Consider the following 72,089-nt stretch of genomic DNA (forward strand, 5'->3'; position numbering starts at 1 on the left):
CCTATCTGGTACAGATCCCACACTACTGAGCAGTATTCAAGCAGTGGGCGAACAAGCGTACTGTAACCTACTTCCTTTGTTTTCGGATTGCATTTCCTTAGGATTCTTCCAATGAATCTCAGTCTGGCATCTGCCCTACCGACGATCAACATTATATGATCATTCCATTTTAAATCACTCCTAATGCGTACTCCCAGATAATTTATGGTATTAACTGCTTCCAGCTGCTGATCTGCTATTTTGTAGCTAAATGATAAAGGATCTATCTTTCTGTGTATTCGCAGCACATTACACTTGTCTACATTGAGATTCAATTGCCATTCCCTGCACCATGCGTCAATTCGCTGCAGATCCTCCTGCATTTCAGTACAATTTTCCATTGATACAACCTCTCGATACACCACAGCATCATCTGCAAAAAGCCTCAGTGAACTTCTGATGTCATCCACCAGGTCATTTATGTATATTGTGAATAGCAACGGTCCTATGACACTCCCTTGCGGCACACCTGAAATCACTCTTACTTCGGAAGACTTCTCTCCATTGAGAATGACATGCTGCGTCCTGTTATCTAGGAACTCCTCAATCCAATCACACAATTGGTCTGATAGTCGATATGCTCTTACTTTGTTCATTAAACGACTGTGGGGAACTGTATCGAACGCCTTGCGGAAGTCAAGAAACACGGCATCTACCTGGGAACCCGTGTCTATGGCCCTCTGAGTCTCGTGGACGAATAGCGCGAGCTGGGTTTCACATGACCGTCTTTTTCGAAACCCATGCTGATTCCTACACAGTAGATTTCTAGTCTCCAGAAAAGTCATTATACTCGAACACAATACGTGTTCCAAAATTCTACAACTGATCGAAGTTAGAGATATAGGTCTATAGTTCTGCACATCTGTTCGACGTCCCTTCTTGAAAACGGGGATGACCTGTGCCCTTTTCCAATCCTTTGGAACGCTACGCTCTTCTAGAGACCTACGGTACACCGCTGCAAGAAGGGGGGCAAGTTCCTTCGCGTAGTCTGTGTAAAATTGAACTGGTATCCCATCAGGTCCAGAGGCCTTTCCTCTTTTGAGCGATTTTAATTGCTTCTCTATCCCTCTGTCGTCTATTTCGATACCTACCATTTTGTCATCTGTGCGACAATCTAGAGAAGGAACTACAGTGCAATCTTCCTCTGTGAAACAACTTTGGAAAAAGACATTTAGTATTTCGGCCTTTAGTCTGTCATCCTCTGTTTCAGTACCATTTTGGCCACAGAGTGTCTGGACATTTTGTTTTGATCCACCTACCGCTTTGACATAAGACCAAAATTTCTTAGGATTTTCTGCCAAGTCAGTACATAGAACTTTACTTTCGAATTCATTGAACGCCTCTCGCATAGCCCTCCTCACACTACATTTCGCTTCGCGTAATTTTTGTTTGTCTGCAAGGCTTTGGCTATGTTTATGTTTGCTGTGAAGTTCCCTTTGCTTCCGCAGCAGTTTTCTAACTCGGTTGTTGTACCACGGTGGCTCTTTTCCATCTCTTACGATCTTGCTTGGCACATACTCATCTAACGCATTATGTACGACGGTTTTGAACTTTGTCCACTGATCCTCAACACTATCTGTACTTGAGACAAAACTTTTGTGTTGAGCCAACAGGTACTCTGGAATCTGCTTTTTGTCACTTTTTCTAAACAGAAAAATCTTCCTACCCTTTTTAATATTCCTATTTACGGCTGAAATCATCGATGCCGTAATCGCTTTATGATCGCTGATTCCCTGTTCTGCGTTAACTTTTTCAAATAGTTCGGGTCTGTTTGTCACCAGAAGGTCTAATATGTTATCGCCACGAGTCGGTTCTCTGTTTAACTGCTCAAGGTAGTTTTCAGATAAAGCACTTAAAAAAATTTCACTGGATTCTTTGTCGCTGCCACCCGTTATGAACGTCTGAGTCTCCCAGTCTATATCCGGCAAATTAAAATCTCCACCCAGAACTATAACATGGTGGGGAAATCTACTCGAAATATTTTCCAAATTATCCTTCAGGTGCTCAGCCACAACATCTGCTGAGCCAGGGGGCCTATAGAGACATCCAATTACCATGTCTGAGCCTGCTTTAACCGTGACCTTCACCCAAATCATTTCACATTTCGGATCTCCGTCAATTTCCTTCGATACTATTGCACTTCTTATCGCTATAAACACGCCTCCCTCTTCACTGTCCAGCCTGTCTCTGCGGTATACATTCCAATCTGAGTTTAGGATTTCATTACTGTTTACGTCTGGTTTCAGCCAACTTTCTGTCCCTAGTACTATATGGGCGTTGTGACCGTTTAATAATGAGAGCAGTTCTGGGACCTTTCTGTAGACGCTCCTGCAGTTTATTATTAGCACATTAATATTTCACTAAGTGTCGGAGAAGGATATTAAGAGGATAAATATAAACGTGTACGAAAAGGAGTAGACCACACTGGAATGACTGTCGAGTCTTAAAATGGGTGCCATGACGTAAACGTCTGGTTTTGTAAGTAAATGTGGTGATTTTGTGCTACTGGAGGTTTAGACCATCTAACAACCATCTTCTTGTTCGATATACACACACCAAAAAAAGTTTTGCATCACCCCAGTTCTCAGAACTCCTGCAGATAGACGTTGACTGTGGATATTGTATCACAGACACAGCCGTGCACGGCTCGTGTTCATGCCATTTATTGTTTGTGATCTTCTATTACAGTACTGCCACCTCGTTTTCTTATTCCATTTACTGGCATCACTAACTTCCTGCCTTACTTCCCCGTGAGTGGCAGAAGCAGCGCGTATCGATAGTGCACTTTTGTACCATCTCTGGAGCGACTGATAGTCTTCGCGGCATGTCGTGTGTCTGGAGTTTATTTGGGAGTTTATTATGGAACAGGAGGGCGGTCCTCAGTGAGGTTCACACAGCCAGTACCAGCGGCGACGACCGTTGGTTGGTCGTTCGGTAGGTCGTCTCATCGATGAAGTGTATTTGGGTAGGTTCCTTCCAGTGCAGAGATGTGGGTTGTGTTCCCTCTGCATGGCTGAGTCAGAGCCAGTGTCTACGAGGAGTGCAGTCGGGCATGGAGCAGTGAGTCAGCAGAGTTAGTTGGAAGGCAGACAGTGCGAGTACGCCCTGGGACCGTGGTCGACGCAGACAAAAGGCTGTTGGCCAGTTGGTCGGCTGGTCGATGCATGATGAGGTGTGGTCTGCTGAGTACTGACACCAGTATCAGTCGGGGAAGAGTTGGCAGCCAGCAGCAATCAGGACCATATGGTGTTAGTATTCACCAGGACCGCAGTCAGCGAAGGTGGGCTGCCGTTGGTAGTTTCCTCGGCCGGTCGTCTCAGTTGACGATGTCTTCGATACTCGGGACGAACACTCGTTTCCGAGTTGGGATGTGGTTGGACCTTGTTGGTTCATTGGAACTGAGCAGTGACGCAGTCTCCACAGCGTGAAGCCGGGGGCTTTTGGCAGAGGGTACACGCCGTTCCATTTGGAGGCGCTAGCTGTGCGAGCGACTTTTCGCTTTCTTCCAAAGCACGCTCCTCAAGATGAGCAATTAGTTACCTGTTGATAAATCTCGACTGTTACGATTTGTTCATTATTTGTGGATTGTTGTTTTCTCAGACCATGACGGGTGGGATATCAATTCGTGTGTTTTCTTGCCTAGAATCTGCAGCCTCCGCTAGTGCCTTGACAGTTATGACTTGCGTTTTCACATTCTTTTAAACTCGTCTTGAGTGATGTTTGATGCCTTGATCTTGGTGAGGCCCAGTTTGAAGTTATTGGTATCTCGATTTACTCTTCATCAACCGATATTTTCTATTATCTGTGCAGTTGGATCTGATAGTTAGAAATCGGTCAGATTATCGGTCGGTCGTGAACCGTCCCTTGGTTGTGCTGCCTTCCAATTAAGAGCTTGTCGGTCGGGCTGCCTGTCTCACCTAAGCGTGTGTTAGTGTTACTTCCCAGGGCGACCCTTGGGACCCTCTGACCGCAGCTCCTTCTGTTTTACATAGTGATTTTTTAAATACTGAGTTTTAGCGTATTTAAATTTCAAGGCTGTTCTTTTAGGACTTAAGCCATAAAATTATTTTCTGCATGGTGTGTGTGGCCTTCAGCCGAGTTTTAATCTTTCTTAACATTGTTATTCTTTAGTATGAGGCTTTCAGCCAAGTTTGCATGAAATGTTTAAGCTAAGGCCCTCAGCCTGTTAAATTGAAAGCTCTTCTTCCTAGGATTTAAGCCGTTAAATTGTTTGGTTGATATGCGTGCGGCCTTCAGCCGAGCTTTAGCCTATTTAGAATTAACACTGAAAATCTTTGTTTTGGCCTTAAGCCGTAACAATTGTTCTTGCTTAATGTGTGGCCTTTGGTCTATTTTAATTGAAGTAAAAATCAAATCAAAGGAGCGCTTTCGTTAAAACCTTGAGAGTTTTTAATTCTTGCTTATGTTATTGTGTGTTTTAACAATAAAGTTTATATGTTGAGTGCAACAGACAGCAACTTATTTTGGCCGCTTTCCACAAATATAACCTCATCCGCTCTGTCCCGATAGTCCAGGGATTTCAGTGTGGTTTTCATGAGCAATAAAAAGGACGGAAATGATGTTTATGTTGATCTCTACTCCAATTTTCTGTACAGGTTCCGGAGCTCTCGGAACCGAGGTGATGCAAAACTTTTTTTGATGTGTATATATACTGCCAGCAGGGAGGTATTCTTTACTCTGCTAGAGTCAGCAGTTCTGGTTCTTCCGATAATTTGTCAATGTACCCATAACAGCTACTTCTTTTGTTAAATGTTCTTCAACATTATGAACACTTCAGTTATCAGTGAAGTAAAATGGGATCACATAAAAATGTTTAGTCTGCTAAGGAGTGCTTAAACTGACATCATACAGTTTATTTTTCTGAGGATGTGATGTTATATATGATTATTAATTCATTTTTGTAAAAGTGAAATGATACTGCATATGTTTTGCGCAGTCAGTCAGCAAAGGGGAGCAATGTATGGTTTCAATCTACTTTCTTGGTATTGCACCCATCATTTCACCTTAGCTGCATGTCTTGGTGTTCAATAGGGTCTAACTGATCTTTCATGTGTTTCATTTGAATGTCAAAGACACATACATAACAGATTTATTATTAGAGGTAGGATTCACTGTTGTGATGAAAGCCTGGTGTACTGGAGTTTTGTATTAATCTCCTGTTTTGTTTATGGTCAATGATTAAGTTGTGTGCACTAATAGTCACCATTAGCGTTTTTTTTGCTATAACTTACCGGTCAGGGTGCAAGAAGTGGGGCATAATTTTTTAAGTCCATGCATCGACAGAATCAGATCAGAAGTTAAATCTCTTTCCTTCTGAAGCATAATATGACAGACTCATTGCCGAGTACATACTTCCCATACCAAAGACATATCAGCCAGTTATTTATGTACTGTCTGCAAGCTGCAGGTATACATTTATGCATTACTCTCAGTATCGATACAATGAGTCCTTCACTGCATTTTACTGTTTTATCAAACGAAAATTATTAGGATTAAAGACAATTGTTATTCATTGCAACCATAAACTTCAAACATTATACACTTATTTTCTTTCAATCGCTGTTTATTCCAAACTGACCAGTTGCGGCAGTTTTCCCTATCTTCAGATCATACACTCCTGGAAATAGAAATAAGAACACCGTGAATTCATTGTCCCAGGAAGGGGAAACTTTATTGACACATTCCTGGGGTCAGATACATCACATGATCACACTGACAGAACCACAGGCACATAGACACAGGCAACAGAGCATGCACAATGTCGGCACTAGTACAGTGTATATCCACCTTTCGCAGCAATGCAGGCTGCTATTCTCCCATGGAGACGATCGTAGAGATGCTGGATGTAGTCCTGTGGAACGGCTTGCCATGCCATTTCCACCTGGCGCCTCAGCTGGACCAGCTTTCGTGCTGGACGTGCAGACCGCGTGAGACGACGCTTCATCCAGTCCCAAACATGCTCAATGGGGGACAGATCCGGAGATCTTGCTGGCCAGGGTAGTTGACGTACACCTTCTAGAGCACGTTGGGTGGCACGGGATACATGCGGACGTGCATTGTCCTGTTGGAACAGCAAGTTCCCTTGCCGGTCTAGGAATGGTAGAACGATGGGTTCGATGACGGTTTGGATGTACCGTGCACTATTCAGTGTCCCCTCGACGATCACCAGTGGTGTACGGCCAGTGTAGGAGATCGCTCCCCACACCATGAGGCCGGGTGTTGGCCCTGTGTGCCTCGGTCGTATGCAGTCCTGATTGTGGCGCTCACCTGCACGGCGCCAAACACGCATACGACCATCATTGGCACCAAGGCAGAAGCGACTCTCATCGCTGAAGACGACACGTCTCCATTCGTCCCTCCATTCACGCCTGTCGCGACACCACTGGAGGCGGGCTGCACGATGTTGGGGCGTGAGCGGAAGACGGCCTAACGGTGTGCGGGACCGTAGCCCAGCTTCATGGAGACGGTTGCGAACGGTCCTCGCCGATACCCCAGGAGCAACAGTGTCCCTAATTTGCTGGGAAGTGGCGGTGCGGTCCCCTACGGCACTGCGTAGGATCCTAAGGTCTTGGCGTGCATCCGTGCGTCGCTGCGGTCCGGTCCCAGGTCGACGGGCACGTACACCTTCCGCCAACCACTGGCGACAACATCGATGTACTGTGGAGACCTCACGCCCCACGTGTTGAGCAATTCGGCGGTACGTCCACCCGGCCTCCCGCATGCCCACTATACGCCCTCGCTCAAAGTCCGTCAACTGCACATACGGTTCACGTCCACGCTGTCGCGGCGTGCTACCAGTGTTAAAGACTGCGATGGAGCTCCGTATGCCACGGCAAACTGGCTGACACTGACGGCGGCGGTGCACAAATGCTGCGCAGCTAGCGCCATTCGACGGCCAACACCGCGGTTCCTGGTGTGTCCGCTGTGCCGTGCGTGTGATCATTGCTTGTACAGCCCTCTCGCAGTGTCCGGAGCAAGTATGGTGGGTCTGACACACCGGTGTCAATGTGTTCTTTTTCCATTTCCAGGAGTGTATGTCGTATTACACAGTAACTTATCCTTATGGACTTGTCAGTTGACAGTAAGTATATGACAGTGAAGCAGTTCCTTAGGTCCGTTATTCCACAGCCACGACATTTGATCTGAAGATGGGCAACATTGTGTAAGTAGGCTGTCTAGGTTTTTATGTTGATAACGTCCCGTAGCGCTCTGTATGAAAATCACTGACTGTGCTGTGTGCAGTCTGTGGCTGGTTTGCATTGTTGGAATTTGCTATTGTAGTGTTGGGCAGTTGGATGTGAACAGCGTGTAGCGTTGCTCAGTTGGAGGTGAGCCGCCAGCAGTGGTGGATGTGGGGAGAGAGATGGCGGAGTTTTGAGAGCGGCTGACCTGGACGTGTGTCCATCAGAGACAGTAAATTTGTAAGTCTGGATGTCATGAACTGATATACATATTACGACTTTTTGACACTGTTAAGGTAAATACATTGTTTGTTCTCTATCAAAACCCTTCATTTGCCAACTATGCCTATCAGTAGTTAGTGCCTTCAGTAGTTAGAATCTTTTATTTAGCTGGCAGTATTGGCGCTCGCTGTATTGCAGTAGTTCGAGTAACGAAGAGTTTTGTGAGGTAAGTGATTCATGAAAGGTATAGGTTTTTGTTAGTCAGGGCCATTATTTTGTAGGGATTATTGAGAGTCAGATTGCGTTGGGCTAAAAATATTGTGTGTCAGTTTATTGATGATCTGAATAAGTAAAGAGAGAAATGTCTGTGCACGTTCAGTTTTGCTCAGCTGTTTGAAAATCAAATAACGTAAGGGGTTTATCACCACAATAATTCATTAATTTTTCTAAGGGCATGTTTCAATTGTATAAAACTGGTAATTTTTATACAAGCAGCGTCTGTCAATCAAAAAATAAGTGTATTTTGTACAAATAACGATTATGTGTCAAAATATTTCCAGATTTAACTTTAAATATTGTTGCTACATTAGTCCACAGTGTGGCATATAACTACTTGTGTAAACTGACAACTCTGAGTGCGTTGCTTGCTGTTTAATCTGTTTAAATAATTACGTTCAATAACATGTTGACATATTTAAAATTTATTGGTTTCTTTGAAGAACTTAGATAATGCAAGTTGTCAAGTAAAGCGAACAGTAGTGAAGTTTAATGCATTGTTTATGGGAAATACGATTGCCTTTTTTGAGTGGGAAACTACTTGAGCACTCAGTTTCTTTGTTTTCTCTAGTGTCAGTTGTAAAAGAAATGTTACATAGTACATCCTTTATTTCACATTAAACTCTGCAACCCTTAAGTCATTGTCTTTGCAATAGGTAACACACATCAACACACATACTCTGCTATTTCAGAACCACACGACGTTTCTGTATTTATTAAAGTGTACATGTGACAGAATGTATCCTTCACACAAAAAATGGTCTGTTTTAAAATGACTGTGCTCTTATTGTGTACTTTATAGTGAGGGTTTGTTAAGCATGCTGTGTGTTAATAATGTTAACACACACAGATCAAGTCATGTTAGTTGATGTTATATTTGTTAAGGCAACTGACATTGACTGTTTCCAATAATGCAATTCAAGTAGGTTTCGAACAGAGGTGCTGTGAAAAAGACTAAGTTAATATTTCATTTCCTCACCCAGACAAACAACGAAAAATTCTGTGTTCAAACAACTGAGATAGTTTTCTAATTGATACTACATCATAAACAGTTTTTTATCTTACCATTATCACAAACGACTATACACTGTGTGACAAAGACCTTCATGCCCTCGACTCATGTACCATATACCGAGGGAAAGAAGATTCATTGATGCTGACCAATTGAACGATTCTTAAAACAGAAATAAACGCTTATCACAAGAGATATATTTAGAGTTTTGAGAGCAATTTTTGTGTAATTTCATTTGTTAAGTCTCTTGGTGTTACGTGTGTCAGTTTATGTGTCACAGAACAAATGAGTGATATATCTTACTTTTTACTGCTGCATTTTCTAAAATTTTGTAAGCTTTTCATTTGCAGACTTCTGAAAAAGTCGCATCGTGGCTGTCATGATTACACACATTACATGTATTCATGTACCAGTGAAAACCGCCAGTCTATGAACGAATAATAAGATAAGCTAGCCAACATTCGAATGAAATAACACAATGCAGTAAGTAGACATAGACAGCCGCAGAACTGTTGATAACATCGTTGAAGTCATCGAGTGGTGAAGCAATCTCGAAGCAATCCCGAAGCAATCTCTCACAGCTACACAACGTTACAACAAAGCACACAAGCTATGACTGTGTCCCATGTAAGCCATTCCAAAGATACATCCATCCACTGTGATAGTGCAGCTGTATGAGTGTCTGCTAGCGTTCACTGCAACATATGTACTACGGCTGTCCACATGGGATACAACCACATGAACGCATTTCCGTAAGAGTACAATTTCAGGGGCTCCATGACTCTGAGGTAATGGAAGATGTGTAGAATACACCCATTTTGAAATGGCATCATGAATACCAAAAAGCGCAGTGCTTCAGAACATCTGGACAGGTTCTCACGCCGTATTAAAAAAGATAATGGACTCCGCAACATGACATATTTCAACATCTCATGTTCGTCCTGTGGTCACTGTGGTCAAACTGAAGGAAAACTCACCAGAAAAGACGAACTGTAGCCAGTCGTCACATTAGTCAATACTGACAAGCATTTGCAGATAAAGCATTTTATGCTTTGGCCACAGTGATAACGATTTCATATATTTTTCTCGACTAATCAAACACCAGGTTAAAACTCGTAAGAAATGGTTGCAGCATCAGGTGCCACGTGCACATAATAGTGCCAATGACGATAAAGCCATCTGTCGGAAACTTTAGTAACTTGCTGGAAACAATGAATAAAGGTACTTTCTTCAGTGTTTAAAGTGCTATTTATATTTAATACTGCACACTTTTTTATTTCTAATTATGCATCATTCAGAAAACATTACATACTACATATAAATTATATTTAAATACTGTCAGGGAGTAGCGAGTACTAGTTACTGTACGCAAGAGCCATTGCTAATGCAGGAGGCTCCTCAGCCACCACTGTGATGTTATCTGCACGCTGCCAACAGTTGCACTAACTGCGGAATATGAGGCCGTACACGTTTCCGTCAGAGCTGAGAGCCAACACTAGTTCAATACTGTCAGCTTGGAGTTGTGCTCAAGTACTGCGCACCATTTTCCGCAATCATTGTTCATTTTCTCAGTCGTTCTCCAGACATTTCTGTGATTGCAGTAACGAGTTTTTTTAACCATTCCAAATACCAGAAGCAGCGTTCAGCCGCATGCAGTGTTAAATATGTTCGAAATTTTCACAGACCTTCAACTAGTATCTTTTGTCACCAATCGCACTTCACCTTGGCGTCGAGTTCAATTTTAGGGTAGCAATTGCTTTTATTAATTGTTGTTACACAGCTCTGACTATCCATGCTAGATAGCGATGAACAAGTGTGCTAATACGAAACAGTGTGTCTGTGAAAATTTTTCCCACAGTCTTCTCTACGCTTAGATGAGTTGCTAAACTCTGCACTGCAGAAATGCATACCGGGATTATTCATACAATACTACATATGGGATTTCACTGTCTCCATTAAACCGCGGGGCACGATCTGAATCACGGCGATCGACTGTTACACAACTTCATTACGTGCCTAGATGATGACAGCAAAATAAGCGTTAACTACAGATACATTTATTTCTGGGTGTTTATTGAAGTATTTCCAGTGTGACCATGACAAGAACGGTGGCTAGGAGTGCCTTCATTAGACAGCCAGTTTGTTCGCCAGCAAGGCTGTAAAATTTTCTGGATTAAATGACATTTAGCGTGAACCAGGTCGTTCAGTGTACGTGGCAAAAAGACTGCTTCAACAGACCTATTCTACGGTACAGGATGAGATAACACTTGCAAAAGTACACTCCTGGAAATGGAAAAAAGAACACATTGACACCGGTGTGTCAGACCCACCATACTTGCTCCGGACACTGCGAGAGGGCTGTACAAGCAATGATCACACGCACGGCACAGCGGACACACCAGGAACCGCGGTGTTGGCCGTCGAATGGCGCTAGCTGCGCAGCATTTGTGCACCGCCGCCGTCAGTGTCAGCCAGTTTGCCGTGGCATACGGAGCTCCATCGCAGTCTTTAACACTGGTAGCATGCCGCGACAGCGTGGACGTGAACCGTATGTGCAGTTGACGGACTTTGAGCGAGGGCGTATAGTGGGCATGCGGGAGGCCGGGTGGACGTACCGCCGAATTGCTCAACACGTGGGGCGTGAGGTCTCCACAGTACATCGATGTTGTCGCCAGTGGTCGGCGGAAGGTGCACGTGCCCATCGACCTGGGACCGGACCGCAGCGACGCACGGATGCACGCCAAGACCGTAGGATCCTACGCAGTGCCGTAGGGGACCGCACCGCCACTTCCCAGCAAATTAGGGACACTGTTGCTCCGGGGGTATCGGCGAGGACCATTCGCAACCGTCTCCATGAAGCTGGGCTACGGTCCCGCACACCGTTAGGCCGTCTTACGCTCACGCCCCAACATCGTGCAGCCCGCCTCCAGTGGTGTCGCGACAGGCGTGAATGGAGGGACGAATGGAGACGTGTCGTCTTCAGCGATGAGAGTCACTTCTGCCTTGGTGCCAATGATGGTCGTATGCGTGTTTGGCGCCGTGCAGGTGAGCGCCACAATCAGGACTGCATACGACCGAGGCACACAGGGCCAACACCCGGCCTCATGGTGTGGGGAGCGATCTCCTACACTGGCCGTACACCACTGGTGATCGTCGAGGGGACACTGAATAGTGCACGGTACATCCAAACCGTCATCGAACCCATCGTTCTACCATTCCTAGACCGGCAAGGGAACTTGCTGTTCCAACAGGACAATGCACGTCCGCATGTACCCCGTGCCACCCAACGTGCTCTAGAAGGTGTAAGTCAACTACCCTGGCCAGCAAGATCTCCGGATCTGTCCCCCATTGAGCATGTTTGGGACTGGATGAAGCGTCATCTCACGCGGTCTGCACGTCCAGCACGAACGCTGGTCCAACTGAGGCGCCAGGTGGAAATGGCATGGCAAGCCGTTCCACATGACTACATCCAGCATCTCTACGATCGTCTCCATGGGAGAATAGCAGCCTGCATTGCTGCGAAAGGTGGATATACACTGTACTAGTGCCGACATTGTGCATGCTCTGTTGCCTGTGTCTATGTGCCTGTGGTTCTGTCAGTGTTATCATGTGATGTATCTGACCCCAGGAATGTGTCAATAAAGTTTCCCCTTCCTGGGACAAGGAATTCACGGTGTTCTTATTTCAATTTCCAGGAGTGTATAATAGCAGACACCACCAAATTTGAAAATGAGAAATTGATATACGCACAGCAATTTACCAGCATTGTGCCAACATTTAAGATGAATCGACACGCTGCAACTCTGTCCTAATTGATGTGGCTTTTTATCCTGGAGATACATTTTGTACTGATATGCTGGCTTTAACCATATATACATGCTTAGCATGTGAAAGCTAGGCTCAAACAAGGCTCTCGACATTGTTCTGTAGTTCAACTACTTACGTTCTATAATAAGCTTTGAATGTTATTAAAGTTTCATATCAGTTGCATGCTTGCTTGTAGTTTCTGAAACTGTCACTAGGAGCAACGTAAATGTGTACCATAGCTTGAGTGTGGATAGCATTGATTGTCCATAATGGTATAGTTTTCAGTAGATCACAAAACGTTTTCCGCTGGTAGTATGAATTGCTTTCTAGGGTATGCTTGTAATTCTTGTTAAAGTGAGTTTGTGATTCACATGCGTTCTTTCCTGGATGTTGAGCTAAACAGTAAGCATGTCACAGAAACTATGAAATTCAAGACACTTACTTGATTGTCTCTGATGATACTTACCATTAGGCGAGACAAATACAAAGGACACTCCTGTAATTATAATGTAGTGGATTCAGTGAAAGGAATAAAGGAGCAAAATGTACATATACTACACTGCATGCTACTTTTTATTTTTTTTATTTCGTTTTGCAAGTATACCTTTTCACATACACCACTTTTTATTGTAATCTGGAATGTTATTTTGCGTAACAAGCAACCAAGCCTTCTTCTGATGGCTTAGCATAAAACCAGAACAATCATACATTTATTCCACAAACTTTCACGTACACTTTTACCAGCTTAAAAAGAACTACGAAAATTCTAGCATAATGCCTCACTTAAAGTAACTATACATAAAACGTATGCAGCATATTTACAAGAATAAAGACAATACTACATAGCATAAATAAATTATAAAGATAACCAACGTAGCAAACACGATGGGAAAAAGAAATGTGCGCTCATACTGACCATTATATTACAGAGATTATTTCGAAGAAGTAGACACTGACCTGTGGTATGCATAGCTTTTTCTTCTTGGCGATATAATCATAAAATTAATGAACGACAAAAACAAAAACAAAAAATGTGAAATATATTAAAATAAAAAAAAAAAACACTGTAGTCGGAACACGGACCACCAACCTCTTTCACGCGAGAAATATGTGACAGAAGCGTCTCTTTGAGGCGCTGCGTTGGCAGCAACGCCCCACATCAGTGATGGGACCTTCTGGTAACTAAGTCGGCAGGCTCGCTAGCTCAGTTGGTGGTCCGCGCCCTCCACAGCTTCCCCTCAACTCTCACTGGCCTTTCCTCTTTATCACACACAAAAACTCACACAACCACTCGAATACAAACAGGCACTCACCCGCCCGCGTAAGCAGGCGTAGGACGGAAGTTAATAACTCGAATCGGGATGTGACCACAGAACACAGAGCCAGACATTTCTACGCGTGAGGCTAATTAAATCCTGGCGAGGCCAGTGTAGTGACTGCCCCACGACTGCGTGTGCCTTGAAAGCATGCTAAGGCAGCTGTATGGAGTGACCGTCTGAGGTAGACTGGCTCAGTATTCTGTAGTCTCACTTCTGTTTTGTTCCCTCTTATTGCTTCAGCGTATATGATTCAGCCAACATCGAATAAATTACTATCAGTTTAAATTCAAATCCCAAAACACAGTTATCCACAGCCATATCAATTATAACCAACCCCAGTCGTTTCTATTAACAAGAATCAAAGAAAAATTATTAAGATCTCTCTCAGTTGATCGGCAAGAACGTTTAACAGATTCTCTTTTTTCGCAAGAAAGATAAAATTAAATAACAGTTTTGTACATTATCAAAACGTAATATATCTCCTAAAATATAGATTTATGTCTATATGTACAATACAGAAAACTCACATTCTCAATCGCTGTACAATTGTATTTACAAAGGGCTAAAACATTCAATAAATTAATTTCTTAAACTAATCACTTCATAGTAGCAGTCACTGAAAGTGAAGTACAAATGATGTTTTCTTTCCTCTTTGTGCCCAATTTCTCTGGGTGATGAACAAAGCATAGTGAAACCTTACCACTCACAGGTAAAAACGTCCAAATACATTCCAGTGTACCTCCTTTTTCAAGTACGATTCAAGCCATAAAATACTAAGTGAGATGATTAAGGAAAACTAGCAATAGACTCCTCATAGTCGTTCTCCAATAGTTGTATCACTGCATTCTTCTTCTACTGTGCCAAATAAACCCCACTCTCGAATAGTGCTAATTAGCAGATACACAGTTAAAGTGTGAAAACATCCTACGTAATTATTCAGCGACCACGAATGAAAGCTGATCTCCGCTATTTTTCCCTCCCCTTACAACTGTATCTGCACTCAGCATTATGTTGCAGTGAACGTATAGATTAGGCCTTTGATGCTTACAAATTGTTATATCACAGTAATGTTACGCAAAAATGTACTGATTGCTTACGTCTGGCAGTCTCCCCAGATAAGATCACAGTAATTTGTAGTTAAATACACTCCTCGAATATATTACATTTGCACTAATCATTAGCACAATTCTTTTTAAAGAAAAATGAAAACTTTAATCGTCAAATTTGTCCAAGCCACTACGTGCAAATACTTCAAGATTGCAGATTTCGTAACTGGAAGACTTTTGTAGTTGGCAGTTTCCTTAATGGAATGTGAAGCTCACGTATGAAGGCTATCTGAGGTTTTAGGAATCTAATTAAGGACAGAAACTAGTTGATCTTGTAAAGCTGTTGAAATTGATAGACGTTATGAATGAATTATTACTAGCTGCGTATAAAGGTATCTCTGTGTGTATAAAAATGGTACAACACTTCTGATAAATAAAATATTACCAAAGTATTACAAATTGACACTTTCAATGGACAAATTTGTGTTGTATTGCCGTTTATACAATATCTGTTTAGTGAATCGTGAAATGGTCTTGAGGAGACATTAAATCGAAGGATCAGCAGATTTTGTACTTTCTTCGATGCTCTCTATTCGTTTATCTCGCTCAAAAGTGACGTAGCTCTACGCAAACAGTTTTTATGCGTCTAACTGCTATCAACGTGGCCGAAAAATGAATTACCATCTTTCTCCACAGCGAAAACTGTTCTGTTCGAACGAAAATCGTGGGCACAAGGTGGACGCAAAAGGGGACAGCCGTTTTAATGACTGTCGTTGGACGGAAAGTACACATGCAGAGAGGTAAGTACCTGGAGTCGGCAGACAATTTGAGACGCGACGACGGGGCAGCGACGAATTCGCTTGGACGAGGGCGGAGGCGTGCCGGAACGCTGCCGACACCGCCGGCTGCGCGCTGAGTGTGGAGGAACTGGTTCCAGCGGAACCCTAACAGGTGGCAGACGGGCGGGCTGGCCACTGCGCCCCGTGCGGTCCGACATCTGCGTTCAGCGCCAGCTGCTGGGCTGCAAAGGCCGTACGTGCAAGCTCTCGCGTCATTTGTTCGCTCTATCCGACTCTCTAGCTATTTTGGAACGACATCTCCCAATCAGCGAAGTGCTCTGGCGGGAGACACGTGGATGTTAAACTTGCGAACTGACCGCGACTAGGACTGTTTTCTTCCAGCTGGCTGCTACACAATGAATTTACTGCTGGAAGCAATCTTGGGCACGCTCAGATGGGTATCCAACAGCTGGCCGTTTCATACTCAACTTTGGAGTCTAAGGGTGCGAGACTCGCTGGCGTCAAACTCCGGTCATCGTGCCAGGCACACCAAAAAATCTTTGGACTCTATATAGCTTTCTTGGCACCGGTATCGAGCTTGATATTGTCTGAATTCCGTAATTTGTTTTTAAACGAAGTTGCTTTTTCGCCATAGGTTGAGAAGGTGTAGGTAACCACTCCACAGACTGGCAAGGTGTTACACATATATCCAGTAAATCTAAAGAGAAAAGTAGTTCTCGGTGGGGGAAACGCTGACAGCAGACACGAGTTTTCTGATCTCTCGACACTGGCGGGCAGAAACGAGGAGGAAGGTCAATCGTGACGAAACAGTGAGACGACGCGGAGACATCGACCGGTAGCGTCCCCGTCTTTAGTGAAGATGCCATAGAACATTCACGTGTCTTCTTTAGTGCGGAAGGTGTCGGCAGCCACGACGGACGCAGGCACTGTCGCGGACTCGGCAGCGGTGCGGCGGCTCGTCTTCTCAGTGGCGCTTCATGTGCAGCGACAGGTGGTCGGAGCGCGAGAAGGAGCGCTGGCACAGGTGGCACTTGAACGGCTTCTGGCCCGTGTGCTTGCGGAAGTGGCGCGTCAGCTCGTCCGAGCGCGCGAACTTCCACGTGCACCCGTCCCACATGCACTGGTAGGGTTTCTCGCCTGAAACATAACGAAATGGAGACAATCAGCGCTACTGAGAATCTAGGTACGGCTATAATAATGCAGTGGGAGGACATGATGTTGTTATATGACGTTAATATACAGGGTGTAACGGGTATAAGTGCACATATTTTTAAATGTGGTACCTTAGCATGCATAAACACACTGAAGCGCCAAAGAAACTGGTATAGGCATGTGTACTAAAATACTGAGATATGTAAACAGGCGGAATACGATGTTGCGGTCGGCAACGCCTATGTAAGACAAGTGTCCGGCGTTAGATCAGTCACTGCTGCTGCAATGTCAGATTATCAAGATTTAAGTGAGTTTGAACATGGTGTTACAGTCGGCGCACGAGCGATGGGACACAGCATCTCCGACATAACGATTAAGTGGGGATTTTCCCGTACGACCATTTCACAAGTGTACTGTGAATATGAGGAATCTGGAAAAACGTCAGATCTCCGACATCGCTGCGGCCGGAAAAAGATCCTGCCAAGAACGGGACCAACGACGACTTAAGAGAATCGTTCAACGTGACAGTCGTTCAACGTGACTAAAGTGCAATCCTTCGGCATATTGCTGCAGATTTCAGTGCTGGGCCAACAACAAGCGTCAGCGTGCGAACCATTCAACGAAACATCATCGATATGGGCTCTCGCAGCCAAAGGCCCACTCATGTACCCCTGATGACTGCACGACACTAAGCTTTAGGCCTCGTGTGCGTGCGTCAACACCTACACTGACTGGACTATTGATGACTGGAAATACGTTGCCTGGTCGGACGAGTCTCGTTTCAAATTGTATCGAGCAGATGGACGTGTACGGGTAAGGAGACAACTTCATGAATCCATGGACTCTGCATGTCAGCAGGGGACTATTCAAAACAACAGATTAACAAGAACGTAAGCATCCTGTCTGATCACCTGCATCCATTCATGTCCACTGTGCATTCCGACAGATTTGGGCAATTCCAGCAGAATAATGCCACATGTCCAGAAATGCTATAGAGTGGCTCCAGGAAGACTCTTCCGAATTTAAACACTTCCGCTGGCCACCAAACTCCCCAGACATGAACGTTATTGAGCATATCTGCTGTTCAGAAGAGATCTCCACCCCACTCGTACTCTGACGGATTTATGGACAGCCCTGAACGATTCGCGGTGTCAATTCCCTCCAGCACCACTTTAGACATTAGTCGAGTCCATGCCACGTCGTGTTATAGCACGTCTGCGTGCTCGCGTGAGCCCTAACGATATTAGGTCCTTTGGCTCTTCAGTACATCAGTGTTTTGGTTTTTCGTCTTCTGTGTCGAACAGGCTTCCCACTAACACGTCACAAACTTTACGACCCAAAGTTTTCTGCATGGTGTAACTGTACCGCTAAGTGGACTACGCCAGTTAGTATAGACTCACCGTTTTGCGTCCGCGTGTTCACACTCACTTCAACGCCTGACCTGCTACCCACGGGAAGTCAAGCATTAATGACTTGTTACGTAAACTGAACATAAGGGGGAGGGGGTGAAAAAAAACATAGGGAAGGAAGTATTCATGCCAGCTCCATCGGGACCTTATGCGCAGTCACCGGCGACGAGTAAAAATTTGTGCCGAACCAGCATTCGAACCCGGGATCTCCCGCTTACTAGGCAGGTGAATTAAGCACTGCCCAATCCAGACACAGTGTTTATCGCAACTGCGCGGACTATTTCAGCATGCCTCACGGCCGACACACGTGTCTGCAGTCCCCGTCCATGTCCTCCATAATCGCTACTTTGAGATTCCCGCAGGAGGTCGAACGGAATTGTGCACCTGCACTGAAGGCGGTGGTTCATTGCCCAAAGAGGCGAATCAATTATATGAATGTGTGGTGTCTGTTCTTTTGAACATGTTAATGACTTGCTCTTGCGACATGTACTTGAAAGTACTAACCAACCCAAAAACATATGACTTGAAATAGCAACAATTTTCTGCAAATGACGTAAATACTGATGCAGTGTTATTTAGTACACCGTTCTGAGCCACCAATAGAAATATCTGCACTTATAAACGTTACACACTATGTGGTGTACGTTTTGACCGATCTGATATCGCTAAAATGAACACGAATATAGGACAAAATTGTGTGTGTAGACATCGTTCGCGTACTATGATCAGGATTTTCGTAGAGTCACACAAACATGCAAAGCTAATGGCAGAATGGTTCCAGCTGAGAGATGATGGGTCTTTCTTACCAATTACCAAACTCTGTTAAAATCAAATAAATTACTACGCTCTGTGTAATTATGGCCAATATTTAGTTGTTTTCACTTTGGGATTTTGTAGTTTAACATTTTATTATTCTATCCACGTCCTTAAAATAAGAAGATACGTTAACTGCCTCTTCCTAGGCAAAACATTGAGTGAAGTTTTAACTCCATCTGTAGGTACATATAATTACTACAAAACGAATATTTTCATAAGTTGACGTCCTTTAAAGTCGTCTAGTAAACAAAGTTACCCACGATGCGTGAACACAAGTATTTCATAAATCATTCGAGACATTATAAGGTTTCCGATAAGTAATATCTATCGACGCATCGGGTACGGTAATGCTATTTTTACTCTCTAATCTTGTTTCAGTTTCAGAGTCTGTTTTAAACGGTCTCGAGAGCTCTAGTAAAATAAGTGCAGCGATTTAATGGTCCTTATGCTGTTAGTGAGGCAAAAGAGAAATTGAGAGAAGCAAGACTGGTAGTTTAGTTCAGTTTCACCTCTACTGACACGTAAACAGCGCGTAACGGGGTGGAAGCCAACAACTTCCGCACAATATTTTACTATGAACATTAACAACTGTTATATCACAGTAACATTTGTTTCACGAGCTCTCCAACGTCGCAAAGGGAAGTATAGCGTCTCTTTTAAAGCATACACCTGCCTTGATGTGTACGTGCAAACAGTGACTACACAGAATAATTCTTGTCTGCTTTTTGCATCTTGTTAGAAACCTCGTGCCTAGACCTCATGTCGTTTATGGGTAGGTAGTCTCTACGTGAGATACCCAAAACACCTGTAGCGTCACTTCAGAAAGGGGGAAAAACTCCCTGTATGAGATACATAATACAATATGATCACTTTGTGCTGCATGTCTGAATTTCTTATTGCTCTATCTTCGTACACTGTAAGAGCTGTCATGTAACAGATTTTAAATTCACTTTGAGAAATTTTTGGGACTAACAGACTTACGGTCTAAATGACGTTCATGCAGCATGAAGCGAGAATAGTAACATGATTTCCGAAACCAGGGAGGATCAGTGTATATTATGTAATTAGTTATAATTATGTAATTAGTTACACAGTGTTGAAGTGTTTGTATTAACAAATATTATGACTTTCTGAACTCAGCCATCACTGAGGGAGCTGCTACAATAATTAAGACATCCAGATTTATATGTTGTATGGTATTACTATATCACTTAACGCCATGAATGATTTCCTCCCCATTCATGTCCAAATTTGAGCTTGTGTTCCGTCTTTAGATGTCGTCGTCGACGGGTAGTTGAATCCTAATTTTAAATTCTTTAATTTTTTTAAAACTAGATCAAGCCATTCTTCACGAGCTGTCATGTTTTACTATAAAACACAGGTATGTCAGTCCCTATATCCAATATTTTCAGAGACGTTAGTTGGAAAAATTAAGTTAGGCATAAAGAAGCTTCATCTGTTCTTGCTGCCTCAAATTTCACGCAATCTCCGTGCTTTCACAATTTTAGCCGTCTAATCCTAAGTTGACTATTGGACATAAAACGACAGAACTAAAATTTACAATTATCAGCTGCTTGGTCCTGGCGCAGTCAATGGGGAATATCTTCGGCAGATTGAATTTTTTAGCCGAACTGTACATGGCTGGAGAAACAAGAATGGTTTACCTCACGATGCTGTTCGGAAGGACCTGTCAGACCAGAAGGGTACAGAGATCGCCTTGAAGTTGTCAAGGATACTGTGTCACGAAAGAGAGGATTACCAGAGAACATCGAAAGAGTTTAAAGAAGGGCAGCTCGTTTTCAGCGAAACAGAAGCAAGAGTGTAATGGATATGATGCGTGAACCAGGATGGTAATTATTAAAACAAAGGCGTGTTTCTTTGCAGCGAGAACTTTTCACGCAATTTTATTCACCAACTTCCTCATCATAAAGTGAAAATATTTTGTTATTGCCCCCTATGTAGGGAAAAACGATCAGCGTAATAAAATAAGGGAAACCAGAGCTTGCGCGGAAATATTTAACTGTTCGTTTTCCTCGCAAACTGTTTGAGAGTAGAACGTCAGAGCTTGAAGGTGGTTTGATGAACCCTCTGCGAGGCATTCATATTTAGATTTTGTATGGTTTTCCTAAATCACATACGGGAAATGACATATTAGTGTTAGTTTCTCCCACGTTGTTCGAGAGTGGAAGCGCAGGGAAATGGCTTGAAGGTGGTACGATGAACCCTCTTCCAGGCACTTAATTGTGAACTGCTGAGTAGTCATGTAGATGCACATAATTAGCAGCAATTACTGGGTTAAAAAGATATGAATCGACGGTGGAAATGATTGTCTGCTTAAGCCCAGCAATTACAGCATAAGCAAAACTATGTGGGAACACAGTGCGGGGATACGTGACAAAGAACGTAGTATGTGATGCAGGACGTGCAAGTACCTGGTACCCTACTAACAGCAACGCGACAACTTCCTTGCAATTAATGATGCAGGTCCTTGCACTTTGTGTTCTCCCAATAATAACACCCTTGTTAATGAAAAGTACAGCAGGGAGCATGTTTCCTGCGAAGCGCGTGTCAAGTGCACAAAGCTGTATAGGAGGCTTTAAGACACATAGACAGTGCTGCGTATCGAGCACAGCAGAATGGTAAATGCCTACATCCTCCAGAGTAACAGCAGCTACAGCGACGAAGCGAGATTAATTGTCGGAAGAAAGACCGGCGTCGCTAACACGTTACATAGCGCCACATGTGGGATAGTTGGCTCGCAGCAGGTGACATGAATAATGCGTCGTTAGGTCAGACAATGGCGATTAGATGCGGGGCGCAAAGTAGCGCTGCGCCGTACACGAGTCTCCAGAGTGTCCGCGCCGCAGCTAACGACCAGTAAGTTACGTCGACAATTATTTTCCAGCCGTCGAAATTAGAAACACCTAGCACGCTTCGTCTCGCGGTTAATGGCGTCGTCCATTGAGGCGGCGTCGCCACGCAAATTAGTGACTGGGAAGAGCGCAGAAGAAAGGACGCGTATTTCACGGCGCGGCGCACGGGCTTGCTGCTCGCGGCCGGTAGAGCGGCTCCCGCCGGGAGAATCGATCCTAAATTAGCCATCGGCGATCTAGAGGCTGTCGCGGTCGCCGGAGTACCCGAGCAGCAGTCTTTGTACGACAGCGGCGCCCGCTGCGGGCGGACACGCGGTCCGCGTGACCAATAAAACACCGGTCCCTTCCCACCACGCTCCCTTCCCGCCGAGCCGCGCCTGCTCCCCACCCTACCCCCAGGCGTAAATGATACTGTCTGTTCCGATTGCGGTCGGAAATACAAAACCAATTAGGTCATATTCACCGCGCCCGCTAGCCGGTAATTCTCGGCCATTGTCGGCGGCGGCGCAGTGCACCGCGAGGCTCGTTTCCAGGCCCTGATTTACCGGTGTGCTTTGCCGGCGCCCACTTAGGGCACATAAGTCGTGCGCCGCTGCAGCGTCGCCACAAAGTAAATAAACAACCCTACTCTCCCACCCTCCCCCACCTGCGCTTCCACTGAGGTCCTCTCCTGGCTCGCGTAGCCACATTCCCGTTCCGTCCTTCGACATATATTTATTTGGGCTAAACCGCTGTGCTCAAATCTGACGCAATTTCTTTATTTATATGAGTCTGTCTCGCGGTCCGCCGCCCTCGGCCCCTCGTACGCCGCCCGCTTCCCACGCCTTTGGCTTTTATTCGTTTTTGGAGTGCGCCGGAGCTCGTGGCACGAGCAGATAGGCCACAGCGGTGTCGCGTGACGGAGTGCCGAAGCCGACCCATTGTTCTGCGCCCCGCCAGAGATGAACCCGGCCCGGGCGGCCCGCCGCGGTCCGCCTTGCATCATCGCCGCAGACGTTCGATTTGTGCCGAGATTAACATCCCAGTTGCAGCAACCTTCCCACGTCTCACGTACGAAACCCTGACGCCAATCAACATTTCACTCCTTTCGTACTGTGTTTGAACTTATCACAAAGAACATTAGCGTAAACCCCTTACGTTTTTACGATAACAATGGAGCATAAATTCCAACCAAGTCACACACAAAAAAGATATACATATAGAGGGTGATTCAGCAGCCCCCACCTATGGGTTTTACGCAACCCGTGACGCCTTCAAAAACCACAAGCGAGATTTTCATGGTCTCTCGCTCGCTAAGCGCAAATTATTTAGTCCTACAGAAATAAATGAACAGAACCTTTTTCTAGGAAATTTAATGTAGCTAAATTTTGTAGTGAGATACGTTTTCGCTGGAAGCCGCGGTTTTCGAGTTATTCAACAAAAGCGCGTCTGAAGGCCACTATCTGTACGTTTTTGTTGAATAATCCGAAAACTACGGCCTCCAGCGGAAACTTATCCCAGTACAAAATTCAGCTACGAGGGTTAGAACTTTAAATAGTGGCAACTATTTATTTACAGCTCGTACAAAATAGATACGTGTTTCAAAGTTTTACTGACCTTCAAAGTAGTCACCAGCATTGTGTATAACCCGTTGCCAGCGATATGGAAGTCGTAGGATACTCTTAACAGTGCCAGTTGGGTCGACAGTTCGAGCGGCGACGATTTTGTAGCAGTTCTGAAATCAGTAACGGCTTGCACTGTACGTGCTTGAGCATTGTCCTGCAAAAATGATGGTCAGGTCCTGCAGAAAGTGTTATCACTTCTTTCTCTAAGCTGGCGTAGGTTGTGTTCCACAAACGAACAGCATAGAGACAGAAGTGATGATACTTTCTGCAGGACCTGACCATCATTTTGCAGGACAATGCTCAAGCACGTACAGTGCAAGCTGTTACTGATTTGTTTGACTGATGGGCTGCTAAGTGCTATACCACCTGCTGCACTTCCCTGACTTAAGCCGTCGTAAGTTCAACTCGATTTCTAAACTGAAGGAAACATTTCACGACATTCGCTTCAGAACTGCTACAAATTCGTCGCCGCTCGAACTGTCAACCCAACTGGCACTGTTAAGAGTATCCTACGACTTCCACATCGCTGGTAATGGGGTATACACAATGATGGTAACTACTTTTCAAGGTCAGTAAAACTTTGAAACACGTTTCTATTTTGTACGAGATGTAAATAAATAGTTTCCACTATTAAAGTTCCAACCCTCGTATATTTTTTCCTACAAATAGGTCCTGATGATCCTGATGATTTTTTTCTGTAGGACTAACAATTTGCACACAGCGAGCGAGAGAATATGAAAATATTGCACGTGGTATTTGAAGGCGTTGAGAGTTGCGTAAAACCCGTTGCTAGGAGCAGCTAAAAAACTCTTACAAACACTAGACCCTAAACATGGTGACTCTGTGATGATGTTATAAAGCTTCAGGGACGACGGAAAAGAGTGAATAATTAATTCGAAGAAAGGGAACCTAGTCTGGAAAGGACAAGAGTACATGGACATAAGCGAATCTGTACTCGAGTTGTGCCTCACTCTCGCGCTGCATTCGAACTAAGGACTCCAACTTGCCCAACTCTCATCGTGACCTTCAGAATTACCGCTGTTGAAAATTGCGTCCATCAGAGTCAATGCAGGCATGGCATCGTCACGCGAAGTTCTTTCATACCCATTGTAATATCTCCCGTGTCCTCTGAATAGTGCCGCAGGCAGCGAGAACTATTGCTAGGAATATCCTCTTCAGTCTCGACAGGCGTCTCGTACACAAGACGTTTCACATGTCTCTCCACGAAGAAATAAAATGTAATAAGATCCCACGAAACAGGACCTTCTCTACCGATCCACTATTCAGGGAATATCTGACAGAAGTGTTCACGAACCATCAGTCTAAAGTGAGGTCGAGCTCTATGATGATGAAACCACATCCGTTGTCGAATAATAAGTGGGGTATGTTACAGAAACCTGGCTAGTGTATCTCTGACAAACACTGTGTACGCTAGAACATAAGCAGAGAGGAAGAAAAAAAGGATCTGACTATGCCTGTCCACACGTTGAATGACAATCTGTATTGATGGCTTTCCAAAGCTGTATGGTAGGATTTCTCCAGGGCCCAATCATGACTGTTGCGACTATTTAGCATTCCATATCTTGTAAAACAAGCTTAACCAGTGAAAATAAAATAATCAGAAAGAGAAGATCGGCTGTAAACAACAGGAGTAACCACTAGCTGAACAGGACACGAGGTCCGAAGTCAGCAGTTCAAGCTTTCAGTTTCTGTGGTTGTATGTGTGTAGCTGCTTTTCACGTAATACTGGCCACATAGTACGCTGTAACGTATCTATTTCACGTGCAGCTGATCGTGTGCTGATTGCAAGCGCCTCATCAACTCAAGCAAGCACTGCATCTTGTAAGTCGGGAATCCGTGGAGTTCGCCGTCCTCGTCCTCGGTCATTGTACTGTGTTACCAATTGCCCTGCTTCAGTTAATCGTTGAAACACTCTTGGAAGCATGGTATGAGTCGGACGTGTTCTATACGGATATTTGGTCCAGTACAACGTTTCCGCTTCTCTGCCAGTTCCACTTGTTAACCCATTCTCGAAAATCTGTCTGCAAGTTCCAACGTCAGGTACAGCTCCATGTGGTTAGAGCTGATCGACGTTAGTACTTCAACTTGTGAACACGGACTTCAACCTACTACAGTACAGACATTGTACATCAGGACTGCTCAATGCCAGTACTCAGCAAGCCATCTGCATTGGGTTAGTTGAATTATTCTCCCATCTCTACACCTACGTGCTCATCTGGATTGTATACACTAGAATCTTAGGAACAACAGTACAATTATTCCATTGTCGGAGGTAGCAGAATAATTTTCGGTTATAGCTTTCGACTAGGTCGCTTCCGCGCCAGGGCCCCTTACATAAACCTGACACATTTACCCTTTTCTATCGACCCAGAAAGCTTGTCACGTAATCACGGAGTCTGCATAAAGATAAAGGTCGAAAGTGACCGAAGGCAAAGTGGCACGAACGCCAACCTAAGGAAGAAGACAGCAGTAGTGTGGGGGAAATGTGGCATAAAGTCACATCAACAATTAAATTCTGTAACATCTGTTTGCCAAAATAATATGTACATCTACCCAATATGGTTATGAGATATTTTTTTAAACCACAACAGCCTGAGTTACTGAGAATCTTAAAATGAGTGGTGGTTAATGGGAATTTATACCATTTCCTACACTACCTTGTAAAACGAGGTGGAAGAGAGAAAGAGGCCGTTTTTATCCTTCAATACAGAACTCAACCGCGAAGTCATAATCAAATCCAGTCGGACTGTTACAGGCAGCGAAGATGTTATTTCATCCTTACACTCAACAAGCTACCGTTAGATATTCCTGAAGTCTTGAAAGACGCCATTACTCCAGATGAGAGTTATGTCTGTGCTACTCAATCGACATAATTATATGAAACCGTTTCATAGTCCATACGAATTACCATTCCCGTTCGTTGTGTTCCTAGAAGCTACGATCTGACAACAGAATACACGAAAAAGGTGGCACATATTCAGGAAGTGCGGGTTTCGAGCCTCATGTTGTTAGCCTTATTACGCTTAACGGTACAAGCAGTCACAGCTCTTGGAAAAAATTTCTATCACAGAAAGTCTCGTATGAAATTTAAGAAAATCTCAATAATCCTTCATTAGACACAACGGTGTGTTCGTTCTCCTCTTACGAAATGGAGGAAGAAACAATAACATTTCCACTGTATTGATGATTATATATGTTGGCAGTAATTAAATTATACATAGACAACGTTCAGAAGCTTTAGTTTTGAAGAAAGTCTAGTACGCTCATAGGCTGACTAACGTAACTCTGGTCTGAGCACTTTGCAATTTCGGTAAAGTTCTTAGGAAAGTTCTTGGGAACGTGTGTTCAGGCGTTAGAACGAAATGTCAAGAGTCAGTCACGTGCGCAATCTTAAGAGCACTCGTGGAAGTTGCTGAAACTGTCACGACAAGGCGGGTGGCCTGCCGAGTTGGTAGCGACCAGAGGAGGGTCCTGCTGGGACGCAGCTCGCGGCCTTGGTAGAGGCGGCGCAAGGTGGCGCGCGGCCTGCGGTGCCATTACCGTATTTGCATGCGCGCGGCCGCGGCCACAGACACGGCCATTACCGTAAATCAGGAGCGCCGATTGGCGGCTCGCGATGCCATCGCCGCCAACACTCGCCAGCCAGCGCGTCCTTCTCGTCTGCTCCTTTCCCTCACTTCTATTTTAGCCCACACTTTTGCAATTCCGAGAGTAGAACTTGTACCGGAGGCGCATTAGCAGATAGTGCAGTCTTCTAGTATTAGCTACATCTTAGGTACACCTGTCTACAGATATACTCCGCAAACCACTTTACGGTATGTGGGAGAGAGTACTTCGTGTACAGCTATCATTTCCCCCAATTCCTTTTCCTGTAGCGAATGATGCGCGGAATAATTGACTGTTGATAAACTTCCTGTCAGTTCGAATCTCTCTAAATTTTACCTCTATGGTCTTCTTATTAGACGTATGTGCGAGGAAGCAATATGCGCTGAGGTGAAAAGCGATATGCACACATACATATAGCGGTAGTATCGCGTATACAGGGTATAAAAGGGCAGTGCATTGGTGGAGCGTCATTTGTACTCAGCTGATTCATGTGAAAAGACTTCCGGCGTGATTATGGCCGCATTACGGGAATGATAAGACTTCGAACACGGAAAGGTAGGTAGTGCTAGATGCAGGGGACAATCCATATCGAGAATCGTTAGGCAATTCAATATACCGAGATCCACAGTGTCAAGAGTGTGCCAAGAACATCACATTTCAGCATGACCACTCACCCCAGACAACGCAGCAGTTGATGACCCTCACTTAACAACTGAGAGCAAAGGCGTGTGCGGAGAGTTGTCAGTGCTAAGAGACAGGCAACAATGCGTGAAATAACAGCAGAAATCAATGTGGGACGTACAACGAACTTATTCATCAGGACAGTACGGCGAAATGTGACGGTAAAGGGCCATCACAGCAGACGACCGAAGCGAGTACCTTTGCTAACTGCACGACATCGCCTGCATAACCTATCCTGGGCGCGTGACCATCCCGGTTGAACACTAGACGATTTAAAACCGTGGTCTGATCAGATGAGTCCCGATTTCAGTTGGGAAGAGGTGATGCGAGGATTGGAATGCGGCCACGGGTCCAAGTTGTCAACAAGGCACTGTGCAAGCTGGTGTTGGCTCCATAATGGTGTGCGGTGTGTTTACATGGAATGAATTGAGTCTTCTGGTACAACTGGACCGATCATTGACTGGAAATGGTTATTTAAAGCTACTTGGAGACAGTTTGCAGTCATTCGTGGACGTCATGTTCCCACACAACGATGCAATTTTTATGGATGACAATGCTCCATTTCAGCTGGCCACAGTTGTTCGCAATTGGTTTAGAGAACATTCTGCACAATTCGCGTGAATGATATGACCATACATATCGCCTGATATGAACCCCATCGTACATCTATGGGACATAATCGAGTGGTCAGTTCGTGCACGAAATCCGGCGCCGGCAACACTTTTGCATTGATGGACAGCTATAGAGGCAGCATGGCTGAATATTTCTGCAGCGGACTTCCAAAGACTTGTCGAGTCCTTGCCACGTCAAGTCGCTGCATTACGTTGGGCGAAAGGAGGTCCGACACGATATTACGAGGTATCCCATGACTTTTGTCACCTCACTGTACCGGTTGACTCTTCTAGGAACGTACGGTCGCAGAACGTTGAAAGTAAATTTGTCTCTGAGGTCTGCTACTGAAATTGGATGAGAATCGCGCGACCCTTTCGCGCTTACCAAAGGAACCCGTGACCCGTCACTTGCTGCTCGTGTTTGGATCTTCTCTACTAGTGTACGTAATCCTCTACTTGCGTATGTACTATGCTAGCACATATCACAGGTATCCATGCAGATGCTCGAGCCTTTCGAATTTCGCAATCGTACAAATGGGAATCGCTAAAATAGCTAAGTTACATTTAATCAGCCGAGAGGTCGCTTCTAATATATTTTCTCCGTGCATATTAAATATGATTACTTTCGGTTATGTTGTTCAGAGCCGGCCGGTGTGGCCGAGCGGTTCTAGGCGCTACAGTCTGGAACCGCGCGACCGCTACGGTCACAGATTCGAATCCTGCCTCGATCATGGATGTGTGTGATGTCCTTAGGCTAGTTAGGTTTAAGTAGTTCTAAGTTCTAGGGGACTGATGACCTCAGATGTTAAGTCCCATAGTGCTCAGAGCCATTTGTTGTTCAGAAACGCTTTATCTGGCGTAGGTTTCCTATTTCCTTTAACTGCTTGTCTTTCCAGTTCTTGAGCTTCGCTCGTCCCCTTGCTGTGGTCTGGCGGTTAGCGTCGTAGCCTCTACATGTTGGGTTTCCATTTTCGAGATGGTTGAGAATTCTTTTCGCTATGGCATTGGGCGTTCGTGTTATCCTCACTATTTCATTTCATCTACACCGACGGGCATGTCGCCGAAGTGGCGTCAAAAAAAGTCTTGCACCAGGCAGCCGAAGGATCCCCGGACAGAGTCTCCTCGCCAATAATGCCATACTATGATACGTTACATTTCAGTTCAGTTCTGCGTAGATTTCCTTCTGTTTTTCCCCAAGTTTGGTAAAGTAATTATACTTGTGTGCCAGAATTCCGACCAAGAAAGTACGTTGTTATGAACCGAGAAGTTAGAGAAGACCGAAGCAACAATGCAAGATTACGGTGGCGGTTAAAGGGTTGACAAGATGTTGGTGTCCACTTCTTTAGGGAAGAGACATAAACTCAGTTTGTGAAGGACAAGGAAACGTGACTGTTATGGTCTTTTCCTTTCGCCACTCTGATACAGTAACTGTTGGTTAACGTTGAATACCTATTTCAAGAAGCTTGGTCCAGGATTTAAAGCCCGCCGCTCTCGGATGCGTTTCCACGGTATTAATTACCACGCCGACCTCATTTAATAGTCTGTGTGTGATAGAATGTCGTGGGAAGAATCTCGTAACTGTATTTCAAAAGTCACAAAAGGAATAAATGAAAGGCGAAGCATAAGGCAAATGATTCAATAATGGAAATGTGTCACTCGATATCATCGTAATTTGGAACGAGCACCCCTCGAAATTATCACTGGACTCCTCGCTGGTGACACTTAGGAAGACTATTACACGGTCGTAAATACGTCTTCGCGTTCCCATTACAACGGCGTCGTAAATCTCGTCAAGATGAAGAGGAACGTACGACCCATAAACACGGCAGAAAAAAAATACGATAAATAAGAGGCAAAGAAAGGGCAATTCTGAACTGTCAGAAGAGACAGACTCGGACAGGTGTCGGGAGCAGCTGTGGAAAGGTGGTTGGCCGCGCATTTGGGGTGGGCCGCCGGTCGGAAGGAATTATGTGCTCGGTACGCCTAGGAGTCACCGTGGGTAAGGTGCGCGGGTGGGGAATAAATCACGCTGCCTCCCCTCCCCACTCCCCAAAAGAGAAGAGCGGTATGTGGGCGAAGCGAAAAGGAACGAAAGCCGGGGAAAAGGCACGGCGCTGCCGCCGGATGGCGGCCGGGGTCCCGCCCGGCTGCGGCTATCTGCGCCCATTTATCTGCGCGCGCGCCACAACTTACATCTATGACAGCGGCGGACCCACATAAATAGCGGCGACAACGCGGCCGCGAGCCGTCCCCGCGGGTAGGACTGCGCTCTGCCTACCTGGCGACGCGGCCGCGGCAGGCCACAGCAGAAGCAGGGGACGCGACGGCTCAATCCGCTCCGCGCACAGCCTCCGTTCCTCATCGCCGGGACCGCGCATTCTGACCTGTCGGCGGGACGGCCAAACTAATGCCTCCTACGTCTCGTCCCCCCACTCTTCGGCCGTGCCCTTTCGTAGGCGTTACCCACATTTCTGAGGTGAACGACACTGCATGTGCTTTCCCTTTGAAAACTGCAATTGTGCTTCAGTTCTATATGCCATCTACCGCTCCAAAGGCCGTCACAGACTGTGTAGTCCTGTTTATCTTGACCCCCCTATGTAATTTATTGTCTAGAACAAAATAAAAAAAATTATCACGCAAATGATGTTCAAATACCAGGAGAACATTAACAAACATGACTGAATGATAAATGTTATTGCAATTAGTAAATAAACAACAAAACATTATTACAATTAATGTAGTCATTCCCATTTTCAAGAAGAGACACAGGATATACGCACATGATTATACACCGAGGTGACGAAAGTCTTGGGATACCTCCTAATATCGTGTCGCACCTCCTTCTGCTCGGCATAGAGCAGCAACTGGAGATGGTATGGACTCTACAAGCCGTTGGAAGCCCCTGCAGAAATACTTAGCCATGCTGCATCTAAAGATTTTTTTTTTTTTTTTTTTGGTTGGGTTTAAGGGCGCTCAACTGCTGTGGTCATTAGCGCCCAGTCACTGTTGTTAAAGCACATGGAATCTGGTAAAACTCAAGGGGATGGAGGGGACACAAGAAGGACCTGACAAAGATGCAGACAAAAGAAGTAAAAAGATTAAATGTCTTTTGACAAGCCAGTTAAAGTTATAAAACGCAGAATACGAGCAGCTGCTCGAGCGTCATCAGCTAAAACATCCGGTAAAGTAGATGGCAGGGACAGGACAACACGAAATTGACTAAAACGGGGACACGACAATAAAACATGGCGCACTGTTAATGCCTGACCACAAGGGCACTGCGGGGCTGGGTCACCGGAGAGCAGGTAGCGGTGGCTAAACCGGCAATGCCCAATCCGCAACCTGGTCAGAAGGACCTCCTCGCGCCGAGATGGTCGGGAGGATGTTGTCCAAGCAGTTGGTAGCGGTTTCACTGCCCGGAGCTTGTTTCCTTGGAGGGATGACCAAGCATCCCACCACAACGACACAAGCCTCTTACAGACATCCCCACGAACGTCGGATGACGGGACACAATGGGAGGCTGGCCGAGGCAGGAGGACTGCAGCCTTGGCCGCAGCATCTGCAGCCTCATTCCCAGGCACTCCCACATGTCCGGGAACCCACAGAAAGCTGACAGAACCACCGTTATCAGCGAAATAATGGAGGGACTGCTGTATCCGTTGAATCAAGGGATGGACCGGATAGGGAGCTCCAAGGCTCTGAAGAGCACTGAGTGAGTCAGAGCAGAGTACATATGATGAATGGTGGTGGCGGCGGGCATACTGAACGGCCTGATGGAGAGCAAAAAGCTCGGCCGTAAAGCTGGAACATTGGTCGAGGAGCCGGTATTTAAATGTGGTGGCCCCGACGACAAAGGCACAGCCGACACCATCGTCAGTTTTGGAGCCATCGGTGTAAATAAAGGTGTGACCGGCAAGTCGAGCACGAAGTTCGGCAAACCGTGAGCAATACATTGCAGCCGGAGTACCATCTTTCGGGAGTGAGCTGAGGTCGAGATAAATATGAACCGGAGCCTGGAGCCAAGGTGGTGTCGGGCTCTCACCCTCTCTGAAGGTGGTAGGGAGGGCAAAATCCAATTGTCGAAGCAGGCGGCGGAAGCGGACTCCGGGGGGCAGCAGGGCAGACACATACAACCCATACTGACGGTCGAGAGAATCGGCGAAGAAGGACTTGTAAGAGGGGTGGTCGGGCATAGACGACAGCCGGCAGGCATACCGACACAGCAGTACGTCGCGCCGGTAGGTCAACGGTAACTCGGCAGCTTCAGCATAAAGACTCTCGACAGGACTAGTGTAGAAGGCTCCGGTCGCAAGACGTATCCCCCGATGGTGGATGGAGTTGAGCCGGCGTAAGAGGGACGGCCGAGCGGACGAGTAGACGAAGCTCCCATAATCCAGCTTCGATCGGACTATGGACCGATACAAGCGAAGCAGGACAGTGCGATCCGCTCCCCAAGATGAACCGCTAAGAACTCTGAGGACATTAAGGGAACGTGTACAACGGGCCGCCAAATAAGAGACATGTGGAGACCAACACAGTTTCCTGTCCAACGTGAGCCCTAGAAACTTAGTTGTGTCCACGAATGGGAGAACAATGGGACCGAGATATAAGGATGGCGGAAGGAACGCTTTATATCGCCAAAAGTTGATACAAACCGTCTTTTCTTCAGAGAACCGGAAGCCATTTGCCACGCTCCATGCATCTAAAGATGACCGTAATTGCGTAAATGTTGCCGGTGCAGGATTTTCTATACGAACTGACCTCTCGGTTATGTGCCATAAATGTTCGATGAGATTCATGTCGGGCCATCTTGGTGGCCGAACCATTCGCCCTATTGTCGAGCAGGTTCTTCAAACCAATCCCGAACAACCGTGCCCCAGCGACAAGGTGCATCATCATCCATAAAAATTCGATCAAAATGGTCTCCAAGTGGCCGAACATATCCATCTGCAGCCAACAATCTGTTCATTTGGACTAGAGGACCCAGTCTATACCATTTAAACACAGCCCACATTATTATGCAGCCACCAACAGCTTGCACAGTGTCTTGTTGACAACTTGGGTCCATGGCTTGTCTGTTAGCAATGAAAACCGTAGGCAAACGTCGCTTCTCTCGGTCGTTAAATGACGGGCGTCGGCCACTGCATTGTCCGTGGTGAGAGGTGATGGCTGAAATTTGATATTCACGGCACGCTCTGGACAATGTGAATCGCAGAGTAATGAATTCTCTAACGATTTCCGACATGAAATGTCCCATGCGTCTAACTCCTACTACCATTCCGAGTTCAAAGTCTTAATTCCCATCGTGCGGCCAAAATCACGTCGGAAACCTTTTCACACGAGTCACCCGAGTACAAATGACATCTCTGCCAGTTACACCTTACGTACGCGAATGTGCATATCGCTATCTCATGACCTTCTTCACCTCAAGTGTACGCCTATCTCGTTAACAGCAATCTGTTGTAGAATTGTTGAACATATTTTATGATCAAGAATTATGACGTTTTTGAGATCGAAAATATGCTCTATAAAAGTCACCCCAGATTCCGTAAAGAGGGGTGTTATAAAACTCAGCTCGCTCTGTTCCTCATGACATGCACAGCGTCGCAGACAATGGGGCTGAGGTTGATGTCACGTTCCTTGACTTCCAGGAAGGCTGTTGAAACCATCCCGCACTGACGCTTAGTGAAAAAAATAATACGAGCTTACCGAGTATAGTACAGATTTGCAGCTGGATTCTAGACTTCCCTGCAGAAAGAACTCAGTATGTTTCTCTCAACGGAACAAAATCGAGAGATGTAAAGGTAATTTCCGGTGTACCCCAAGGAAGTGTGATACGACCGTTACTGTTTACGATTATATAAACGATCGAGTGGAAAGTGTCGGAAACTTTTTAATTCTGTTCGCGGACGATGTGGTTGTTTATAAGAAACTAGCAATGCCAGAAGTCAGTATTTGCAGAACGACCTGCAAAGGACTGACAAATGGTCGAGGCTCTGGCTGTTAACCCTGACGTAAATAAATGTAAAAACTGCGAATACACAGGAAAAGAAATCCATTACTGTATAACTGCACTACTGATGACAAATTGTGGGAGACCGTATCTACCGTAATATACCTAGAAGTAACTACCCTGCGCGACACTGAATGAAATGACCTCTAAGGTAAGCGGTAGGAAAACAGATCAGAATGAGCAGAGGTTTTTTCGTTTAGTATCCAAACAAGAAAATAAATTTTTATGCATATAAGCGTGATATTCTGTTATTTACTTATTCGACACCACAGAATCACACGTATAAGAGCCTATTCCCATTCAAAAATTTTACATAAAGTTACTGAAATTTTAACTTGTGTGAAGCTGCAACTGCATGAGACTGGTGTGAATAGTTCCGATGAGTCCAACCCTGTAACAATTGTGCCCCCCCCCCCCCCTCTCTTCCATCATACGCAGGGTGTTCGGGGAGGAAAGGTCAATATTTTACACTGTGACAGTATAAGTAATTCTGAACAAACAATGTTATATGAACATGGTCCACAAATGCTTCGTTAGGGAGGTATGGGTATTGAAAGAAACTTTAATTCTGGAAAATTGATGTGCACAACGTGAACGTATACGCAATACAACTGGACCGTAACGTGATTTTCTTGAAAACAATGTTACAGAGAAGTATAGTTATGTTACACATTTTTACGTAATGTTTACTTACTTTGCATTTAGTACATAATACATTACAACATGCATGTTACATGTATTCAGTTGAAAAAGACGTACCACGTCTTTTACACACGGCTTTCACACTTATCGCACAGATGTTGTACAGTTCACAAAACACGTTCGAATATCCCACCATGAACGTCAATGCACTTTTGCGCTCTAGCGATAACATGTTGTGTTTCTTGTTCAATTGCCTGTGGTTGGTTCCTAATCAATTCAGCATCGTCCGTGATGCGGTGAAGCAGTTCATCTCGTGCATTTACCTTCACTTTGTGCACCACTGACTTCATCCAACCCCATAAACAGAAATCTAAAAGTGTAAGGTCAGGTGATCTTGGAGGCCAGTTAACAGCACCGACACGGCCAATCCATCGATTGTGATAGGTGAAGTTGAGATGGTCCCTGATACGTAAGGTAACTTGTGGAGGGGCACCGTCATGTTGAAAGTACATTAGAGTTCGCTTGGCTAAAGGAACGTCTTCCAACAGTTCCACAAATGAATTTTCTCAAACAAATGAATTTTCCAAAAATGCAGGTACCTCTCTCCCGTCAATCGCTTATTGGTAATAAATGGACCTATCAAAAGGTTACCGATCATGTAGCACCAAACATTTATGGCAAAACGAACTTGGAAATTGCTATCCACTGAAGCGTGTATATTTTCCTGTGACCATCGGTGATTATTGCGTTTGTTGTTTATTCCATGTCGTGAAAACTGGGCTTCGTCAGTGAATAGTATGTATGGAAACAAATGACTATTCACAATTACCCAGTGACAGAATTGAAGTCGTTGGGCATTGTCCCAACGTGGAGATTTTAGACACGCTGTATGTCAACTGGATACAGGTTTTCCGCATGTAATGTTTCCCATACACGTGTCTGTGGAACATTCATACGCAGGCACATTCTTCGTATGCTCGTACTGGGACTTCGCTCAACACTTGCGGTAATTTCTCCCTGTTCTTGCTAAGTTTGTTGACGTGCACGCTCGGGCGAAAAATATCTACTTGGAAGAGAGCCTGTTGCACGCATAAGTGATAAAAGCCTTGGTAAACACTCTGCAATCAGGAAATCGCCGAGTCGGAAGCGCCTACCGGCCGCGGTGGTCTAGCGGTTCAGGCGCTCAGTCCGGAACCGCGCGACTGCTACGGTCGCAGGTTCGAATCCTGCCTCGGGCATGGATGTGTGTGATGTCCTTAGGTTAGTTAGGTTTAAGTAGTTCTAAGTTCTAGGGGACTGATGACCACAGAAGTTAAGTCCCATAGTGCTCAGAGCCATTTGAACCATTTGAAGCGCCTGTGGTATTCTTCCCTTGCAGCGATATCACTACCGTCGCAGAAGCCATAAACATACACCATATCTGCGTATTCCTAATTACTGTAGACGTGTGGCATTGTTAGCAGCGCTTGTACAAATACAGTTAACACCATACACTACACAGCTAACCGATCCGTCGCCGGTACACTAAATAACGCGGCTTATACGGCACAACTGGGCAAACAACGGGTGATTGTACTACGTACGTCGCATGACCAAATACGTGGTAGGCTGCACAGCGTAAGCATGGCACGTACCCGTGCACTGTTTGTGAGAAAATTACGTTACGGTCCAGTTGTATTACAACTAGTTCCAATCCCCAGTTCTGAGCAAGGTTTTTTGGAGGTTTCCTTTGATTATTATCAACGAATTCTGGAATGGGAAATCTCCTCCCACAGTTTCCCAATTGTCAATAAAGCACACTGTACAACAAAAAGATCCTCACACTTGAGCAGTAAACTGAAATGTAGGTTCCTGCCTGGCTAAAAAGGAGACCATTGACAGCTAGCACGACATGTCGGTCATTTATTTCCAAAACTTGGTCGATACCAACTTCGAGTAACTCTTCTGTTAGTAACAGAGATAACGCCTCTTTATAAGCCGTGAAGCTGTTGTCTACGCTCATGTGATCTTATTACAGTGAGCATCCAACGAGTCACCATCTAACTGGGCGGTTTCAAGAAGTTCTTGGTACTGGCGCATACCTAGCAGTTGCTCCAGGAACGGTGAAATGCCGAGACACAAATCTTCATCAAGAGAATTAGACACAGCCGAGATGGAGATAGGTAATATCAGGAAGAAACCTCGGGGAAACGAACGGCGCGAGGCCTGGCCATTAATTGGGCCCGCAGGAGGCAGCGCGGGACATTAAACAGCGAGGGCCCGCTCGTTCGTCATGGCGGACGCTGGCGACGACACACAGCAGGAATTCCGGCGATAAACATCAGCTCAGTATTTCCTCTTTACGGAGAGCGGCGGGGCATCGGAAGCTCTGGCATCCGCGTTACCAAACAATCGCTCGCCTCGTCGGAGATGACGAGGCAGCCGCAAGGCCGCGCTCTTGCGCTCGTCTCGGACACCTGCTGCCTCGGTCGTAAGTCGCTTCGGACGAGGCGCACGTGCGTCTTTATCTCGGACAGGCGGAACATAAAAGGCCTCACGACCTGAAGCAGCTTGCTTTCAAACGTTTCTCTCATCCAATTGCTTGCCAACAGTTGAAAGACTACCGGCGCACTCGAAGAAACCTCTGGCAAAGCAACGACCTCTCGGAATGCAGTGGTCCAGTAAAGCAAAACTATGTAGACTCTTGCAGGCGACTACTTACGGTTCGACAATAAGATATAGCAAGAGCCTTACATGTTTATCAACCCCGCAGATGATCAGAGTCTGTGCATGTCACTCTGGTTCCATCCAAATTCTGAACAAAAGCGCCAAGCAGCTGAAGGGAGTTTCGGTCTGTCACGTTTGTCCCCAATAGTCTTTAAATACATAAGACTTTTTTTTTGCAACGTTGTTGCAAGATTATGCCGATGACTGTGCAGGAGCTCACTCTCTCACTATGTTTTAAGATTCTTACACGAACTGGTCCTTTTTTTTTCGTCCACGTGACGCGGTGCTACACAGTCCAGGATGTCTCAAAGAGTATCGATGATTGGTGTTTTAGGGCGCACAACAGCGAGGTTATCAGCACCCGAAGAGTATCGAGGCTGATGTCTACGGACAGGGGGACAGTATGAACTTCCCTCACCGATTTGATTTATACCGACAGGGCGTGTAATACACGACTACGACTTTCAACATAGAGGGTGACAAATATTGAAGTATATGAAAAAAACGTAAATTAGTTACAAACTACGGCATGCACACACTTTATTCAACATGTAAAAGTCATTGCAGATATTCGGATTTAGGTTATGACATGTTCAATATGCCTGTCATCATTGGCGATGATAAAGCGCAGGCGGATAGCGAAATTCTGCTTGACCCGCTAAAGTGTCGGAACATTGATGCTGTTAATGACCTCCTGAATGGCTGTTCTCATCTCAGCAATGGTTTTGGGGTTCTGCACAACATGTCTTTAATACAGCTCCACAAAAGCGAGTCGTATGTGTTCAGATCCGGAGAATACTGTGGCCAATCGAGGACCATGCCAGTCGTTTCTGGGTACCCCCGAACCAGAATGCGGTCCCCAAAGTTCTCCTCCAGGACATCAAACACTCTCCTGCTTCGATGTGGTCGACCTCAGTCTTGCATTGAATCACTTCTTGTCGAAATTAGGGTCACTTTGGATAACAGTGATGAAATCATCTTCCAAAACCTTCACGTACCGTTCTGTGGTCACCGTGTCAAGAAGGTATATCGCACTGACTATTCCGTGACTTGCACATCACACAGCCACCAGTTGGGAGTGATGAGACTTTTCGATCGCGAAATGTGGATTCTCAGTCCCCCAAAAGCGCCAACTTCCTTATTGACAAACCCGTCCAAATGAAAGTGGGCTTCGTTGCTAAACCAACCATACAGCGCATACTAATTCCCATCACGGCTGGTGGCCAACCGTGCAATTTGAACATCATAACGCGAACTGTTCAGAAGTTATGACGATTACATTTCATATAGTTCAATAAATGTCACCCTGTACATAAGCAGGATGACCAAACTGTCACCCGTTTTCGAGAAAATCATGTTTGAAAATTATAGGCGTTCTCACATACTTATACGATCGCTTTGTTGTCCATCCATTCGCCCGTGCGTCTGTCCGACCGACCGCCTCTTTGTCTGTCTGTCAGACTGTAAACAAGCCTTTTTCTCAGGGGCGGGTGGAAGTATCAAGTTAAATTTTATGTCACATACTAAGGTCCAATAGCTATACAAAAATTTAAGCTTGTAAGTCACTGCAAGCAAGCAGTAAAGGAAACAAAAGAAAAATTCGGAGTAAGAATTAAAATCTATGGAGAAGAAATAAAAACTTTGAGGTTCGCCCAGGACAATGTAATTCTGTCAGAGACAGCAAAGGACCTGGAGTCCGCAGCTCGTGGTCGTGCGGTAGCGTTCTCGCTTCCCGCGCCCGGGTTCCCGGGTTCCCGGGTTCTATTCCCGGCGGGGTCAGGGATTATCTCTGCCTCGTGATGACTGGGTGTTGTGTGATGTAGTTAGGTTAGTTAGGTTTAAGTAGTTCTAGGTTCTAGGGGACTGATGACCATAGATGTTAAGTCCCATAGTGCTCAGAGCCATTTGAACCAAAGGACCTGGAAAAGAAGCTGAACGAAATGGACAGTGTCTTGAAAGGAGGATATAAGATAAACATCAACAAAAGCAAAACGAGGATAATGGAATGTAGTCGAATTAATACGGGTGATGCTGCGGGAATTAGATTAGGAAATGAGATGCTCAAAGTAGTAAATGAGTTTTGCTATTTGGGGAGCAAAATAACTGATGATGGTCGAAGTAGAGAGGATATAAAATGTAGACTGGCAATGGCAAGGAAAGCGTTTCTGAAGAAGAGAAATTTGTTAACATCGAGTGTAGGTTTAAGTGTCGTGAAGTCGTTTCTGAAAGTATTTGCATGGAGTGTATCCATGTATGGAAGTAAATCGTTGACGATAAATAGTTTAGACAAGAAGAAAATAGAAGGTTTCGAAATGTGGTGCTCCAGAAAAATGCAGAAGATCAGATGTGTAGATCACATAACTAATGAGGAGGTATTGAATAGAATTGGAGAGAAGAGAAATTTATGGCACAACTTGACTAGAAGAAGGGATCTGTTGGTAGGGCATATTCTGAGGCATCCAGGGATCACCAATTTAGTACTGGAGGGCAGCGCGGAGGGTAAAAATCGTAGAGGGAGACCAAGAGATGAATACACTAAACAGATTCAGAAGGATGTATGTTGCAGTAGGTACTGGGAGATGCAGAAGCTTTCATGGAGGGCTGCATCAAATCAGTCTCTGGACTGAAGACCACAACAACAACAAAAAGTCACTGCAATTAAAAGACATGTCCATTTACGACACATATTTTTGATACCCGCACTCTTACTCGTCAAAACTTATAGGGTTCTTAACGTTGCCCCACAATCATTAAATTCGCAAGGAAGCATGGTTTCACAGCACAAGAAAGGAAAAAAATTGGAAAACTGTTACAGTGTAATTACATCATATAAAATACCATTGTTGGCATTGTAAGTTACACTGCAATCATTATCTGTCAAAATCATAACAGGAAACTATTACTGGATGCAAACAAAAAAATGTAAGTTATAGTCATGTTTAAGTAAGTAAATAAAAAATATTTTACTAAAATCTTCTCGCTATACATATATAAAGTGAAATATCCTGATCGCTTTCTTTTGTATGTCCAGACTAGTATGAGGAACTACTGAACAGATGTTGGTACGGTCTTGGAATTCCCGGTACCGATACCTTGCCAGTATCGATATCGATGACATGCGAAAATCGTCGAGATTCTCAATTCCCTGGATGCATAATTAAGCTTATACGGAACCCCAAGCGCATGAATGACCGGACAAACTGGTTAGGTGAGAGACAGATTAATCTAAGAAAGTAGAAATGAACGCGAATGAATATTACTTCTGCAGTATAAGCAGACTCTAGGCACACAGAGTAACGGGAGTGGCTGTTTCGATAAAAGCTGGAAGATGGTGTCGTATCTACATTATTACTCTCCAACTCATGACTGAGTATCTGGCACAGGGTTTACTAAAACACCTTCAAGCTAGTTCCCTACCGTTCCATTCTATAACAGCGCGCGCGGAAAGACCAACACCTAAATCTTCCCGCGAGAAGTCCAATTTCTCTAATTTTATTATAATGATCATTTCTCTTTGTGTAGGTGGGAGAGAACGACATATTTTCACACTCTGTGGAGGAAGTTGGTGGCTGAAATTTCATGAGAAGATGCTACCGCAACGAAATAGACCTTTGTTTTAAAGATTGGTACTCCATCATACACGTGGCGCTTTCGCCCCTGCTTTGCGATAGTACAAAACTAGCTGCCCTTACTTCAACTTTTCGATGTCGTCCGTCAATCCTTACCTGATGCGGATTCCACGCCGCACAGGAATGTTCCAGAAGAGGGCGGACAGGCGTAGTGAAGGGGTGGCTCTGAGCACTATGGGACTTAACTTCTGAGGTCATCAGTCCCCTAGAACTTAGAACTACTTAAACCTAACTAACCTGAGGACAGCACACACATCCATGCCAGAGGCAGGATTCGAACCTACGACTGTAGCGGTCGCGCGGTTCCAAACGTAGCGCCTAGAACCGCTCGGTCTCTTTAGCAGACCTCTTGCATTTTCTGTGTGTTCTGCCAATAAATCGCGGTCGTTGATTTGCTTTGTCCACAATATTATCTACGTAACTGTAACCCATAAGTATTTAGTTGAATTTACGGCCTTCAGATATGTGTGTTTGTTCCGTAATCGAAATTTAATGCATTCCTCTCAGTACTCATGTGGACGACTTCACACTTTTCATTATTCAGAGCTATTTGCCACTTTTCGCACCATACAGGTATCTTGTCTAAATAGTTATCCAATTTGTTTTGATTACCTGATGACTGTATAAGACGTTAAACGACAGCATCATCTGCAAACAATCAAAGAGGGCTGCTCAGATAGTCTCCTAAATCTTTTATGTAGATCAGGGACAGCAGAGGGTTTGGGGAACGACGGATATCACTTCTGTATCAGTCCATGATTTTCCGTCGAGTAATACGTACTGTGACCTTTCTGACAGGAAATCACGAATCCAGTCGCACAACTGAGGCGATACTCCACAGGAACGCAATTTGATTAGAAGTCGCTTGTGGAGGACGGTGTCAAAAAGCCTCCTGGAAATCTAAAATTATGGACCCAGTGACCATACTAATAAATTTAAACCATTTCAAACTCAATTACGTATAACATTTCCGTGATATGAACTCTGTGTGTTCCGCCTGCTTTCGTTTACGAGGACGCAGACATACTGAACGTAGTGTCATCTGCTAGCTGACACGTTTGAGTATTCGGTCGGTAGCGAACAGGGCCATTCGATTTCCATCGATACCGCTACTCAAGTGTGCAAAGGATTGGTGCATGAAACATGAAGGGAGATTAGTGTTCAAAGTCTCGTCTACAATGAGGTCACTGAAGACTGGGCAGACCAGTGAAGGATGGGGAAGGAAATCGACTGTGCCCTTTGAAAGGAGTTATCCCTGCATTTGGCTTAAGATATATAACGAAATCACGGAAAACCTACATCTCGTTGGTCGGAAAGGGATTTTAAGCGTTGTCCTCCCGAATGATAGTCCCGCCACCACGCTCGGCATTAGCGCTTGAAAGTGAGGGAGAAGAAGTGGTGTGGTACCTGTATGCGTGCGCTTGTGCGCCTTGAGGTGAGAGCTCTTGGTGTAGACTTTGTCGCAGCCGGCGACGTCGCAGCGGTGGACCTTGCGGCGGCGGAGGCTGTCGCCGTAGTCTCCGGAGGCGATGGAGGCGGCTGCGGCGGCGGCCGGCGTCTGCTGCAGCGCGGGCGGCGACCCGGAGGCGGCGCGCCCGTTGTGCTGCCGCGATGCCGCCGACGCGGGGGACGGCGACGGCGCCGACGAGGCGGCGATGCGCGGCGGCAGGTGGAACGCCAGCGACGACTCCTTCAGCCGCTGCGGCGCCGGGGGCGGAGGCGGGGGCGGCTGCTGCGGCCGCGGCAGCGCCGTCGTCGTCGCCGCCGACGCCACGGCGCCGTTCGCCACGCCCGCAGACTCGCTGCCGCGTGGAGGTGACGCGTCTGGAACGCAAGCAGAGTCCCTGCTCAGACGTCTGTTCTGTTCTGTTGTTACCAGTGAACAACCATATTCTTTAACGAATCGAACTCTCACGTACAAGACGGCTTCAAACATCTGATCATCTTACGAATGAGTTAATGCGTTACATATTTGACGTTACGTATGGAAGAAACATCAAGTTTAGAAAAGTTACATGTTTAAAGTTTCTTGTAAATCGCGAAGTGCTCTCAGTATCAAACACTGGATACTCGTATAGTCTGGTTAATCTGCGCTCCATTTTCAGGGACAGCTAGTTTCTCATGCGACTCACTGTTTATTACGTCGTATATCCTGAACTGTGTGTCGTAAAATGACATACTTTTGCAGGTGCAGTCAAAGGTACATGTGGATACTATCTATAAAATGTCTTGCAAATAGAACCGGTGAAAAATAGTCAGACCTCGCTAATCCGTCCTCTACGGGACTGCGTGCATGGTCGAAACGCAAAAAGGTCGGATTTTCAGAGGAACACTTCCGTTGACCCACAACATCACAATACAGTACAGTACAAATTTCATATTCACCTGGAGTGGTGGGTGGGTGTGATTAGCGTTTAACGTCCCGTCGACAACGGGGTCATTAGAGACGGAGCGCAAGCTCGGGTTACGGAAGGATGTGGAAGGAAATCAGCCGTGCCCTTTCAAAGGAACCATCTCGGCATTTGCCTGAAACGATTTAGGGAAATCACGGAAAACCTAAATCAGGATGGCCGGAGACGGGATTGAACCGTCGTCCTCCCGAATGCGAGTCCAGTGTGCTAACCACTGCGCCACCTCGCTCGGTATATTCACCTGGAAATACGGTCTAAAATATTGTTCCACGTTAAAATAGTGACAAAACGAACACATGCACACACTAAGTAATCTTACACGGAAGTGTAACGTACAGTAGCGCACGTACTTTAAACACGTCTGTACCGTGCAGGAAAACAATTTTAACTCCGTCCGAACAGGCCTCGAAACGCACGACGGTACCGACCGACCGCCCGCCCGCCCGCCGCATCATCCTCAGACGATAGGCGTTACTAAATGCTGATTGGACGGGCATGTGGTCAGCACACCGCTCTCCCGGCCGTTGTCAGTTTTCGTGACCGGAGCCGCTACTTCTCAGTCAAGCAGCTCCTCAATTGGCGTCACAAGGACTGAGTGCACCCCACTTGGCAACAGCGTCCGACAGTCGGACTGTCACCCTTCCAAGTACTAGCCAAATCCGACAGCTCGTAACTTCCGTGATCTGACGGGAACTTGTGTCACCACTGCGCCAAAGCCGCTGGCAAAATATATTGTTGCTGTGAGTGAAAGTTTAACGTCTGTACATACGTTATTACAGTACTTCACTGACACGCAGCTGATTTACGCTCAACTGTTTAAAACATGAGAAATCACATGGTAAAAAAAGGTTCAGTTCTTAAGCAGGACGAAAAATATCTGTAATGTTCTTTTGCTTAGCAGACGACAACGTTGATTTTGCCGCTATTTTCCGCCACTTCCTGATTTCCAGACTATTGGGGTGGACCTAGAGCTTCGTTCGATGTACTGATGGGATATGCCAGACGCATTTTTAGCATCTGCATGTGATACTCGAACCGCAGATTCATTGTGTTCTTTGCTGTCATCATCTTTCTCGTTCTCATCAGATGTTCGAGTTGCAGCGCAAATGAGTTGGTCGTCAATTACTTGTGCTTCTGTTGTGCAGCGAGCATCAGCTGTACTGATCTACTCACTTACGTCACTTATCTCAACGTCCGCTTTAAAGACAACGTCACGTGTTTACGTTTATATGGTGCCAGAACTTAGCTTTACAAACTTTAATGTGTAAGAAGAACACTGTCACTAATTTATAAAAAATGTCTGAGCAATAAAAAGTTAGAAACTAGTTATTTCATACAAAAAATTTTAGAACTATCTCACCTAGCAACGGTCTACCGTCTACTGATCCACATCTCAGACGATGAGCCATAGACAGCTCCTGCTGCCTCTGGATCACGGGGTCCCGCGTTCGATTCCCGGACGGGTTGGGGATTTTCTCTGTCTGGGGACTGGGTATTTGTGCTGTCCTCATCATTTCATCATCAAATGGTTTAAATTGCTCTGAGCACTATGGGACTTAACATCTGAGGTCGTCAGTCCCCTAGAACTTAGAACTACTTAAACCTAACTAACCTAAGGACATCACACACATCCATGCCCGAGGCAGGATTCGAACCTGCGACCGTAGCAGTCGCGTGGTTCCGGACTGAAGCACATAGAACCGCTCGGCCACCGCGGCCGGCTCATCATCATCGTATGTGAATGTGACTAGATTGGATTGTGAAAAGAAAATGGACTGTGTAAAAATTGGGACTTTGCACGGGCGCTGATGACCGCGCAGTTGAGCGCCCCATAAATCAAACATCGTCACCATCACCATCTACAGCTCCAATCCAGACTGTAACAGCGACCTGTGTAGGTAAAAAAACACCGGAAACACGTAACGTTGTCTTTAAAGCGGACGTTGAGATAAGTGACGTACGTGAGTAGATCAGTACAGCTTGATGCTCACTGCACAACAGAAGGAGAATTAACTGAAGACCATCTCATTTACGCTGTAACTCGAACAACTGATGAGAACGAGAAAGATGATTAGTATGTTCAATGTTCTTGATAAAATAATGTCTTCATTGTTTCGTTTACTCCTGTTAATCTTGTAACTGAGTCACTGATGGGGAGTTTACCTCGTCAAGTTAGTAACTGTGATATAATTTCTCAAATTTAAAATCGTTCTTTAGCCCTGGGTAGCACGTTTGGTTACGATTCTACCGTCTTTTCTCTTGTTTTTTATGACAGAAGATCACAAACAGAAAGAAACACCAACTTTGGGAAAACTTCTAGCCTCTGTTTCATTCTGAGAAAAATTGTCCTGACTATGGAATTTGTTTTAACATGTACGAACGAGACATTTTTATGGGCAGTCATAACCCATTAGAATTTAAAGAAAAAATGAAGCATCAGACTTATAGCCATCAGTGGTTTATACAGACACATTACAGTGTGAATGAATGTTGTCACAGTGATAGTGATAGTGCTACAGGAGTATTGTGAATTGAAAGTACTGGTAAGAGTATAACTGTTGTGCTATTCAAGGCACTGGTGGGCTCCTCTTGTAAAGATATTGTAGTGTACGCTGTACACATTGGCTAGTAAGTGATGCTGTGCATTCCGGAAACACTGAAAAGAAAAGTCCACTGCTATTACTCTGCATTACTCTGAGACATTATCTTCTTCTGGGCTGCATCGTAGTTCATTTCTTTCCACTCCGCCACATAAATATCCCAAATACGAGACAACATCAAAAAAATGGCTGTGAGCACTATGGGACTTAACTTCTGAGGTCATCAGTCCCCTAGAACTTAGAAATACTTAAACCTAACTAACCTAAGGACATCACACATCCATGCCCGAGGCAGGATTCGAACCTGCGATCGTAGCGGTCGTACGGATCCAGACTGTAGCGCCTAGAACCGCTCGGCCACCCGGCTGGCAGACATCATCACGCGTGATACTACTGATATGGGCCTAATAGACGGGAATGGAAATGGAAAGAACTGTAACAATGGCAAGATGCTTTCCATTTCATCAGACGCACACGGACTGATCACCTGGAAGTATAACTCGCCACAGTAAATTATTTCATCGGCGGTAGCGAGAAGTACGTTACTCACGGGAGTACGAATTCGTGTAGCGACGTTGTACTCTCACGTAATGGATGCTGCACTCTGGTACCTCGCGGACATCTTCGCGCAACAGGCCTGATGATTTGTTATAAATGTCGTGAAATTTTCTGATGTTGGAAGTAAAATACGAGTGACAATGTCGAGGGAGAAGGCAGCGGAATACGCATGCAACATTCCAAAATTTTGTAAGGTCTGTGGTTGGCAAAAAAGGGAAGGAACTATACAATCTCGAGATATCCGAGATTTAGTCATCGCCGCTAAAGTGGAAATGTTTGGTCTCGAATAAACAATGAACTGACGACATAGAAAAACTACTATTAGGCATTATGTTAAGCGTGAACATTAAAACTGAATTAACTATGCGAACAAATCCATAGCAATTTTTGGACTGGATTTCAAATTTAGCAGTGATTCTTCTCTGACAGCAGCGCGTGTCGGAGAATATCGACACGTACGCTGTTGCTATCTCCCTCCCTCATTGTCGGTCAAAAAACGTGACTGCGCTATCTTCTGGCAAACGGCAAGGGTGCTTTTGGCAAGTAATACAAACGTAACTTACACGGATTGCTTGTCGACTGATAGTTTGTGCTACGTCTTCTTAAAAAATGTGTGTGAAATCTTATGGGACTTAACTGCTAAGGTCATCAGTCCCTAAGCTTACACACTACTTAACCTAAAGTATCCTAAGGACAAACACAAACACCCATACCCGAGGGAGGAGGACTCGAACCTACGCCGGGACTAGCCGCACAATCCATGACTGCAGCTCCTCTGACGCTCGGCTAATCCCGCGCGGCTACGTCCTCTTAGTTGCGTGGCATGTCCTCATAGTTATTGCACAATAAATCGTTAACTACATCGTCTTTTTACTTGCGTGACATGTCCTCGTAGTTACTGCACAATAAATCATTAACTACGGCCGCGCGGGATTAGCCGAGCGGTCTGAAGCGCTGCAGTCGTGGATTGTGCGGCTGGTCCCGGCGGAGGTTCCAGTCCTCCCTCGGGCATGGTTGTGTGTGTTTGTCCTTTGGATAATTTAGGTTAAGTAGTGTGTAAGGTTAGGGACTGACGACTTTAGCAGTTAAATAAGTCCCATAAGACTTCACACACACATTAACTACGTCGTCGCAAAGCCTGAATTCTAACTCAAAACAGCAAATTAACAAGAAAATTTTGTGAAGCCCCTAAAGGTCCACTCATTCTGTCAACTATGTGGTCGAGCAGCGAATCAATCGAACGGAATAGGGCTAAGCTTCATCTCAGTTACTAGAGGCGTACCTCAGACGAGCAGATAAACTTCAGAACGATCGTCATCTGCGAGAACACACGCGTATCATTATCGTGTGGACGAGGCCACATGGCTTATGGAGAAGAATGCGACGTGGCAGTGAAAGGCGAGCACGAACTATCGGTTGGCACTCTCCAGCAGCAACAGCAGCATTAACAACAAGAAGTCATTATCGGAGGGGCGGAGTACTTACAGTGTGGCTTCGGCGGCGAGCATAGCGAATTCTAAATCTGCAGGACTATCGATAGCGCAGGCGTTCCGAGCGCCACTGGGCCGGGCTGAGATCGATAGCGCGGAGGCACACGTATAAATAATGGCCATGGGCACCGGGTGGAGGGGCTGTGTGTGTGTGTGTGTGTGTGTGTGTGTGTGTGTGTGTGTGTGTGTGTTGGAGCGCGCTCTAACGAGAGAGAGAGAGAGAGAGAGAGAACGGAGGTGCTCCTAGCACTGGCTCTGCCTCTGCAGACTCATGATTCATAAGTGCGACTAGCGGCAAGCGTTTCAAGTTATGTACGGCGCTCCACATTTTGCGGCAAGTCGCGCGCCTGCTTCTTATCCGGCCGTGAAATTGTACCTGGCAACGCAAACTGCTATGAAATAGCTGAATATTTCTCCGACGACACTTTAGCCTCTGCAGCAAGTTGTACGCTACGCATCCTCCACCGGTATCTACATCTTTAATCTGACGTAATATATTCAGTGACAAGGAAAGTTTGCTGCACTACTACATAAGCTACGAATACAAATGTATGCCACTGAGAGTCGTTGTAGCGTCCTGAAAATTGTTAATTTTATCTTTTTACCCTTCATGAATGTCGTTGAAGGCGAGGTCAGTGGGCAACTGTTCAGTTCCAACAATGCTAGAAGATAGAAAGCCGAAACCGTGTCAAGAAAACTTGTCACTCGACATTCGGAATGCCCAAGCCGGTACGACAGGAGAGCGCTGTCCTGTGCAGTGTAATTTCACTGCGATTCAAGAACGAGTCCCATCACTGTATCACTATGAAGGAATGAAAAGAGGTGCGTATTAAGCAAACAGCACAGAAGGTTCGCTAAAACAAGTGCATTAAAACTATTACAAATGGCGCGTTCTTCATAAAACCAAGAACGATCTGAAAACTTAACCAGCTACTATCTAAATCAGAATTGGAAGTTCAAGCATTACTTTCGTGGACGGAGGGCTCGGGTATCAATAATCTTATTTCACTCAATCATTGGGGCAGTTACGCATAAGAGTCTATAAATTCAACCCGTTCAAGTTCTGCGCGATTCTGACGATGAAATCAGTTCTACGATGAGCTGAGCCCCTTGGGGGAAACACCGAGCGAGGTGGCGCAGTGGTTAGCACACTGGACTCGCATTCGGGAGGACGACGGTTCAATCCCGTCTCCGGCCATCCTGATTTAGGTTTTCCGTGATTTCCCTAAATCGTTTCAGGCAAATGCCGGGATGGTTCCTTTGAAAGGGCACGGCCGATTTCCTTCCCAATCCTTCCCTATCCCGAGCTTGCGCTCCGTCTCTAATGACCTCGTTGTCGACGGGACGTTAAACACTAACCACCACCACCACCACCACCACCACCCTTGGGGGAAAGATGGAACAGTAAGTAAAGTTTCTCCCAGTTCATTTTACTTTCCTCCCCGAAGAAGGAAGAAAGACGCACTGGATTTACTGCAAAAGAAGAAGTCAAAAAATGCAACTTTCACTGTGGCACACGAAGTGTATGCCGGACATGAGACCCTTATAAATGTAGTGATCACTGACATTATTTTGCAATAGTTTCTCTGTTATATAGCATGCTACTGCCAATTTCTCCAGTTCCGCGAATTTTGCATAAGTAATGTGCTTGGAGTAGATTTACAATTGTCCAGGTTTCCTTTAGGCTTTAGAACAGAATGAAGGACTCAAGAAAAATCTGGAAGAAGACGACTATTTTTGTACTAGCATCGTCTAGGAAAGAAAGGTCGAATCTGTGTGTCGAAGCTTTCCGTAGAGAGAGCGCTAAGACCTTCTCAATTTCAGCTTGGTTACTGGTTCGCCAATACCGCCGTTGCGTTTAGGAGTCACCTTCATATATCGAATGCCACGCTCTTGTCTTGTTCAGTCCGAAGACTGGTTTGATGCAGCTCTCCATACTACTATGTACGCGCAGGCCTCTTCACCTCTGCCTAACTACTGCAACCCACATGTACGTGAACCAGCTCCCAGCACTCAAGCATTCGTCTCCTTCTACAATCTGCCCCCCCCCCCCTCCCACACACACACACCCACTTCCCTCAACTGAAAAATTTTGATTCACTGACGCCTCAGGATATCTTTCTTTCAGTCGTGTTATGATAAGTTTTTCTCTCCAATTACATTCCACACCTCTTAATTAGTTATACGCTCCATTCGTCTAATTTTCAGTAGCACCACATTTAAAAAGCTTCTGCTCCCTTCTCAACACATTCCACTTACGTGCAAAGCTACACACTACACAAAACGTTCAGAGAACATTTCCTCATATTTACATTTATTTTCGAATAGGGTAATTTTCCCTTTTTCAGAAAACTCTTTTCGTGCTGTTGCCAATCTTTGTTTTATATATCCTCTCTACTTCAGCCATCAGCAATCATTTTGCTGTGTAAATAGCAGAGTTAATCTACTACTTTCACTGTCTCTTTTACCTAATATAATCCCCGCTACGACTACATTCCACATGTCATTTAAATCTTACAAGAAAAGTGAACTGTTAAACGCTAAAAATCTTAGAGATAAGCGAACCAGTAAGCCTCAGTGTATCTCCACTAGAGGGGGCAGGGAAGTTCCTGACGATAGAAGGGTCAAATGCAAATTTTCTGGACCGCTTCGCTAAAGACTCAATTTCGCATGTGACGCTCGCTGGACGGATAGTGGAGAACTTGGTATTGTCAGAGCGTTACCTAGTGATATATACGGCGCCGGCGAATTCAGCAGGAACAGATAGGACAGTCTGGAGTTTATTGTAGAGAAGTTGGCATTCGCATGGCGCACGCTGTGCCAGCGCTTCGCGCATACCCAAGCAGCGGATTCCTGCTGTCAGCTGCCCGACGCAGGTTCCGTTACAACTCGCAGTAGCGCACAGTAGTATACATGGCTGCACATACTGACTGCCGGTTAGTGTTTCTGATTCCGCTTAGGGAGATGAGAGGCAGTTGCAAGCACAGTTCACGTCTTCGTCGACGCTGACAGGGCTGGAGTTCCCACTAGCAATGCCTGGATTCAATGCGACAAAAAGAACCAAGTTGTAAGGTAGCCCTGTTTCAGTCGTGCGTGCTGTTACGCCTGATTCCTCTCTGCATGACGTGGGTGGTGTAGTAATAGTCACTATAACAGCTGGAGTATTTTCTCGTTAGTTTATTGTATGGGCTGACTTGGGTACGTAGGCGTGCTCGTACAGCTTAACGCGCTACCTAGCGAGACATGTAGATGCCCCTCACCAGAATCGAACCTGCGCTGCAGACTGTCGGCCGCTGGCTGATACACCGGCCAGCCCGAGTTATGATTCTTAGGCGATTTTCCCCGCTCGATCAGGCAAATATAGGCCTGATTCCCAATCTCCGTCTCACAATGTACAATGCAGAGACATTTAAAACACGGTAACTGACAGCATAACAAATAATTTATTCATAATTATTATTTAAGCAAGAACTAGCTTTACTGTGTAACCTGTTTTATGTACTGTGCAATATTTTTATGTCTTTGTAATGGCGTTTATGGCATAAATGAAAAAAAAACACGGGACGTATTGATTTCGCAGCGCCTGCTGCTGTTTTACCGGTACATTTTTCTTTACAGCGGTATCCGTGTTTACATACAACCTCAAGTGCATCTGGAGCCGCCCGAAGTCAGTCTCACTCGGTGCAGGACGTGGGACAGCGGATACAGCAGTGTAAGTGTTCCACACTATCTGCTTATTCGTAGTTGCATTGACGTCTTGAAATACTCACTGTTTGGAGAGTCACCCAAATCAGCCAACTATACAACGTAGGCAACTCAAGGTACGCCCAAGAGTCCACTTCCCTTGGTGGCGAGGATGGTTAACGCCAATGAGGATCGTAACGCCTAATAAATGCCACATTTCCAATGTTGCTTTGAATGGAGTCATTTATAAGATTCTACTGGTACTCACAAAGCTTGTTCCGAGGGACTGATAATCTCGTAGTTTTGTCCCTTCACTCCCGAAAACAACCAACCAAAGCTTGTTCTGGACCTCTGTGGTACGGTGGCTGCGACTGGTGATCAAGTTCTTTTAAACGTCAAGACGGATCTGCGGACGAGCAATAGGCCTGTATGCCAGATAATGCACATTGGCAAGTGCTGTAGGCCAACAGAAAGCCTGCACGTCTCATTCAGTGCCCTGTCGAATCATCGACGTCAACAGTGCGCCTGCCACGGAATGACACACTGATGATGCCGTTATTCTTGGAGTACCATTTTATCGAACTTGGGATGTTATTTCTGACTTCCAGCTTTATGTTATAACACTATTGCTTGAGTGTCAGTGTGTGGTCACGTGTGGCATCTACATATTTTGGGTATGACGTATCAATACAACTGCATTTTTTGCCGTAAGGCACCGAGATTGCGATGTGCTTGTCTCCGCTTAAGATAGAAAGCAACACAGTTGGTTGCAACAAGGCTTTTGGCGTAGTTGATTCTCGTTTCATTGTATGGAACAACAATATTTCACCTTCGATATTTCGGTCTTCATGAAGGCGAGCCGATGACTAAACTCCAAACGTGACTATTTATATGCTGAAATGCTAAAATCACTTGACACAATGAGATACTGCGGAGTAAAATGCGCATGCATTAAGACAGTCGCCACAGGACCGCCAGTCAGAGATAAAACCTGTGCGTCTAACAATAAAAAATGCTTGGAAATTATGTGGTTAATTATTAGAATGGATGCCAGGTCTCAGAATGTCAGGTACCGAAGACTGGGAGCAATAATCGCTCTGAGAGTGCAGACGTGTAATGAGTGGACTCTATGAACTGTCGAACTGGAAACTCACGTGTCTATTGAGGGGGATGTCTGCCAATTGTGTCTGAGCAGCTTACGTGATGTGATGTTATCTTAACTGGGGACCTAGAAACGACGGAGAGGCTCCGTCACCGCCGCAGCCGCAGTGGTCTACAACGCCACGACGACTACCGCAGCCCACTTCACCCCTCCACCGCCCCACACCGAACCCAGGGTTATTGTGCGGCTCGGCCCCCGGTGGACACCCCAGGGAACGTCTCACACAAGACGAGTGTAACCCTTACGTTTCGTGGTAGAGAAATTGTGGTGTACGCGTACGTGGAGAACTTGTTTGAACAGCAATCGCCGAAATAGTGTAGATGTGGCGGAATACCGGGAACCAGCCCGCATTTGCCGAGGCAAGACTGGCCGGCTCACCGGACCTCGACACAAATCAGCCCGGCGGATTCGTGCCGGGGACCGGCGTTCCTTCCCATCCGAAAAGCCGTGCCTTAGACCGCACGGCCAACCGGGCGGGCTGTCTGAGCAGCTTACTTGACTACTTAATCTCAATAGGATGAGGCCTTAAGGCGCACCGTAAACTACGTCTCATGCAAAAGGAATCGACCGATTTGCTCCATTTACCTAACCTGGAGGAAGCGGGTAATATTCAGACGGTCTCCCTTTACCGTAGGATAGATACAGTAAGACGAGACTTGGTTACAGAAATGGTCCCTACCCCACGGTCTATCAAAAACCCTTCACCCTACCTGCCTATCATCAACAGAGCCCGAGGTATGAGCCCAGGAAAAAAATCACGATTTTATGAGCGACGTTCCGCAAGATATTTGGCAGCGCATGCTGTCGCATACGTACCGATATTCTATTCGAATCTCACAAGTTTCTTCGAAGTCTCTATTTCTGAGAGGGCTCGGCCTGAGATTGCCACGGTTACTCGTTGCAGGGAGCATAAACAAGGTGCGGTGGCGGTGTTCATCCTTGAGGATGAACTTAACTTTCTGGACAAGGGAGCAGGCAGCGGGAGGCGGCTGGCGGCACGCAGAGGCCCGTGGCTGCAGGCGGGTGGCCGATAGCCGCTCTCCTCTCCTCTCCGCTGCGCGGCGGGCGCCCTGCTCGTCATTACAGATTGGCCACGCGCGGCCGCTACGTGATCGACATTTAGCCACACGGCCGCCGCGCCGCACGCACGCCGCGGCCGCAGCCTGAGGTGGCCCAGCTTCACAGCCGCAGACTTCCGTCGCACGAGTACTTCTGTCACCCTCACTGTCTAGCGCTCTACTAAACACCTCACAAATCACGATACACAACACATTTGACCAATCATTAACGGCCGCAGCGCTGCAAATTAATCGCATACATGACGCCATTGAGACCAATCGAGACTAGTTTTCCAGCGTTTCAAGTTCTCGTCAAAAACGCTTGACAGAAGAGAAGGAACGAATTCAGTGACGCGCTGCTACGATCGTAACAAAAGAGATGCTCAGAGAACTTCAAAAGTCAGTCGTGGGCGAAATGCGAAGTACATCTCGCGAAATCGTGTTGGCTAAATGCAGACAACCTGTATTCGAGGACAACTGTGCGACAACTCTGTTACCACCACCGCATATCGCACGTGGCCATCACAAGAATAGGGTGAGAGAGATTAGGGCGCGCACAGAGTCATATCAGACAGTTATGTTTCCTTCGTCCAACAGGCGGCTCTAATAGGACATAAAAAAGCTAATCGCTTGCGCAGTATACACAGCCTATCCCTCCTGAGAATCGTCTGGCAATTTCTCTTGTGTTTCGGAAGATATTCACTATTTCGTTTTGGCAATATGTAGCTGGAGTCGGCCCAAACAAACACTGCCTGTCACGTCTTTCGTGCGATGCCCAGTGTTCCTTCCCCGTTTCAAACAAAATGATGTTCGAGTTTAATGACTTTTCTGGAGACTAGAAATCTACTCTGTAGGAATCAGCATGGGTTTCGAAGAAGACGATCGTGTGAAACCCAGCTCGCGCCATTTGTCCACGAGACTCAGAGGGTCACAGACACGGGTTCCCAGTTACATGCCGTGTTTCTTGACTTCCGCAAGGCGTTCGATACAGTTCCCCACAGTCGTTTAATGAACAAAGTAAGAACATATGCACTATCACACCAATTGTGTGACTTGATTGAAGAGTTCCTAGATAACAGAACGCAGCATGTGATTCTCAATGGAGAGAAGTCTTCCGAAGTAAGAGTGATTTCAGGTGTGCCGCAGGGAAGTGTCGTAGGACCGTTGCTATTCACAATATACATAAATGACCTTGTGGATAACATCGGAAGTTCACTGAGGCTTTTCGCGGATGATGCTGTGGTATATCGAGAGGTTGTAACAATGGAAAATTGTACTGAAATGCAGGAGGATCTGCAACGAATTGACGCATGGTGCAGGGAATGGCAATTGAATCTCAATGTAGACAAGTGAAATGTGCTGCGAATACATAGAAAGAAAGATCCTTTATCATTTCGCTACAATATAGCAGGTCAGTAACTGGAAGCAGTTAATTCCATAAATTATCTGGGAGTAGGCATTAGGAGTGATTTAAAATGGAATGATCATATAAAGTTGATCGTCGGTAAAGCAGATGCCAGACTGAGATTCATTGGGAGAATCCTAAGGAAATGCATTCTGAAAACAAAAGAAGTAGGTTGCAGTACACTTAATCGCCCACTGCTTGAATATTGCTCACCAGTGTGGGATCCGTACCAGATAGGGTTGATAGAAGAGATAGAGAAGATCCAACGGAGATCAGCGCGCTTCCTTACAGGATCATTTAGTAATCGCGAAAGCGTTACGGAGGTGACAGATAAACTCCAGTGGAAAACTTTGCAGGAGAGACGCTCAGTAGCTCGGTACGGGATTTTTGTTGAAGTGTCGAGGACTTACCTTCACCGAGGAGTCAAGCAGTATATTGCTCCCTCCTACGTATATCTCGCGAAGAGACCATGAGGATTCAGAGAGATTAGAGCCCACACAGAGGCATATCGACAGTATTTCTTTCCACGAAGAATACGAGATTGCAATAGAAGGCAGAACCGATAGAGGTACTGAAAGTACCCTCCGCCACACAGCGTAAGGTGGCTTGCAGAGTATTGATATAGATGTAGATGGATGTAGAATGATTTTTACGGCGGAATCTTACGTTCAATTCGACAGAAAAGTCACATATTAGTCCACTGCGATGGTCGTTTTATCGATACGTATTAACAGGGACAGCAAAACATGAAGGATAACCAGTACTTGGGCAGCGACAGCAGCGCCCTGGCCCGCGCTGGCTGTTACCGCCATGCAGTAGCGCTGCACAGTCGCTGCTGGAGTACTGGTTATCTTCGGGTTTTGCTGTCCCTCTTAATTTATAGAGAAAAAAAATATCGCACTAGACTAAACACGTAAAATTCATCTTTAAAAGTCATTTTGTTGCTAACTGGAAACAAACCACGCTTTCAACCGACACTGACCGTCGCGTGCAAGACGTGATGAGCAGACTCGAGCTACACCTTGGAAAAACCGAAACGCAAGCATCAGAGAAAATGCACGTGACGATCTTCAGGTAGGACACCCGGTGTGTCAACGTAAACCTGGATCAGAACACCAGAGTGGCTGACAGCTACTTGTTTACAGACCAGCAACCACAGCAATAACCACTCACAGACTGAGCTTGGTCACCCCATCTTGTTCACAGTCGTAATGACGCTCTGCTTTCCCACGCACCGATTTCCACAGTCAATTGCAGACGACGCTTATGCCCAGTAACGGAAGAGTTGTAATTCGTTTTTCTTTTTACATTCTTTCCCCGCGTGAAGTGGTGTTTATTTTACGCTACTCAAGGTCAGAAACAAATTGTGCAGCTGCGCATTAAAGTGATCAAGCTATTACCGTCCCGCTAAGTAAACCCAATACTGCACACTGACGTGAAGCGTGTGAATGTATTCAGAATGCGAATCCACACCTGCTGCTGCCGTAGCCACATAGCGCGCGCGGGCCAACGCAACCGACAGCATCGCACCGTTCCAAGCTAGGCTGCCTGACACTCAGTTATTTAGCTGGTGGTGTAGAGATGAGAATGGAAGATCGGTGTCTACATCATACGTCAGGAACTGTACAGTCAGTGTGCGTTGCAGTACTCGGTACGACGTATCTAAATTACTACGGGTATTACTACGACACTGATGCTAAGGACTTACAAGAACCGGTATGCGCTACGTACCATGTGTTGGAATACAGTGTACCTATTTTCTGCAACCAACGGCTTCCTCAAAGGCCACGTTATTTGTAAATCAGCACATTCACGGCCAATATGCTCTCTTCTCGGCTGTAAAAATTCAATGGAAGACCTACATGTGAGAAACAAGTAAGGTGATGTAAGAAACGGAGTAGACGACTTAATCAATTACAGTCTCCCTCGATATATCACCACGTTGTGGAGAACACGTATAGCACGGCCATCAGCAATACAGTCACGAAGCTCCACTGACCTGATACGGACATTAATTAGTAAAATGTCTTCTGTGTCATTATACAGAATGTCCCAAACGTAGCTATGTGGTGACGAATAGAGAGAAGTATGGTGCGGCCATTTCTTTGTAACGCTTGTCGGAAGCAATTTCGTTACCGATAATTCATAATTTTTACCTGTCTGGGCCCGTTAACACACTTACCTGGATCACTGAAAGTCATTACGCCTAGAAGAAAAAGCCACAAGATGATCAGAGGATTTGGATGGTGTATGCATTAAACGGATAGCGTGTTACAGGGCTATTTTTATTCTAAGGTACGATCACTGCGAAACATTACGCCATTACAACTCAGTAACCTGCAGCTGGCGCAAATCAAGATGCCTTATTCAAACAATATAGGCCAACCACACACATTGACCTGCAATCTGTTCAATTCCTTAATGATCGTACCATCTTCAGTGACATCTGGTTTTTTTTCGTGTCCATACCTGCGAGGATCACTGAACTGTGTGGTTCATAAGAACCTGTCATAGGCTGCGGACAGCCGTTACCCAGTGCATCGCACAGGTAATTTTGGCAATACTCCAGTAAACGTCTCGCTATACACATAGAGAATACAAAGACATTTATGCAGGCTGTAACAGGACATTTCAAATATCATTCGTAGAGAAAACTGCTTTGCCGTAAGTACTATTTTAGATTTAAACGTTAACCCGTTTTTGACTACATGTAGACACCTTACATCAGTAGCCAAGAGATCACTGTGTCTGACGGACACAGGCGGCATCCAGATACGATCTCAGTAGTGCCACAAACTGAGATTCTACGTGAAGGAGAAATAGTAGCTCCAATTTCGAAAGCCACGACCAACAACCGGGAAAGAATCTGCGAATACATATTCCGTCAATGCTTACTCCCGATAACGTGCTGTGTCTTCATTACGCGATATCCTCGTCTTAATCAGAAATACGACTCTTTTTCATTACATGTATATTCGTTTACAACTGGAGAATGTATCAACTGGTTCAAATGGCTCTGAGCATTATGGGACTTAACTTCTGAGGTCATCAGTCCCCTATAACTAAAAACTACTTAAACCTAACTAACCTAAGGACAGCACTTACACCCATGCCCGAGGCAGGATTCGAACCTGCGACCGTAGCGGTCGCCCGGTTCCAGACCATAGCGCCTAGAACCGCTCGGCCACCCTGGCCGGCGGAGAATGTATCACTGGATTTTAAATCCGTATATTAAAAGTCTGCTTACGGGCAATAATGCGTCGCTTCTTGTTACTGAAGGAGAGTGACTATTTTGTTTCAACTTACTTTACACTAAGCATCTGTTCTTGCCCGTCTTTTAGGAACAATTTTCTATCGGTATTCGTCTAGACTTGCAGAATTCCCGGCAAAAGAAAGCAATTTTGTATGTGTAGTACTCCAAAACTTGTAATTTTTTTCAACATAGGATTGTACAGCCAAACGGCTGCAAATAACTGTTTGGGACATTGACCTAGGTTTCTACGCCTAGTAAGGTTGTCTTCATCAAAATGAAATTTTTGGTAAACCCTAAAATTACATTGCGAAAAAGCAACGGTCAAAAATTAGAGCAGCTGTTCTCACGTAAGAAATAAAACATTCCAGCCTTTGCCACGTGCGACTAGATAGGAACAACATCTGATGTTTTATTTTATTTTTGATGTGAGCATAGCTGCTCTAATTTACCATTGCTTTTTCACAATGTAATTTTACGGTTTATCAAAATTTCATTCTAAGACACCTTCAGAAGCTGTCGGAACCTAGGTCAATGTACCGAGCAGTTATTTGCAACCGGCCGGCTGTGTGGTTCCTATGCTAAAACTAGTATACGGTTGCTGAGTAACAGCCATGTTTAAAACTGAAAGAGCGCAAAGGTCAACAGTATATGCCGCCTGGATAAAAAAAAATTATTGGTTACCACAAAGATTATTATCAGGCAATCTCATATTCTATGTACCGAACTGGTAGTCGACGAAAAGTTTTTATTAAAGCAGCAGCTTACCCTCGTGACTGTGATGTTCTTTAAGCAATTATGATAGATTCAATACATAGACGCAGCATAAAGGCACTGTTGTTGTTGTTGTCGTTGTTGTTATTGTGGTCTTCAGTCCTGAGACTGGTTTGATGCAGCTCTCCATGCTACCCTATCCTGTGCAAGCTTCTTCATCTCCAGGTACTTACTGCAACCCACATCCTTCTGAATCTGCTTAGTGTATTCATCTCTTGGTCTCCCTCTACGATTTTTACCCTCCACACTGCCTTCCAATGCTAAATTTGTGATCCCTTGATACCTCAGAACATGTCCTACTAACCGGTCCCTTCTTTTTGTCAAGCTGTGCCACATACTCCTCTTCTCCCCAATTCTATTCAACACTTCATCATTAGTTATGTGATCTACACATCTAATGTTCAGCATTCTTCTGTAACACCACATTTCGAAAGCTTCTATTCTCTTCTTGTCCAAACTATTTATCGTCCATGTTTCACTTCCATACATGGCTACACTCCATACAAATACTTTCAGAAATGACTTCCTGACACTTAAATCTATACTCGACGTTAACAAATTTCTCTCTTTCAGAAACGCTTTCCTTGCCATTGCCAGTCTACATTTTATATCCTCTCTACTTCGACCATCATCAGTTATTTTGTTCCCCAAATAGCAAAACTCCTTTACTACTTTAAATGTCTCATTTCCTAATCTAATTCCCTCAGCATCAACCGACTTAATTCGACTACATTCCATTATCCTCGTTTTGCTTTTGTTGATGTTCATCTTATATCCTCCTTTCAAGACACTGTCCATTCCGTTCAACTGCTCTTCCAAGTCCTACTCGTATATAAATTTGGCCAATTTGTTTCTGCAGTATTCGTGTATGGGAATAAAGAATTCCAACTGCTGGTCAGAGAAGCATCTTGATTTTCACTTTACAAGAATTTGTGGGTGACTTCCACACAGTTTTCAAGCCTGTTTGAACCTATATCCTGACGTATAGCAAACGACCAATACCTAGCGAGACAGTGTAATGATTTTCGGAACTGACTCATTTTGATGATGTGCTGATTACCCATTCAGCGATCTTCATTTGAGTTTCCTTCAATTTTCCTTATCTACTTTTCTCTTTGCAGATCACGTCGAGGCGACATTTATTGTGATCTTGGAAGAGATCACAGTCCATTTTTCGTGGTAGTGCATGTGTCTCCTGTATCTCAGAACAGTAAACGAACTGTGGTAGATGTGGGCTTCGTATCTATCTTCGCCACAATAATGCGTTCACTATGCTGTATGTAGTAGCTTACCCGCATTCCTAGTTTGCTATTCATTATTAAACCTACTCCTGCATTACCCCTATTTCATTTTGTGTTTATAACCCTGTATTCACCTGGCCAATAGTCTTGTTCCTCCTGCCACTGAACTTCACTAAGTCCCACTATATCTAACTTTAACCTATCCATTTCCCTTTTTAAATTTTCTAATCTACCTGCCCGGTTAAGGGACCTGACATTCCACGCTCCGATCTGTAGAACGCCAGTTTTCTTTTTCCTGATAACGACGTCCTCTTGAGTAGTCCCCGGCCAGAGATCCGAATGGGAGACTATTTTACCTCCGGAATATTTTACCCAAGAGGACGCCATCATCATTTATCCATACAGTAAAGGCGCTAGAGAAATCTAAATGTACACGAAGATGCCAAGACGGCGTTTCACCTTGAACGCACAAGAAGGAAACCCTGCACCGTGTCGCCTCTCTATTTCCCTCAGTATACCCAAGGACTATGGTTTGTGTCGCACAGAATGCTCTCGTAACGAAAATACCACACTCCTGAGCAAAAAGTTTCAACCACAGCAGCAAACCTACCAATCAACGAGCCTTCCTCATATTCACTGCGGAACAACCTAAAGAGTACCGTTCGCGCTCGCTTCCATCTTTAATAACACTGGAATCCGGTCGCCGTGATATTTTTCCGCATTGCGGTTCACTTTGTGATACCGAGAGCGTTTTTCCTGCTCTTAGTAGCGCAGCGGCCCATGAGACGGGTCGCGAATGACAGGGCGCGCTGGAACGTAAAGATCAAGGATAAGTGAGGCGACCACGTTCCATAGTCAAGCGGGAGTCCCCAACAGCAATACGTCTGTATCTGTAACATGTCACGTGTACCTCGTGATACAGTTATTCTGACTAAACCGCGATTTAACACCTCGTAAATCGAAGTTTAATACGTGGTTGAAGGCTGCAATCTGAAAAATGTGATCAATGTCAGAACGATAACTAAATATTCATTAAACATGAAGCAAATTATCAGTCAACACTTTTCTGAAGAAATATTCCTGCACAGCAAAAATTTTCGGCTGGTCATGAAGCGAGGGAACAGTCAGAAACGATCAAGTACATCTGTTGCTGGTCTGTACGAACGATTCAGCAAACATTTTGAGCAGCCCTCTTACGTTATTTCCACATGATGTTGTCATTTATTGTCTTGAAAAGTCATTACATGACCAAAACCAATCGCAAAATAATTTAGATACGACATCTGTATTATGGGGAAAGTGGAAAACGACTGTAAATTAAGAAAAGTGTGAAGTCATTCACATGAGAACTAAAATGAATTCGTTAAATATCGGTTACACGATAAATTACACAAATTTAACGGCTGTGAATTCAACTAAGTACTTAGGGATTATAATTACGAATAACTTAAATTGGAACGATCACACAGAAAATGTCGTAGGGACGGAGAACCAAAGACTGAGTGTTATTGGCACAACTCTTACAAGATACAACAAATCCACTGTGAAGAGACTGCCTACACTACGCTTTTCCGTCCTCTGCTAGAGTATTGTTGTGTGGTATGGGATCCGTTTCAGATATGATTGACGGAGGATATCGAAAAAGTTCAAAGAAAAAGCAGTCCGTTTTACTTTATCGCGAAATAGGGGAGAGGCTGTTACAGACTTGATACTCGAATTGGGGTGGCAATCATTAAAACAAAGGTGTTTTTCGTTGCAGATAGATCTCGGGTATGGTCACAGCAAACAAATGGGTACCCCTGTCGTAGAGGAGAATACACGCACTTTTAAATATATACGCCAATCAGTACGATAATTGAAGAGAATTGAATGCACGAACCTTTTATTCTTTGAGCCAAGCTGCAGCTAGAAGCAGACCAGACCTAACAATCATACTACAATTCCTACCTCAACAAAATTTCCAAGTCACAGCTGAAGCAAAAGACATGTCTCCTTCAGCTCTGAGTTACATCACAGTAACTTGTCTTAAAAACCTACCAATCTAACGGAAAAAAGTAAAACTATGCGGATAAGGGAAAAGTGAAGATGAAATTACTCACTTCGCTGACGTTCATGAAATAGACCCCTACCAGTACTCTTACACTCGGTAACGCCGCAGCGATGTAAAGACGCCACGAGAGGTCATATTAAGTACCTTGGAGTCCGGTCTAGCCTAGTGTCGTCTAGCAACTTGTGTTCCATGTATTAAGGAAAATATATCGCGGTGACGGAGCTCTTTAGTTATGTATGGTTTTTTTCCTCGTACCTAGCAACTCGCTACGAGGTACCACGCAGGCGAGTAAGCATATACTCTTCGAATTACAACGTGGGGGTAATTAATTGCAATAAACAGCAACAACCGAGCTAAAGCGACAGGGAGCAAGATTCTCGTGTCATACACACCCACGCAGACGTGCTCGAGCAAGCGCGGTAGTTACAGATGATCCAAAGGCGGCGAATACCTACAAGACGGGTCGTTATGGCTGTTATGGACGTCCACACGGTCGGAAATGCTGCTTGGCGAGTGTGACGAAAGCCATCGCAGTTGTACCAGTACTAGATGGCGGTAGCGGTGACTAGGGCTTCGACCTATCGCCGTTATAGTTCTTTGCGAGCGCTAATGGTTTTTCAACAACATTACCATTATAAACGTGTGCCTTTCTCTGCCTCCAGGCATGTCAGTTCCACAATCTGTATCAACGTTATCGATCAGGCACTTTCGTACAACCCCTCGTATAATACACTATACAACTACACTGACGGAAAAAAATCGCAGCACCAAAAAACAGTGAATTTAGAATATTCGGGAATACTTTCGTCTATGTAACATATATAAGTGCGAAAAGAACGCATTGGGGCCAGTTGCTAAATTTGGATCAAGTACCGAGAAGAGCACCACCAATGGAACACTTTGAATTACAAGCATTTTGGCTAGGAAGTACGAATGATACAGGGGGCTAATGGTTTCTGGGAGAACGTAAATGAGAAAGAGGCGAATCATTTGCAGCTCGTACCATTGCATTTGGGCTTGGCAACTACAGTACTTTCAATGTTAACATCGTTTCTTCGCGACAGAAAGGCGTCGTTTGGTGGATGATTAATTTACGGGGCGCTTCCCAGCCGCAGTCAGTGCACGATTTAGAGTCAGTAGAAGGTAGGAATAACATCAACAATAGCGACCGTCCCATTCAGTGGGAGATACTAACCGAGATTGGCTAATATTATGCTCCTCGGCGGCAGAGCGGTGTATCGTATAAATCAAGATTAACCTGTTCGGGCAACAAAAGTGGGCAGTGAGGCAGCGGGGCGGCGGTAGCAGCGGCGGGCACGCTGAAAGAGAGCAGTCACGGAGACGCGGCCGCATTCACGATAGCGTGGCGGTTCGCGTCCGGCGACCCCAGAGTAATGGCCGTCATTAACGTGCTGCTGCCGCCCCCGCCCTAAGTGGATTATTAGGCGCTGTTGCAGCCGCCGCCACCAGATCGCTCGTCCATCTACTACTTTCTTTCTTCGTCCCCTCCCACCAGATACGCAACTAAAGTAGCGAGGCGCAGAGCAAAGCCACTTTATTCATCAGTCCGTTGCTCTACTGCGTACGCCACAAAGATTCGCTGTAGAACTTCGTCACATCTATAATACCAGAACCGATCTGCTAGTATAGACAAAAGAAGTGTACCTCAAGGACTCTCTCTCTCTCTCTCTCTCTCTCTCTCTCTCTCTCTCACACACACACACACACACTCACTGAGCCAAGCGATTTTAGGATTTCAGCGAAGAATTCTGTCCACACGTATTTTACGCAATTCATAAATGATGTATTTAAATATTCGCAATGGTGCAACGGAGCACATGTGGTCCAAATGCATTATGTGTAACACTCAGATTACAAAAGTCATGGGACAGCGACATGCACTAACACAGATGGCGGCAGAAGGGCCTACGCAAGGTATGAAAGGGGCAGTGTATTGGCGGAGCTGTCACTTGTAATCAAGTGATTCATGTGAAAAGGTTTCCAACAGTGTTATGGCCACACGGCAGGAATTAACATAGTTTGAACGCGGAATGGTAACTGGAGATAGACGCGTAGGACATTCAATTTCCGAAACCGATAGGCATTTCAATAATCCGAGTTTGACATTGTCAAAAGTGTGCCGCGAATACGAAATTTAAGGCAATACCTCTCACCAAGGACAACGCAGTTACAAAGGGCTTCACTTAACGACCGAGAGCAGTGGCGATTGAGTAGAGTTGTCAGTGCTAAGAGACGAGCAACTCTGCATGAAATAACCACAGAACTCAGTCTGGGACGAACGACGAACGTACCCCTTAGGGCACAGCGGTGAAATTTGGCGTTCACGAGCTATGGCAACAGAAGACGAACGCGAGTGTCTTTGGTAACAGCGTCTCTCCTGCACTCATGACCATATCGGTTGGACACTAGACGATTTGTTTCAGTTGGTAAAAGCTGATGGTAGGGTTTAAGTGTGGCGCAGACCCGACGAAGCTATGGACCCAAGATGTCAACACGGCAATGTGCAAGCTGTTGGTGGCTCCATAAAGTTGTGGGCTGTGTTTAAATTGAATGGACTGGGTACTATGGCCCAACTTAACCGATCATTAACTGGGTATGGTTATGTTTGGCTAATTGGAACCGTTTACATTCATCAAATTCATCGTCCCAAACAAGGATGCGCCAAGTGACGTGGTCACAATTGTCCACGATTGGTTTGAAGGACATTCTGGACAATTCCAGCAAATAATTTGTTGAGTCAGATTGCCAACCATGAATCGCATCGAACTTTTATGGGACGTAATCGAGAGGTCGGTTCGTGCACAAAATACTTCAATGGCAACACTTCCCACTAGGAGCCTTCCAACGATTTTTTTAATCCGTCTCACGTCGAGTTGCTGCACTGCGCCGGGCAAAAGATGGACCGACACAATATTAGGAGGTACGCAGTCTCACTTGCACATTACAATCTGTTGACGAAGTGGTACCTCCATAACGATTTGAAACTTCATAATGGATGCTTGACATGGGAAATCGGTCGTCAATAACTTGCACTGTGAAACTGGGAAATCGGTCGTCAATAACTTGCACTGTGAAACCGAGATCGTGTACTACATAAGCGCTCCGGGCAAAAAAACCAGAAAGTTCCCATCCGAAACTACGAATCCTCTGCATAGTGTGGGGGTGCGTAGTTAAGCATCTATACTCACACATACGAGCTTTCCACAAGGTTGAAATGGCAAGTCTCATTTTTTAAATAAAGCGACTATTTTCCTCAGATGATATCGATATTCGCTAACAAAATTACTAAGACTGCAGCTACTAGCGCACAGAGGAATTGTACTTGCTGCTGCCGAAGATGAAACCGGTAACTACAGTCACATTTTGTGGCCATTTTCGGCCTCAATTCTGAGAGGCACTGTACGTACACGCAACCTACAATGAAAGGGAATTAACAGAAGCTTTTTGCTTCCTTCCCAAAATGTACAGTTTTCTAGGGTTTATATGTAAACAAAATATAAGTTCAAAGGTTCAAACCAGTATGTGTTACAAATACGACAGGACGGTTTCAGGTTTTGTAGCTAACGTGTGGCACATATGGCAGATTGCGTTTAATTATGAGAAATACAGTGAAGTGAATGTCATCTAAATAAAAGATATAAATATTTTTCCGTTGTATTTTATATTAGTGATGGACAGTGTGAGATTCTCATTAATTAGAGATGAAAACACAAGCACTGGAAACGGCTATTCAGAAAGTAAAGTTCGACAGGTCGTGAATTGCAAACTGCAGCGAAAATCAAAACAGTTTAACAGTTAGCTACAGCTTCCATAGTCCACGTAGTCACCGCTCCGACTGAGACATCTGTCGTAGCGTTGTACTAATTCTCCAATAACCTCGTTATAGAAGGCAGCCGTTTATGCTTTCCGTCAATTCTCTACGCTGATCTGCAGTCTGTTGTCCGTGCCAGAGTGTTGTCTTGATAGCCAGGGATTCATGTGAGCAGAGACGAAAATCAGAGGGAACGAAGTACGGCTTGTATTGTGGGTGATCAAATACTTCCTATCGAAAACGCTGCAGGAGAGTTCTCACTGCCCCTGCAGTGTGCGGCCGAGAACTGTCTTGAAGAAGGAAATGCTCACCAGACCCTCATAGTTGGCGGGAGACACTATTTTCTAGGCACCTTTATGTGCTCACTGCGCGATCAGAACTGAAAGAGCGACGTGACGCGATAGACAGGCATACTAGAGCCACTGTCCAACACATTTATGCAAAGTTTCATCTGATTTTCACTGTGGTTTCCATTTCGCGATCGATCGGATCTTACATTCTGAACAGCCCTCGTACTGTCTAGGACTTACCAGGTCAAATGGAAAGCTACTAATAAAAACTGAGAGAAGAATTCCTCATCTACAGCTGCGTGGTATTGCTAAATCAATCTTTTAGCTGTCGAAATGAACTAGATGTAGAGATGTTAAAAGTTAACACTAACCTCAGACTACGCATTATGTCTGTGAAGCTCTCGGAAAGGACGCACTTAGACGTTCACCCTCTTTACAGGAACTATGTCCGGAAAGAGTTTGATAGCTTGGCAATAAACGAACTGCAATGTAAGGCCATTTAAAAGAAACCTTGTACGACAATAAGCTCTTTCGACAATAAGCCTTTCTTACTTTCAACCGCCAACTGAAAGGATAACGGCCTTCGGAAACAAGTTGTGTCCCTTTCAGTCGTACCACCAGGTCCCATTTTCGCGTTCAGACGCAGAGTACGTGCGTAGCATGGCCGTACGACTGGTCATAAGTCGACGATCCTCCTGTCGCGACGGCCCTATCTTTTAACATTCGGGCCGCACAGCGGGTGGCTCGCGGCAGTCACGGCAAAATCTCTGATCGGCGAAACAAGTGGAGTAGCCGCGGGCGCTTTCGAAATCCAGACGGCCGAATTACTACGCGGGATGGAGCCTACTTGTCGCCTCGCCATGCTCCGCCTGTAGCCCTTCCTGCTTTTTAGTCGCATTCGACTGTAAAGTGGCGCAATTTATTCCAGCGCCGCAACACTACGCTATGTCCGAAAATTGCGGGAGTGTATTATGTGACGAAGATCACCGCATGGAACGGTCTGCTTACGAAATTCTGCTCACCTACACACAAGCATGGAGTCACACGTGCACACGCACGCAAATTCATATATCAACACAAACGCAACCACGTGTACACATGAAGAGCTGATTTATCTTCACACTGTTACTACCATCCTATTTTAATGAGCTGACCTAGAGTCAGTGAGGTAAACCAGTGAACCACAGTTCCTTAAAGAATCCAACTCTCATGTATAAAGCAGCTTCAAACGTCTGATTCCTTTACAAATGAGCAAATGTGTTACATATTTGGCGTTAAGCATGTAAGCGAGAAGAAGTTTAGAAAAAATTTGAAACTGTGATTAACGTTTGTTGAAAGTCGCTCCTCTCATTATCAAACATTGGATGAGTATAGTCTGGTCCTACATAAAATTGCTAAGCGGATCGAAGACTTCTATCTAGTCACTCATTGCCAATCCGGTGTGACAGTAGCAGGTACCAATAGGAAATTCAAAGTTTTAAATTTCGCGTTTAAGAAATCGTTCTCGCATGAGAATCGTCCAGACGTACCGTCGTTTGACTATCGCGCAGACCCCCGTAAGGACGACATGGTAAAAGGCATCCGTGACGTAGAGAAACAACTGAAAGGGTTGAAAACAAATAAGTCGCCAGGAGCAGATGGAATCCCAAAACAGTACTCTACGTCAATGGCCGCTTATCTCCCTTGTATTCATCGTGAATTTCTTGCCTAGCGCAGGTAACTTCTGTAAATAAGCAAAGTAAAAGATGGGGCCCACAACATTACAGTCTAGTGTCCTCAATATTGGTTAACAGCAGAATTCTTGAACATATTCTCAATTCGAATATAATAAATTTTTTTGAGACAGAAAAGCTTCTATCAACGATTCAGCACGGCTTTAGAAAGCATCCCTCGTTCGAAACTCAGCTTGCCCTTTTCTCACATGATATACTGCGAACTATGAATAGAGGGAACCAGGCAGTTTCCACATTTCCAGATTTCTGAAAAGCATTTCACACGGTGCCCCAATGGAGACTGTTAACGAAGGTACGAGCATATCGAAAAGGTTCCCAAATGTGTGAGTGGCTCGAGACTTCTTCATTAACGGAATCCAGTATGTTGTCCAAGAGGGTGCGTGTTCATTAGGGACAAGGGTATCGTCAGGAGGGCCCCAGGGAGGTCTATATCTAAATGAAGGTGAGCAACAAACTGTTGCTGTTCGCTAATGGTGCAGAGGTGTACGGGAAGATATCGTCGATGGATGACTGTAAGAGAATACGAGATGACTTTGACAAAATTTCTAGTTTGTGTGATGAATGGTAGCTAGCTCTAAATGTAGAAAAATGTAAGTTAATGTAGATCAGTAGAAAAAAAACCGTAATGTTCGAATACAGCATTAGCAGTGTGCTGCTTGGCACAGTCACGCCGTTTAAATATCTGGCGTAACGTTATCACAGCGTTATGAAGTGGAACGAGCATTCTGTAGAAGGGAAGGCAAATGGTCGACTTCGGTTTACTGGGAGAATTTTGGAAAACTGTGGTTCATCTGTAAAGGAGACCGCAGGACGCTGGTGCGACCCATTTTTGAGTACTCCTGGAGTGTTTGGGATCCCTACCAGGTCGGATTGGAGGAATACATCGACGCAGTTCAGAGGCGGGCTGCTAGATTTGTTACCGGTACGTTCGAGCAGAACATACGTGTTAAGAAGATCTTTCGGCAATTCAGATGGGAGTCCCTGGATGGAAGGCGACGTTCTTATCGAGGAACATTACTGAGAAAATTTAGAGAACCGGCATTTGACACTGACTGTAGAATAGTTCTACTGCTGCCAACGTACATTTCACGTAAGAACCACGCTTGTAAGACAAGAGCAATTCGGGCTCATACGGACGCATAAAGATAGTCGTTTTTACCTCGCTATATTTGCGAGTAGAACTGGAAAGGAAATGGCACAGGGTTCCCTCCACCATACACCGTACGGTGGCCTGCGCAGAATGTATGTAGATAGAGGTGTAGATGTAGACGATGACGTAGTTAGTCTAAATAACTTGCGCTCTGTTTTAAGCTAAAGCAAGTTTCCACGCATTTCGATGCTGATGATGTCATACCACTCTGATCTACGTGACGTACAATGATATCATTTTGCACGGACGTTCAGCAGTGTATGTAGATATTGTCTGAAAATGTGTTGCGAATACACTTCCTGATGCCGTGGTTTTACTGCAAGGACAGCGACAGTATAGTATCTGCTAAACTTTTTTCACAATTTTGCGGGGAGTATCAGCGAGAAAAAGTTTCGTAAACATTTGTTCGAAGCCGCTAAGTGTTCTCATTCCAAAAACTGGATGTATGTAGTCTGGGTGACTGGCGCCCAGGGAGTTACGCCGTCTGAAGGCATGTACACAACTTCCTACTGCAATATTTGCCTTATAGCGTTAACTCTTTAACGCAAGATTACCTCTTTATGAGTAAGTTAATAGCATTTTAAATTTAAATTTGGTCAATAATGACATGAAATAATTAAAATCAAATTTTTGCTGCCCTTCGAATCCGTTAGATACGCAGTATCGAACTAGCATTGTGCAACGTGAACCACGAACCGGCTTACCCGTTAAGCAATACAGACGCGGCCGGATGAAACACAGTACTCATAAGCCGACGCCCTACTGCGTCCATTCTATTTCGAAAGATCAATTATGTTCTGGAGTTTGCATTTTGGTGTTCAAAATTTTCTGATTTGTACGCGTTATGCTTCGACAGCGAAATTCTTAGTCCAGTCTTAGAAAGACTATGTAAAGGTCAAATGCAGATAACGGTTCCCCCTGTTGCGCTTCGCAAAAGGAAAACGCATGCTACTGCTCTCTCCTCGGGTTAATATTACTGCGTTCTTTCTTTCATTGTTCTTTCCTTCCTCTTGATTATCACTCTCCAAACGTTTCAACTAATCAGTAACACAATTTTCTGAAGTTTCCCTTCATCCCTTGATCTTTTGGGCTTGGTGGGAATACTTGTTGTGGAAAAGACATATTTTGTGCAGACTTAAAAATAGTTACAATTTTGTAGCTCACGTCAGCAGATATATTAAAGTGGAAGTTGTATATTATTTGTGAACCAGACGATTGACAGTTATAAAATGCAGAAGGGTAAAGGAGCAAACAATTATTATTTCGTAGGTCAAGTGATCCAAAAAATGTTTATAATCCCGAAAAATTATAGATTTGTTCGTAGGAGAACAACTCGAGACCATCATAGCCCCGAGAAGAGACGATGCCAGCTGCACAAGAATCAGCTAAGTAACGAAACTTTAACGCTTTAACTGCTCTGGACGTGTTAACGCGCGCGTAGACACGTTCAGAGTACCAGGTAGAAGGACTGGTGGCGCGCGTAAAAGCATTCAGAGCACACAGAGACAGGTACAAAGGCGCGTCGTTAACACGTCCAGAGCAGTTAAAGGGTTAATTTATAGAAGTGCGGACGCCTTTGAAATTCACTCAAACATGAAAATCATCTGTGCAGTGGATACTTCATGAGACAGATATTCATTCACGGCAAAGGCATTTTACAACGTCTTGGTTTTTTACCATCTCCTATCTGCTATCCATTCGTTTGACTATATGTCCCGCGTACCTTTTCATTTCATTACAGTCATAATTACATCTTCCAATTCAACCTGTTCCTTGATCTACTTCTTTATTTTTCTGTCTCTCCTAATAATTCTCAACAGGCATCTCTTGCTCAGCAGCCTCCAGTTTTTGAATAGTTTTAGCATTACGAGATAACCCTTAGCGCATATTTCTCAAAACTGGTACGGTTCAAAAA

General features: G+C 45.1%; 1 protein-coding gene across 1 annotated transcript; it reads right to left on the reverse strand.

Moving 5' to 3' along the window:
* Positions 1-13,132: 13,132 nt before the first annotated feature.
* Positions 13,133-48,563, reverse strand: LOC126101315 (Krueppel-like factor 8). Its single transcript, XM_049911990.1, has 3 exons — positions 48,541-48,563; positions 42,894-43,036; positions 13,133-16,860 (listed from the first exon to the last, which is right to left on the reverse strand). Exons 1-3 carry the CDS (start codon positions 48,561-48,563, stop codon positions 16,688-16,690), a joined length of 339 nt encoding a protein of 112 aa, XP_049767947.1. The 3' UTR covers positions 13,133-16,687.
* Positions 48,564-72,089: the final 23,526 nt, after the last annotated feature.

The sequence above is a fragment of the Schistocerca cancellata genome, chromosome 9 (genome assembly GCF_023864275.1).
Source record: "Schistocerca cancellata isolate TAMUIC-IGC-003103 chromosome 9, iqSchCanc2.1, whole genome shotgun sequence".
NCBI lineage: Eukaryota > Metazoa > Arthropoda > Insecta > Orthoptera > Acrididae > Schistocerca > Schistocerca cancellata.

Coding starts and splice junctions, on each gene's coding strand:
- LOC126101315 (XM_049911990.1), bottom strand. CDS start 48,563: ATGCTCGCCGCCGAAGCCACACT. Junction 43,037..48,540: donor CTCGCCGCCGAAGCCACACT/GTAAGTACTCCG, acceptor GCAGACGCCGGC/CGCCGCCGCAGCCGCCTCCA. Junction 16,861..42,893: donor GCACAAGCGCACGCATACAG/GTACCACACCAC, acceptor GTTATGTTTCAG/GCGAGAAACCCTACCAGTGC.